This window comes from Mus caroli, unplaced genomic scaffold, assembly GCF_978045245.1.
Source record: "Mus caroli unplaced genomic scaffold, Mus_caroli_1 scaffold_44, whole genome shotgun sequence".
Taxonomy (NCBI): domain Eukaryota; kingdom Metazoa; phylum Chordata; class Mammalia; order Rodentia; family Muridae; genus Mus; species Mus caroli.
The window spans coordinates 702,583-774,671 of NW_028227299.1; positions in this window are offsets into that span (position 1 = coordinate 702,583).

Consider the following 72,089-nt stretch of genomic DNA (forward strand, 5'->3'; position numbering starts at 1 on the left):
AAAATCCTGAAACCAAAAAAAAAAACAAACAATAAATCCATAAACCTAAGATACCAAGAAAAAAAAAAAGGAAAAACAAATAAAACTCACCAATAGTCTTCTAAACACCCTATTAACCCTTAAAAAGAACCTAAATTGCTACAAAAATACCAAGGAGCCTAAAATTTCACTACGTCTTTCTCTTTCTTTCTTTCTTTCTTTCTTTCTTTCTTTCTTTCTTTCTTTCTTTCTTTCTTTCTTTCTTTCCTTCTGTCTCTCTCTTTTTCTTTCTTTATTTCTTTTTTCCTTCTTTATTAATCTTTCCTTTATTTCCTTTAATTTTTTTTTTTTTAATTTTTGGTGAATGGGTTTCTCTGTGTACTTCTGGCTGTCCTGGAATTCACTCTGTAGACCTTGCTGCATTCAACCTCAACAAACTCCAACACACACACACACACACCTACACACCTGGCAACCATAAAACAATGAAACACCAATATTAAAACCCTAAAATTAAAAAAATATATATATATTCAAGCAAAACAACAAAAACTCTTCTAAAAACCCTACAATTCCTTAAAAAAAACAAAACAAAACAAAAAACATAAAATTCTAAAGAAAATACACCAAAAGCTAAAAAATGTCCCTAAAATTCTTTTCATTCTTTCTTCCTTACTTTATATATATATATATATATATATATATATATATATTTGAGATTGGGTTTCTCGGTGTATCCTTGGCTATACCCAAACCCTGAACTCCCCTCAATAAGAACCCTAAATATTTGAAAAAAATAATTTTAAAACCCTAAATAAGAACATGAAACCCTAAAAGAACAATAAGCCCCTTAAAAAACCCTCAAAATTCTTTCAAAATACTCAAAAATCCTAAAAAAAAAAGACCAAAAAAACCCATAAAGCTTTAAAAAAGGTACTGAAACCATTAAAAAAAATCCTTCAAGACTTAAAAAAAAAAAAAATAAAATAAGAAAGACCTTTAAAAAAACCTGAAAAGACAATAAAAACCTAAAAAAGAAAACCTTGATGTTTTTAAAAAATCAACAAAAACCCTTAAAAAAAACTATAAAATTATATAAAAAAAACTAAAAGAAACTAAAACCCCAACAAAATATCCCAAAATTCCAATACACCAAAAAACCCTACAAATAACCAGAAAACCTTAAACCCTAAAAAACAAAACCATCAGCAAAAAACACAAAAAAAAACGTAAATACTTTAAAAAATAATAATAATAAAACCTAAAACATTCCTAAAATCCTTTAAAAACACTAAAGAACCCTAAAATACCTTAAAAATGTAGAAGAAATCAAGAAACATCAAAAAAAAAAAAAAAAAAGAAAGAAAACCCAGAAAAAACTTAGGTTCTTTAAACAAACACTAAATGATCCCTAAAAAGCTAAAAACAAAAACAAAAAGAATCAAAATAAAACAAAGCAAAACAAAACAAAAAACCAAAAAAAAACCCAAAAAACCCTAAAATAATTTTTTTTGTTGTTTTTTTGAGACTGTTTCTTTTTGTAGCTCTAGCATTCCTGGAACTCACTCTCAAGACCAGGCTGGCCTCAAACTCAGAAATCTGCCTGCTTCTGCCTCCCCAGTGCTGGGATTAAATGCAGGGGCCATCACTGCCCAGCGACCCTAAAATACTTAATAAACACTTTTAAAAACAAAAACTACAATTCTAAAAAAAAAAATAAAATAAAAAAAAAATAAAGCAAGAATTCTAATAAGACCCCAAAAATTCTAAAACACTAAAAATTGCCCTAAAATTCAACAAAAACTCAAGAACCCTAAAAAGACCTCAAAAAGTATAAAACCATAAAAAAAAAAAAAAAAAACCCTATGGCATTAAAAAAATTGCCGAAAACACTGAGAAAAATCCTAAAATCATCTTTTATAGGAAAGAATCCTTAAGAAAATAAAATAAAAGCATAAAATGAAATAAAAATAAAATCCTTAATAAAAACATTTTAAAAACGTAAAAAAATCCTCAAAAATTTTAATTTTTTAAAAAATCTTTAAACAACCTAAAATAATAATAAAACATCTCTAGAACCCTAAAAGACATGAAAAACCCTTAACCCTAAAAAAAAAACATATAATGTTAAAAAACGATCCTTCTAGAAACCTATAAAGCTGTAAAACTAAAGCTCAAAAATCTAAAAAAAAAAAAAAAAAAAAAAATTTAGAAAACAACATAAAAGAACCCTAAATTACTAAAACACCCTAAAATCCTTTATAAAAAACTTAAAAAAGCCCTAAAACACTAAAAACAACAACAACAAAAAATCAACTCTGAAAAAATCAAGAACTCTAAAAAGATTGTGCCAGAATTCCTAAAACCATAAAAATCCCAAATTTAAAACAAAAAAACCTAAAAATACATCAAAACCCTGAAACTCTAGAAAAACACTAAATTCCTATTTTAAAAAAAACAAAACAAAACTATAAAACCTTAAAATTCTAAATGAAATCTTGAAAACCTAAAAAGAATCCTAAATCCCTAAAAGAAAAAAAAAAAAAAACCTTAAAAGTATTGTTAAAAAAAAAAACCTCAAAGAACCTAAAAACCCTAAAACTCTAAAACAGAAATAGAACCTGAAACCATTAAAATAAAACCAAACAAACAAACAAAAAAATAAATAAAAAATAAAAAATCCTTTGTAAAAAACCTAAAAGACACTAAAAACATAAAAGTATACAAAGAAAACCTCGAAGCTTTAAAAAATCATATAAATGTAAATATACATACACCTACACCTACATCTACACCTACACCTACACCTACACATACACATATATTAGTTTTTTAGAACAGTGTTTTAGAGATTTTAGGCATTAAGTGTTTTAGTATATGTATAGTGTTGTTTTGTTTTGTTTTTTTTCTTTGTTTATTAAGAAGCAGGCCAGCCTGGTGTTCAGAGTGATTTCCAGGGTATACACAGAGAAGCCCAGTCACCAAAATCACACACAAATTAAAAAAAAAAAAAAGTAAGAAAAGAGGATTTAAAGATAGAAGGAAATTGATAAAGATGGAAAGAGAGACAGAAACATAGAAAAAGAAAGACAGAATTACACAGATAGATAGATAGATAGATAGATAGATAGATAGATAGATAGATAGACAGACAGACAGACAGACAGACAGACAGACAGACAGATAGATAGATAGATAGATAGATAGATAGATAGTGTGATCGATAGATAGATAGATAGGTAGAAAGAAAGAAAGATAGATAGATAGATAGATAGATAGATAGATAGATAGATAGATAGATAGATGATAGATAGATAGATAGATAGACAGAAAGACAGACAGACAGATAGACAGACAGATAGACAAACAAACAAATATATATATTCAAGGACATTTCGGCTATGTGTGTATTTATTTTAGATTTCTAGAATTTTTAAAATGTATAGTTTTTACAAGAGTGATTTAGAGTTTTGTTGTTTCATTTTTGTTTGTTTGTTTGTTTGTATTTGTTTTGTTTTCAGGCTTCTAGTGTATTTTTACAGTTTTATCTTTTTTTTTGTAGTGTAATTTAGGATTTGGGGTTTAATTTAGGCTTTACTTTAATTCATGTTCTTTTGAACATTTTACTGTATTTCTTAGGGGTTGTTATTGTTTTTGTTCAAGCGTCTAGTGTATTTATAGTGTTTTTTTTTTTCATTTTAATCACTATTGTATTTTTGGATTTGCAGTTTAATTGAGTTTTTCTTTTACTTCATTTTTTTAGCACATTACTGTATTGCTTAGGGTTCTGTTGTTGTTGTTGTTGTTTTTCTACTTGTTTTTTTTTTAAAAATATTTAGGTTTTTATATTTGAGGTTTCAACGTTTTGGGTTTCTCAGGCAATGTTTGACTATATCTTTAACCCAAGCAATTGGGAGAGAGAGGTAGGTATTTTTTTTTTTACTTAAAGTTCAGCAAGTCTCCACAGGGAGCTGAAAGACAACCAGAGATACACAGAGAAATTTAATCTCCAAAACTCAAGAGAGAGAGAGATAGAGAGATAGAGAGATAGAGAGAAAGAGAGAGAGAGAGAGAGAGAGAGAGAGAGACATAGAGACAGAGAGACAGAGAGACAGAGAGACAGAGAGACAGAGAGACAGAAATAGAAAGAAACAAAAAACAAAGACAAAAAGAAAGAAGAAAGAAAGAAACAAAGAAACAAACAAAGAAACAAACAAAGAAACAATGAAACAAAGAAACCCATAAGAAAGAAGGTAGGAAGGAAGGAAGGAAGGAAGGAAGGAAGGAAGGAAGGAAGGAAGGAAGGAAGGAAGGAAGGAAGGAAGGAAGGGAGGAAGGAAGGAAGGAATAAAGGCAGGCAGGCAGACAGGCAGATGGTAATTGAGGCAGGCAGGCAAATAGTCAGAAAGAAAGAGAGAGAGAGAGACAGTGAGAGAGACAGAGAGAGTGAGACAGAAAGAGACAGAGAGACAGAGAGACAAATATCAAGAGAGTCCGAGAGACAGTGACAGAGAGAGAAAGAGAGGAGAGAGAGAGAGGAGAGAGAGGAGGAAGAGGAAGGAATGAAGGAAGGAAGCAAGGCAGGGAATAAGGAAGGCAAGAAGAAAGGCAGGCAGGCAGATAGACTGACAGGTCAAAAGAGAGAGCGAGAGAGAGAGAGGGAGAGCGAGAGAGAGAGAGACAGAGAGGGAGAGGGAGAGAGGGAGAGAGACAGAGAGGGGGTAAGAGAGAGAGACAGAGACATAGAGAGAGAGAAAGAAAAAGGGAGAAAGAAAGAGACATGGAGAGAAAGAAAGAAAAAGAGAAAAAGAGAAAGATAGAAAAACAAAGATAGAATGACAAAATTTATTAAATGAATTAATGAATGAATGAATACATAAATAAATATATATATATATAAATAAATGTTTTAGAGATATTTCGGCTTCTTACGTATTCTTTTTAGATTGCTAGATTATTTTAAAGTTTTATAGTGTTTTTAAAGAGTGATTTAGAGTTTTTGTTTTGCTTTGTTTTGTTTTCAGGCTTCCTTGTATTTTTATTGTTTTTTTCCTTTGTTTAAATGATTTTAGTGTATTTTAGTGTTTGGGATTTAATTTAGCCGTCATTTGACTTCAGTTTTTTAGCATTTAGAGTATTTCTTACGGATTGTTGTTTTTGTTGTTGTTGTTGTTTTTGTTTTTGATATTTACTAAAAAAAAAATAGGGTTTTATATTTGGTGTTTTATTGTTTTGGTTTGCCAGGCATTGTTGGCCCCTGCCTTTAATCCCAGCAATTTGAAGCCATTTGAAGGTTTTTTGTTGTTGTTGTTATGTTTTTTGTTGTTGTTGTTTTTGTTGTTGTTTTTTTTTTTTAAATTAGGATCTGCATGGTTTCCACAGAGAGATGCAAGACAACCAGAGATAAATAGGAAAACCCAACCTTCCAAACTCAAGAGAGAGAGAGAGAGTCTTAAAAGGCACTTATAATAGGATAATACTAAAACAGAGCACATGGATCCATACACCAGACTAACTCGGGAATGGAATATTAATATATGGGTTAGAGACAACACTAGACTCTTGGAGGAGAGTTTCCATGAAACTCTCAGCCGCGTTAGTGGCTTCTAGGCCTCTAGGCGTGTCAAGCTGACTCGACCTGAGTATGTGACAGACATGTCTTGAGGAAGGACCATTCATTGGAAGTGAGGCAAAGGCCCTATTCAATTAACTACTGGAAGGGTAAATGCAAAGCATTTACAATCTTCAGGATGGGGAGGAATGGAAAAGAACCAAACTTTTATATCAATCACAAATTTTACATATCCCCTGGAAATAGCCACTGGATAGGGAATACTAGGTTTTAAGACCCCCATGGGGACCATAGTCTTATTAAATTCTCTAAAATCTTGTAACATCCTCCATTTACCATTTCATATTCTTATAACAAAGGAGTGTTCCAAGGCGAAGAGGATGTTTCAATGTGTACAGCTATCAATATTTCCTACACTAACTCCATGGCTGCTGACAATTTATCTGCAGGAAGGGGCCAATGGTCAAGTCAGACAGGGGTATCATCTTTCCATGTAATCTTATCTGCCTGAGGAGCAGGGAGAGCAATGTTCCTTATGAAAAATGGGAGTCATAACCTAAACCTGATTGATCTATTGGGGGTGGCCTTTATTGGTGTAGGCATCCCTTGGCTATTTTTATCCAGTCTGTGTCCATGGAGTTAACACGGAGTATGCATTTGTTGAGTAATGACTCCATTGGTACTGCACATAAAGACTCTCATTTGAGAAAGAATGTCTCTTCTCCATAAATTAATGGGCAGACCAGGGACAACATAAGGCTGAATAGAACCAGAATCTCCTTCATCATCTTCCCATGTCAATAACTCTGAACTCTGTAGAGTATTCCTTGATTGTCCAATTCCCTGTAAGTGAGTTAAAGAGTCCTTTAATGGCCAAGTAGCAGGCCAGGCACTTTGTAAAATCATAGGAGAATCTACACCTGAGTCTAAAAGGCCCTCAACGCTCTTGCCATTTATCTTAAGGCAGAGTTTAGGGCAATCTTTGGTAATTGCTTGTACCCAATACAGATCTGATGACCCTGGCTGTGAAGAACCATGATGTGTGCCCATTGCTGGATCGGAAGTATCTAAAAGTAGAGGCAAGGCTTGTGCTAAACGTTGCCCTTTGATACAGAAATTGGTCTTTGAGAGGCACTAACTAAAATTTTAATTTCTCCAGTGTAGTAATTATCTACTACTGAGGGATGGACAGTAAGTCCTTTCACAGTGGCAGAAGCACGCCCTAATATATAATAATAATAATAATAATAATAATAATAATAATAATAATAATAATAATAAGTATCAGGTGAAGGAGGGCCATAGACCCCATAGGGAGGATATAAACGCCATGCTCAGGTGTTAAATTTGCAGTGGTATCAGAACACAAGTTCAGTCCTGCTCTGCCCATGATGGCTCTAGAGAGACCAGTGGCTGATTTGTCTGCTGGCTGTACACCGTGTCTGGGAGAAATGCGATGGTTTTTTGGACTTGGTTTGTCCCCCATATCCGTTTCCCTGAACGGGAGGCAGGGGATTCCCAGATGCATCTGTCTGAGCTCTGCAAGTGTTTACCCAATGCTGGCCGTTTTTGCAGCGTGGACAAAGAAAATAAGGCCATGTAGGCCGAAAAGATTGGTCAGTAGGTTGTGCTGGAGCACCATTAAGGGAGGGCACAGTGGGACACTTTCATGCAAATTGTCCAGGCTGGCTACACTTAAAAAAACTAGTTTGTAGGCCAGCATGCTGAAGAGCCTTGCCAATTGCCATAAGAGGTTGAAGAGCTGCACCCATTGCAAGATTGACTGTCTTGGACATCTTGTAAGGGAACACGACAAAGATCAATCATCTCATTAAGATCTTTGTCCCTAATCTTACCAGGCAGGACTGCCTTACAAGCCGAATTAGCATTCTCAAAAGCCAGATGTTTTACAAGATTATTGTCTGCATCTGAAAGGAAATAAATCTTGAGATCTGTGATTCATGTAATGTATGTCAAATAGCCCAAAGTGTTGTTTGTGAGCTTTGAAACCTGGGGCTGAGAACATAGCAGAACAGACCAGGACATGCAAAGGCAGGCCCATCACCACCTTATCTCCCCCACCCCTCTCTGAACTCTGGCTGCTGATGTTTAAATGGACCAATCATGTGAAACCGTGCCAATTCCTCCCCCAGCCCCACTCCTTTTCTATAAAAACCCCTAGCTTCCAAGCCTCGTGGTCGAATCAACTGTCTCCTGTGTGAGATATGTTTCGACCTGGAGCTCCACCATTAAAATACCTCGTGTTGTTACATCAAGGCGTTGTGTTCTATTCGTGATTCTTGGGTGCACGCCGAATCTGGAGGTGAGTGGGGGTTTCCCCACTAGGTTCTTTCATTTGGAGGTACCAAAGAGATCTGCTTGACACCCAGGAACCCCGAAGGACCCCTTGGAGGTACGTTTGTTTGTGTGAGTCTTGTTATGTTGTCTGTTGTCTAAGTGTCTAAGTGTGGCACTGCTGAATTTGTGTCTTAGTTTTTCAGTTCTGAGATTGTGGGTTTGAGCCCCACCTGTGTTACCAGTTCTGGTATTCTGTATTCTGGCAGCTGCCACTGAGGACCATAAGGACCCTAGTGGCTGTGGGAAGAGGACGGTCTATTTCCCCACAGGCTGCACCCCTGGAAGACATTCCGAGGGAGACCATGGAGTGCCCAGGGTACGGAACAGTCAGGAGGACCTGGCTTTTGCCTGGCAGAGTGAAGAAGAGTGAGTGCTCTTCCTGCCAGAGGAGTGGACGCGGAATCCCACTCCCTCAGAGGTAGCATTTGGCTGGTTGTATAAGTCCAGACTCGGACGGGTGTGTTTGGATGTCTTAGTGTTTTCTGTCTCTGTAATTGTGTTGTGTTTATTCTTATTCTTCACTATGGGACAGACTGTGTCTACTTCTTTATCTTTGACTAAGGACCATTGAATGGACGTTAGGGCTAGAGGACGAAATTTGTCAGTAACAGTGAAGAAAAAGCCATAGATGACTTTCTATTCCTCGGAATGGCCTGTTTTTGGAGTAGGTTGGCCAGCAGAAGGAACTTTTTACTTACCCACCATAAGGGCTGTGAAGGCTATTGTTTTTCAGGAGGGGCCAGGGTCGTATCCAGAGCAGCAACCGTACATCACAGTATGGGAGGACTTGGCTCGCTACCCATCCCCATGGGTTCGCCCATTCCTCCGACCTCTCCGCCCTGGCACCAAGATTCTAGCCATCTGAGAAAATGGTGAGAAAGAGAAACCAAAACCACTGCGCAGGGGAGATTTTGATCGCAGCACACCAGTGATGAATCCCCCCAAGATCTATCCAGAGATTGAAGAAACCCCTGAGTGGCCTGACACCCCTCAACCCCCACCATATGCTCCCCAGCCCCAATCTTCAGCTCTCTCGGGACCCCTGCCTCAGGCCCCTGCCGGAGGAGGGGGTCCCTCCACAGGAACAAGGAGCCGGAAAGGAGTCACCCCTGAGGGGCCTGAGGATTCAACCTTGGCGCTCCCCCTCAGATCTATTGGAGCTCCCCCTGCTGATCTGAACAGTCTACAGCCCCTACAGTATTGGCCTTTTTCCTCTTCTGACCTCTATATCTGGAAAGCTAATCACCCCCCTTTTTCAGAGAACCCTGCAGGACTCACTGGGTTGGTTGAATCATTAATCTATTCACACCAGCCGACCTGGGTTGACTGCCAGCAGCTTCTGCAGACTCTATTCACAACCGAGGAGAGAGAGAGAATTCTCCTCAAGGCTCGGAAAAACGTCCAAGACGAGGCTGGGCGCCCTGTCCAAACTCCAGTTGAAATAGATGAAGGATTCCCGCTAACCCGGCCATGATGGGATTATAAAATGGCACCAGGTAGGGAACGACTGTCCAATTATCGCTGGGTCCTAGTGGCGGGTCTCTAAGGTGCTCTCCGGCAGCCCACGAATCTGGCCAAGGTAAGAGAAGTTATGCAGGGATCGACTAAGCCCCCCTCAGTCTTCCTCGAAAGGCTCATGGATGCTTATAGGAGATATACCCCATTCCACCCTACGTAAGGGTCAAAGGGCCTCAGTACTTATGGCCTTCATTGACCAGTAGGCTCCTGACATTAAGAAGAAGTTACAGCGAATTGAGGGCTTGCAGGATTACACTATAAGGGATGTAGTTAGAGAGGCAGAGAAAGTGTATCATAGGAAAGAAACAGAAGATGAAAAGTTAGAGAGAGAGAAGGGAGAGAAAAGAGAGGATGAGGATAGGCGAGACAGGATGCAAGAAAAGGTTTTGACTAGGATCCTGGCCGCAGTAGGAGAAAGAGATAAAGGAAGAAGAGGTAGACATTCAGGAAACCTGGGAGACAAAAGACAGCAGGGACCAAGGAGACCCCGAGAAAGCGGGCAGCACCTGGAGAGGAACCAATGCGCATATTGCAAGGAAATGGGCCACTGGAAGAGCAACTGTCCGGGAAAAAAAACAAAACAAAACAAAACAAAACAAGAGGTAAAGGTGCTTTCTCTTGGAGAAGATGAAGACTAGGGGGAAAGGGGCTCGGACCCCCTCCCCTAGCCTAGGGTAAACTTAGAAGTGGAGGGGACCCCCGAGGATTTTCTAGTCGACATGGGAGCCGAATTTTCAGTACTCAAAATTCCTCTAGGAAAAGTGAAGAAAAATGAAAAAACCTTGGTGATTGGGGCCACGGGACAAAAAATGTATCCATGGACCACATCCCAAGTAGTAGACATAGGGCGAAATCTAGTAACTCACTTGTTTCTAGTCATTCCAGAGTGTCCTATGCCTTTATTGGGGAGAGACTTACTAACCAAGTTAAAAGCACAAATAACTTTCACCTCTCATCGACCAGAGGTTTTCTGGGGAATAAAAGTGCCCCAGACTCTAGAGTTGTCTTTACAACTAGGAGGGGAATATCGACTTTACCAAAATAAAGTAAAGCCCCATGAGAGATTACAGGACTGGTTGAATCAATACCCTCAGGCATGGGCAGAGACGGGAGGAGTGGGGATGGCAAAACTGGTCCCCCCCTTGGTGATTGAACTTAAGTCCAGGGCCACCCCTATAGGGGTCCGACAATATCCCATGTTCAGAGAAGCTCAAGAGGGTATATGCCCCCAAATCAACAAACTGCTGCAACAAGGCATCTTGGTCCCATGCAAATCCCCTTGGAACACTCCTTTACTTTCAGTAAAAAACCAGGGACCAGTGAATACCGTCCAGTCAAGGACCTTAGAGAAGTCAATAAGAGAGTTCAGGACGTATACCCCACGGTGCCAAATCCATATAACCTCCTCAGCACCTTGCCACCTGGTCGGACATGATACACAGTCCTGGATCTTAAAGACGCTTTTTTTCTGTTTGAGGTTACACACCAACAACCAGCCCTTGTTCGCTTTCAAATGGTGAGACTTTGAGAGTGGACACGCCGGACAGCTCACATGGACGAGGCTGCCTCAGGGATTCAAGAACTCACCCACTTTGTTCGATGAAGCCCTACACCGAGATCTTGCTCTTTTCCGAGCCAATAACCCACAGGTGACTCTTATGCAATATGTAGATGACCTGCTCCTAGCTGCAGAAACACCCAAGGACTGTGAAATTGGAACCCATAACCTCCTGGGCGAGTTAGGTAAGCTGGGCTATTGGGCCTCTGCTAAAAAGGCTCAGTTATGCCAGATAGAAGTGACCTACCTAGGATATGTCCTGAGAGATGGACAACGGTGGCTCACAGAAACCAGAAATCAAGCTGTTATGCAGATCCCGGCCCCAACCACTGCTTGCCAGGTAAGATAGTTCCTGGGGACTGCCGGGTTTTGCAGACTCTGGATTCCGGATTTGCCTCACTGGCAGCTCCCTTGTATCCACTAACCAAAGAGAAAGGGGAATTCACCTGGACCAGGGAACATCAGCTAGCCTTTGAAACTCCCAAAAAGTCACTGTTGCAGGCTCCAGCATTGGCCCTGCCAGATTTAAACAAACCTTTCACTCTATACATTGATGAAAGAAATGGAGTGGCAAGGGGAGTCCTTACCCGGGTTTTGGGACCATGGAAGTGCCCGGTAGCCTACTTATCAAAGAAACTGGACTCTGTGGCCAGTGGATGGCCCTCCTGCCTGCGAGCAATAGCAGCCACGGCTATGCTATTAAGAGATGCTGACAAACTGACTATGGGCCAGAATGTTACCATAGTGGCCCCACACTCTCTTGAGAGCATCGTCAGGCAACCGCCGGACTGCTGGATGACCAATGCCTGAATGACGCTTTACCAGAGTCTATTGCTGACAGAGCGAGTAAGTTTCGCACCCCCAGCCATTCTCAACACTGCCTCCTTACTACCTGAGGCTGACGAGACCCCTGCACATAAGTGTGAAGAAATACTGGCAGAAGAGCCTGGAATCTGGCCAGAACTCACAGACCAACCTTGGCCAGGGGCGATGACTTGGTTCACGGACGGAAGCAGCTTTGTAGTAGAAGGTAAGCAGAGGGCTGGGGCAGCAGTAGTGGATGGAAATTCTGTCATATGGGCCAGCAGCCTACTGGATGGTACATCAGCTCAAAAAGGGGAACTAATTGCACTAATTCAAGCCTTAAGGTGGCAGAAGGAAGGACTCTTAATGTCTATACCGACAGCCGGTATGCTTTTGCCACGGCTCATAGTCACGGAGCAATATACCGACACCATGGACTGCTGACGTCTGCCAGCAAAGATATCAAAAATAAAGAAGAAATTCTCAGCTTATTAGAAGCTGTTCATCTGCCCCGTTGGGTGGCAATTATCCATTGCCCAGGACACCAGAAGGGAACTGGGCCCGTTGAAAAGGGAAATCAAATGGCAGACCAAGAAGCTAAAAAAGCAGCCCAAGGGCCAATGACTGGTTATGAGAACCCAACAGCCCGCTGCTGAGGAAATAAATAAAAGAACCCTCACAGAAGAAGAGGGGCGAGATTACTTAGCTAACATAGATCATCTGACTCATTTAGGAATTAAAAAAATACTAAAATTGGTTAGTAAGTCCCCCTATTACATTCCTGGATTAAAGAGAATTGTGGAGGAGATAATAAAAAACTTCCTTGCTTGTGCACTTACCAATGCTGAGTCTAGCAAGCTCCAGGAAAGAAAACAACTGCGAGTAGACAGGCCTGGAGCCTACTGGGAAACTGACTTCACTGAGGTGAAACCAACTATGTATGGAAATAAATATCTCCTAGTTTTTATAGACACCTTCTCGGGATGAGTCGAAGCGTTCCCCACCAAGAAAGAAATGGCTAATGTAGTGGTCAAGAAGATACTTGAAGAAATCCTTCCCCGCTTTGGGATACCTAAGGTAATGGGGTCAGACAATGGACCTGCCTTCCTCTCCCAGGCAAGTCAGGGATTGGCCAGGCAACTGGGGACAAATTGGAAATTACATTGTGCATACAGACTCCAGAGTTCAGGACAGGTAGAGAGGATGAACAGAACGCTAAAGAAGACTCTGAATAAAATAGCCTTAGAATCCAGCGGAAGTGATTGGACAGCCGTTCTCCCTTATGCCTTGTTCAGGGTTCGGAATACACCTGGACCCCTTGACCTAACTCCATTTAAGTTAATGTATGGGGCGTCGCCACCCATTTTTATGACTGTAGGGGATAGGAATCGCCCGGATGTGTCTTTCTCTCCTTCTTCTAGTATTTTGGCTCGATTAAAAGCTCTCGAAATAGTAAGAAATGAGGTCTGGGAACAGCTAAAAGAAACCAATATTGCTGGTGACACACAGGTGCTGCACCAGTTTGAAGTAGGAAATGCAGTCCTGGTGAGGAGACACCAAGCGGGAAACCTAGATCTGAGGTGGAAGGGACCCTACTTGGTGCTACTGACAACGCCCACAGTGATCAAATTGGAAGGAATCCTTACTTGGGTCCATGCATCCCACGTCAAGAGAGCACCCCCTGGAGTCAGCCATGATGAGTGGACTTTGGAGAAGACTACTAACCCTTTTAAGTTGTGCCTGCTTTGTAGGAGTGATCCCAATGGACTTCAACCCCCACAGTCCTGTTCAACAAACGTGGGAGGTACTCAATGAGGGGGGTAGGGCTGTATGGATAATCGCCAAGGTACACCCTCTGTGGACTTGGTGGCCTGATCTTTTCCCTGACATCTGTAAGTTGGTTATAGGAGACCCTACTGGATGGGACTTGGAGGGATACTCTGACATTCAGAGGGCACCTTTAACACCCCGTCCGTACGTAGAAAAACATTTGAGAGACCCATGGGGTGGTTGCTCTAACCAAAGGGATAGAAGTATGCTTCAAACCCATCCCTTCTTTGTCTGTCCCGGGTCCCACCAAAGTCAATCCCTTAATCCAACATGTGGAGGTAAGGCTGACTTCTTTTGCAAGAGCTGGGGTTGCGAGACTTCAGGTACAGCCCACTGGAAGCTCTCCTCAAGCTGGGACTATATTAGAGTAACAGCCAACTATTCCCTAGCGTCTTATATACCTGGAGGATTTGACCTAGATGAGTGTACTGACTGGTGCCATCCGCGCCATGTCACCTTTACTGAACCAGGGAAAAGAGCTCTGGGATGGACAAAAGGGTATACCTGGGGTCTTAGGATTTACAAGGAAAGATATGATGAGGGATTATTGTTCACTATCAGATTAAAAATAGAGACCCCCTACAATCCTTTAGGCCCCCCAACCAAGTCCACACCCTTCACCCATACTATTACTCAGCATACTCCATTGATTGCAGACCCCCTTAGTATGGCTGCTATCACCTAACCTCCCACTCCTCAGGTACCTCTAACTATTACCACGGTGATTCCTTCAACAAGACAGAGGATGTTTAACCTAGTGAGAGGAGCTGTTTATGCCCTTAATAGAACTGATCCAAGGGCTACTGAGGACTGCTGGCTATCCCTGTCCTCGGGTCCGCCTTATTATGAAGAAATTGCCTTCAATGGAGATTTCAACAGAATCAGCAGCCATACTTCCTGCTCTTGGGGAACAGGACAAAAACTGACCCTGACTGATGTATCTGTGAGGAGTCCAGGTCTCTGTATAGGCACCCCACTTTCCACTCACAAACACCTATGCAGACAAATTCAGTCCATGTCCAGAACGGAAGCTAATTATTATCTTGTATCTTCCCCGGTTGGATGGTGGGTTTGCAATACAGGACTTACTCCCTGTGTATCAACTAAGGTTTTTAATTCAACTCATGATTTTTGTGTCATGATCTAGCTGTTACCCCACATATATTATCACCCTGCATCCAGTTTAGAAGAAAGCTATGCTGGCCCGTGGTCGAAAAGAGAACCAATTACTTTAACCCTGGCTGCATTCATGGGAATAGGTATGGCAGTAGGAGTGGGGACAGAAGTGTCAGCTTTGATAGAAGGAAGACAGGTTAATTCAGTCTTTGAGGGATGCTGTCAATGAAGACCTAATGGCAATAGAGAAGTCCATTGATGCTTTAGAAAAATCTTTGACCTCCCTGTCTGAGGTAGTTTTGTAGAACAGGAGAGGCCTTGATTTGTTGTTCCTAAAAGAAGGAGGACTGTGTACCGCCCTTAAAGAAGAGTGTTGCTTCTATGCAGATCATACAGGAAGAGTTAGAGACTCTATGCAGAAACTGAAAGATTAGAGTGAAGGAATGGAATGCTCAAAGTGGGTGGTTTGAGATGTGGTTTGAATTATGACCATCTTGGATAACTTCTTTGATTTCCGCTGTAGCTGGACCAATCCTTATGATATGCTTACCTTTAGTTTTCGGCCCCTGTATAATAAATAGAGGAATGGCTTTCATCCAGAGTAGAATTGATAAAGTAAAATTCATGGTTCTTCAGAGACAATATCAACATATAGTTCAGGTAAATGAAGAGTTAGGGGACACCAATCTCTAAAATTCTATGATTAGAATTAGTCTAAACAGAAGAAGAGGGGAATGAAAGGAAATAAAACTTGAGACCTGTGATTCATGTAATGTATGTCAAATAGCCCAAAGTGTTGTTTGTGAGCTTTGAAACCTGGGGCTGAGAACATAGCAGAACAGACCAGGACATGCCCGGGCAGGCCCATTGCCTCCCTATCTCCCACCCCTCTGACCTCAGGCTGCTGATGTTTAAATGGACCAATCATGTGAAACCGCGCCAATTCCTCCCCCAGCCCCACTCTTTTTCTATAATAACCCCTAGCTTCCAAGCCCCGTGGTCTAATTCACTGTCTCCTGTGTGAGATGCGTTTCAACCCGGAGCTCCGCCATTAAAATACCTCGTGTTGTTACATCAAGTCTTTGTGTTCTATTTGTGATTCTTGGGTGCACGCTGAATCGGGAGTTGAGTGGGGGTTTCCCCACTAGGTTCTTTCACATCCTCATGACCTAAGGTCCTTTTTGCAACCTCAAGCAAATTACTAACGCATTCACTAAAGTCTTCTTGGGTTCCTTGAATGATTTTAGTTAAAGGGGAAATAATGGAACCTTTCATAGGAATAGCATGCCAAGTTCCCAATGCTGTGTTAGCAGTTTGAGCCAAGAGACCCACTGGGCAATTTCTGCCTGGCCTTAGCCAAATATTTTTCTTGACCAGAAAGCTTTTCCAAGGTCCAGCCAGTCCAAGCACTAGAGGGTTTTTCTGATTAGCTACTGCAATGGTCTGGCAACTATTGAGGAAATCAACCCTCCATGAGAAAAACTATCCTTGAGTTAACACAGTTTAAATATCTTTGATCCAATCACTACTTTCGCTTCTAGGAGCGAAAGCATATAAGGGGCAGATGGACCATAAGTTCTAACCGCAGAGTTACGCTCTTTTAAGTCTTTAAAACTTAGCCTACAAAGCTCTGTCTGTTGAATAGGGACAGTTAATTCTTCTTGATTTCTACTTCATTATCACTCTCATAATCTTCTCCACCCTCACTGTTAGTGTCTACAGAGAAATCGGCATGGGGTACTTCTAAAGGCCCTATTTCTGCAGAAGGAGATTTGGCATTGGTGGCTGGGGGCTGCTCCTCCGCCATAGAAGTGGGCAGGTCACAGCTAGCAGTACTCTTGGAGAGAGTGATTACAAGGAAAGCCAATGTTTTGTTTTTTATGGCTCACTGAGCTTTCTTTTTTATGCCTCCTGAGACTGCGGCTGGAGGAGGAACCAGGATAGTCTGTTGTAAGCAATTTAAAGTGAAGCTAGCTCTTTAGAAAGGTGAGGATACTGCTGCTGTAGCTTTAGTCCTTCTTGTAATCTTGCTACCTGAGACACCAGCTTATCCTTAGCAGCAATGAGAATAGAAACCTGTAAACCTGACACCATGGTGCAGAAGAACTAATAGGCAGCAGATAGGGAGGGGCACTGCAGGGAGGGTCTGAAGCAAGACAGCAGCTCAAGTTTACTGGGCGAACTACCTCTTTCTCTAAAGTGTCTGAGTCCTCTGAAATTAAAGGGCTTTAAGTCAAATATTTCTTAAAGACTGGATTGATCAGTGGTGGATTGCCCAGGGCGGGCTGCTCAGACAAAGTGGTTACCTGGACATGTGGATAAAGAGCAGCCTGTGGGACTTCAGACCTGTCTGCAGCTTTTGGAGGCTTTGTAGTAGGGAGGGAGCCCTCTAAAGCTTCCTGAGACAAGGGATAGAGGCAATATTCTGCAACTGACAAAAGGTGCTGTTTCTCTGGATCATCAGCTGCATTTTATACCAAATCACAGAATAAACTCCAATAAGTAAATAAATTCTCAGGGACAGCATCACATCAGGGCCCTGCTTTGTCAAAATTTCATTTAGTCCTCTACCTACTCTTCTCCATTTCTTACAATGTATCTCTGCTCCAACTATAATAAACATGGACATGCCTGGTCTATGAAAACAAACAAAAAAGTTTATCAAATCTTACTTTTTAACTCTAACTCCTCTTTCCTTGAGAGCTGTCTTTAAGCAAATTATAAAGGCTGCTTTCTTTGATAGTTTGTTTCCCAGTTCCTGGAGTGGAGATGAATCAACTATTCAAGGACTTTTCTCTCTTCTATGAGCAGTGGAAGGGGTCCTTCACTACTTCTAAATTCTTGGGGTCAGGACAAACTTCTCTGGAACCTGCACTGGAAGGAAATAAGATCCAAAACTCGCCCTCACATTGGGTGCCCCTTATCCAGTCCCATAGGGTTCAGTTATACATGGGTGCGAGTGGTACTGCAAACCTGGGAGGAAATGGAATTGGAAGGGGAAGAAAAGCTAGAAACCAAGCAGAGGGTCCTATTAAGTCTCCATTTATTAGGCTGATGTGTCTGGTTTTAAAGCATACATCCCGGGAAATAGGAAGGGGTCGAGGGGGAATTTAACAAAGAACAAAGAAATACCGTATAAGAAGCCAAAAAACCCTAAATTATTTTTTTTAAACTTTCAAAAATCTAAAAAAACCCTAAAACTCTAAAAGAAAAAAACCTGAAACTCTAAAAAATCCGTAAAACCCTAAAAATAACCCTAAAGTCTTTTTTTAAAAATTCAAAAACATTAAAAAACCCTAATTTTTTTTAAAGTCCTAAAAAAATTCCTAAACAAACAAACAAACAAACAAACAAACAAAAAACAAAACAAAAACCAAAACAAAAACTTGCAGGAGATTTTAAAACACTAAAAAAAAAAAACAAAAACAAAAAAAACCAAACAAACAAAAAACCCTAAATTTCTAAAATAAAATAAAATAAAATAAAATAAAATAAAAACTTAGGACCCAAAAACCCAAAAAAAATACTCAAAAACAAAACACTATAACCTTCAAATAAACATATATTTATGTTATATATATACATATATAAACATTACAATGAACCTAAAACCCTAAAATAAACAAGTAAACCCTAATCCCTAAAAAAAAAAAAAAAAAACCTACATTTCTAAAAAATAAATAAATAAATAAATAAATAAATAAATAAATATATAAATAAAATAAAACAAAATCTTCGGAACCAGAAACACAAAACCAATACTCAAAAACAATAATCTATAACCTTTAAATAAACATATATATAAAACATTACAATGTACATTAAACCCTAAAATAAACCAGGAAACCCTAATCCCTAAAATGAAACAAACGACAAAAACAAGAGAAACACAAAATAAAAACACACAATTACAACCCTGAAAAACCTCTAGAACCCTAAAAAAATTCCTTAAAAAATTTTTCAAAAAACCCTGAATTTTCCCTTCCAAATCTTGAAATCTTAAAAAAAGAAACCTAAATACCTATAATGCTAAAAAACACTAATTCTAAAAAAAAATTCTTTAATTCAGAAAAACCTAACCCCCCCCAAAATCCCTAAAATTCCAAAAAAAAACCCTAACACACACACACAGACACCCAAAAATCTTAAATAACAATATAAAACCTAATACCCTAAAGCTGTAAAATAAACCGTGAAACACAATAAAACAAACAAACAAACAAACAAACAAAGCAACTTTAAACTTCTAAAAAAAAAAAAAAAAAAACAAAATCTCTAGAAATCAAAAAACAACCTTCAAAAATACATAAGACCCCCAAAACCCCAAAATAACCCTAAAGATTTTTATGAAAATCCTTAAAAAATTCCTAAATCCTTATAAAGCTAAAAAATTAAAAATTAAACTCATTTTTAAAATACACATAAAAATCCCTAAAATCAGAAAAATACTAAAAAATTAAACCGTGAAAAAAATTATAAAAGCCTAAAAAGAAGCCCTAAAAATAACTATTAAAAAAAAAGACCATAACCTCCCCAAACCCTAAAATTATTTAAAAATCAAAATAAAAAACCCTGACACCCTAAAAAAAAAATTAAAGAATTAAACAACAACAAAAAAAACATTTAAATCTTTTTTAAAAAACCTGAAAAATCCCTAAAAACCATAAAATTAAAAACAAAAACAAAGACAAAAACAAAAACAAAAATGAAGCTTTAAAAAAAATCACCAAAAATCCAAAATTCTTTTTTAAAACTCAAGAATGATAAAAAGACCCCCCAAAAAACCCTAAAATCCTAAAAAAAAAACCTCCTAAAATATATTAAAAGCACTTAAAATACATCAAAACCCTGAATCTCCCCAAATCTCTGAAACACACTTTTAAAAACGTATAAAATCCTAATAACCTAAATATAAAAACTGAAATCCTAAAAAGAATCCTAAATTCAAAAAAAAAAAAAATCTATAATACCAAAATAAACCCAAGAACCCTACAAAGACACTAAAACAAAAACCAAAAATCCCTCAAATAACTTAAAGCTTTAAAAAAAAAAGAAAAAACAACAAACAAACAAAAATACAACAACAAAAAAAAACATATAAAACATAAAAACAAAACAAAACAAGAACTCTTAAGAAATCCTAAAACATTCTAAAAACCTAAAAAAGACCTAAAATTCTACAAAACCTCAAGAACCCTAAAAAAAAATGTAAAACTATAAGAAACAACCCTAAGGCTCCAAAAAAAAATCCCAAAAATTTAAAAACACAATAAAATTCTTTAAAAAACATATACAAACAAGAAAACACCATGAAATTTTTTTTAAAAAAAAAACTTCAAAAAAATCTTAAATCACTAAGAAAATTCCTATAATTCTGAAAAACTGAAGAACACTAAAAAGACACAAAAAACACTAAAACCATAAAATACCTAAAATCCTTTAAAAAGAAAAAGCTAAAAACCCATCAAAACACTGAAATCCAAAAAACCCTTTAACGATGTAAAACATACCAACAAAACTTTAAAGCCCTAAATAAAAACCTGAAACCCTAAAGAGAATGCTAAAGTTCTAAAAAAAAAAAATCCCTTTAAATTCTAAAAATAAAATAAAATAAAATAAATTACAAGAATTCTAAGATGAGAGCATGCCCTGCTTATAGTCTATGGTAAGGCAGCTGTTTAACTTTCACAATTTTGGGTGATGTATTCCGGGAGTATCAGATTGAGTAAAGGGGATTATTCCTCCAGATGATCCTGAATCACATGCTTTTGAAGAGTCAGGACTAGTGGTACTCAATTTTCCCAATATTGTGGCCCTTTAAAACACAGCTCCCAAATCGTAATGTTATCTCATTGCAAATTCAAACTATAATTTTGTTATAGTCATTGATTGTAATGTATATATCTTATAAACAAGATATATGATATGGGACACTTGTATCAGGGTTGTTTGAGCACTGAGAGGAGTCTCAACCCATGGTTTGAAAACCATTAGTCTAGACACGATGGGGGTACCATTACCAATGTATAATGTTTATCTAGTGTTGCTGGGCAGATGTCTCCCTCCCTTGAACGCAGAGGGTTTTTCTAGAACAGGCTTCTTCTGAGTCCCCAAACTTCTTTCCACACCTGTACAGCTTGTTGATGATCACTGATGTATCAAATGGCCTTACTTAGTAAATTAAAGTAATCCAGTTATCTCTTAAAATCTAGAAAATGGTGATTCTAAAAATAGTTCTACTAGCTAAAAGCAGTGGCTGGCACTCTTCCTAGGGATCCCTTATGTAGTGTCCCTTTATATCTCCAAGGCCAACACCAGATGGCTGAGTCCCTCCTGGGCTGTACCTCTCTGATCTATTCTCACCCACTATGCAGCTTTCTTTCATGAAGAAAACGCATGATAACACTGAACTCATCTCGTCTTTAGTCAGCACAAATAGCCTAATTATTTTCCCCTATGGTTCAGTTGATCATGATTCTGAGACATAATCATACAAGTTGTATTGACCAAAAGAATGACACTAATTTCTAGTATATAATAAAGCCTATTTTGCAAGACTTCTTTTCAGGAGTCAGGAAATTCAAGAAGAAGACACTATCAGTAGATAAAGAAATTCTAGTGAGATGTTGAAATCACAGAAGGGATCCAATGGGCTAGAAAGACAAGAGAGGGAACCAAACTCCCTGTCATAATTAAACCTTTTCTATGACAGCATTATTCATTGATTTTTATTTGTAGGTCCTATCCCTCCTGACCCAGTCCAATTTTTCCTAATATATTAAAACCTGAGTATTAGTCTACAGAAAATTACATTTTGAGAAACACATTCAAACAACATATGAAGGTGAATAAGGAAAATCTATAGTCATATGGGGGCATTTTTCTTTCTACCTCATGTACACTTAAAATCTCTAGCTACTTCCTTCCCTATGAAAGCATGGCAGCCCAGTGAGTGACATGTGTTTAGGGTGAATAATGATATACAAAGATGTAAACACCTTGCCATATCCTGTCAACCATATCTAGCCCAAAATGCAACATCCACATGAGAGTAGAAACATAAAAATAAATTTTATAGTATCTTGAAGCTAAAATTCCCAATTTAATCAAACCATCATTTAGAATCTTCTACTTAATACCAATGTGCTTTAAGTGTTTAAGTCACTGGACTTTGTTGTGACTCTTTTCACAGGTTTATACTGTCCTTTAACCATCTTCATCCTCCCCACTATTCTCCATTTCTACCTGCTCAGCCCCCCTGCTGCTGCCCATACACTTTCAAAATATCTCCTTTTATTTAATGTGCCTTATTAAAATTATAATTTGACAATTGTCATTTTGAGTTTGGCTTGTCTCACCTAACATAATTCCCATTCCCATCTATTCTTTCTGAAAACAAAACCCTTCACTAGTAAACTTAGATGAGAAATACCTGTCTCTCTCTCTGTCTCTCTGTCTCTCTGTCTCTCTGTCTCTCTGTCTCTCTGTCTCCCTGTCTCTGTCTCTGTCTATCTCTGTCTCTCTATCTCTCTGTCTCTCTGTCTCTGTCTCTGTCTCTCTCTCTGTCTCTGTCTCTCTCTCTCTCTCTCACGCACACACACACACACTCACTCTCTCTCTCATTTTAAGAAATTCATCGTGTGGTTGACATCTATATTTCCTCCATAGCTTGTCTATTTCACACAGTATAACAATCAACATTGATAATATGGATGTTTAGTGGTCCTTCTTAGATTATTATTGGAACAAAAATCAAACTGGGAAGATAGTACCTCAGATGAAGACTCCCTCCCATCACACTGACTAATGGCCACATCTGTAAGGAATGATCTTTTGTTGATGGCTGAGCTGGAAGAGTCTAACTAATTAGTTAGTGTCATCCACTATGAAGAGGATGTACAGTGTGGTGGGGACAGTGGAGGAGACTGAAAAAGATTTTTTGAAGAACTGAAGATCTATGTGGCATGAACAATTAAAGTGCCCTCTAATTTGTAAGTAAATTCCATACTTACCTGTGTCCAGTATTCTGTCAACCCATATTTCAAAAATAAAATTACATTATCTATTTCATCCTGTTTTACTGCATTCAATCTATGAAATTCCTTGTAACCAGAAATGGTGGTAAATTTTAAAGAACTTTAACATGTTACTGTTAGATATCATGTTGTTTTAAGTTTATCTCAAATTTGTAAGCAGGCCCAAGGACTATGATTTCCTTGCACTTTGCAAAGAATCCATAATTCATGGTTGCCATTGGCTTCAATACAAGGTATTCAATCCTGTCAAATTCCAGCTTTCTTTGAATAAAAAATTGTCTTCCTCTAACTGTGGGTTTTGATAAAATGAATAGTGTGCTATCCAGTGTGTTGCCTCAAGAGTCTGGCAACATTTCTGATTCCAAGAACAGCTTAAAGATAACCAAGGGGAAGATTGTTACAGGGAAAATAACCACCAAGAATGCTGGTGTGTCAGACACTGAAGACTTTCACGAAGGAAAATAGAAACAACCTCCCCCCCAAAACCCGAATAAACATACAAACAAACAAACAAACAAATACACAATAAAAATGATACAAGAGTGAATCTACTTGGGCAGAATGTGAATCAGGTAATCAGGCCATTTTTGTAGGGATTTATTTTGGATTTCTAGGAGGCCATATAAAAATGTAAATTCTAGATGCTCAAAGTTTCTGAGTGTAACTCCAGACAAAACCAGCCTGATAGAGGTTCTATGATGTAAGCTGAGATAGGGTGATGTCACAGAGCACTGGTCAGAGTTTGCACATCTATTCCACTTGGAGACACTAGAATTCCTTGAAGCTGGGTTCAGTATCTTCACAGTGGTGTGTGAATGCCAGGTCAGCTCCTGACCCATAAAGTTGTTCCAGAGGCTTTTGGTGCCTGGCCTGGTTCAGAAGACAGAATCTTGAAAACTAGGACATTTGATTGGGGTATGTATATTTATGGAGTATCTTGGACTCTCATGGCTCCTTAAGGCTATATGTTTTCCCTCCTATAGTGAGTAACTGTACATTCTAATTTCTCCCAAGTTTGGGATCTAGGAGGATGGATGGTTTAGGTTATTTGATCTCCTGAGTTTATTAACCTTGCTAACAATATCTCCTTCAGAATTCCACTAATATGCCAAAACTCCCCTTTGTCCATGTGCATTTTAGAAGATATTACTTCTAAATGGCTGATATGGCATGGACTTGTTGAGATCTTATTGAAGTCGGAGATGCAATGGCTTCAATAATATGCCTGGGACTGGATCTGGAGACACAATACAGAAGGCCAGTTGTGTGCTCTGTCCCTAGGTAGATATTTGTGAAAGTAGCCACCTAGCTCAGAACATGCAAATACAAGAGAGGTATGGTGACAACTCTGGCTCATTTTTTAATTCTATTCTGCTTGATCCTTGAGGGCAACAGACATACCAACTTCCACACTGACCTACCCATTTAAGGAAAGTTTCCTCAGCAGAGGAAAATTAGCTCAGAGCTGAAGAAAATTTTATCTGAGTATGTTATTCTGAGCTCTAGAGAATTACTTGTTAATTTCCCTATGTTCATTTCCTGGAATCCCTTGTTCGTTGGTTTATTTGTTTGTTTAATTTTATTTTGAGTTTCTCTGTGTGTAGCTATGGCTGTCAGACCAGGCTAGCCTTGATGTCACAAAGGTCAGCCTCCCACTGCCCCTTGAAATCTGGGATTAAAGACTTAGGTCACGACCAATTCCTATTAAATTCTCTTTTTATTCGTTTGTTTTCTTTGTTCATTTTTTGTTATTTTGTTCTTTGTTTTGTTTGTTTGTTTTGTTTTGTTTTGTTGTTTTTGTTCTTTTTGAAACAGGAATACTTTGTATATCTCTGGCTGCCCTGGATCTAACTTTGTAGACCAGGTTGGCCTCTAACTCAGAAAAATGCCAGACCCTGCCTCCTGAGTGCTGGGAATAAATGCATGCACCATAATAGCTGGCTTATGAACTTCTTATTTTGATAAAATTGACTTTAGAAGCACACACCTGATTAGCATAGCCTTCTTCACCTACCCAGAAGTTCTCTTAAAGAAGAGCATTGGTCCAGCATTCTCTCGCACCCCACACCCATTGCCTTTTAAGATCTCATATTTATGACAGAGGCAACAGCATTGTTTCTGGTTTAAACAGGCAAGATCTTCAAACCCAGATAATGGCCAAGTATGATGATTGAACAAAGAATGATAGTCACAAGACAGTGGACCAGGGTTGCTGTGGCCTACTACACCAGTTCTACAACCATTTAGAAGACAATACCTCTGAAGAGGCTGAGCATGTCATCCCTCAAAAAGAAGAGGAGGAGGATGCCTTCATCCCAGGCCCTGAGAATTATTGTCGGCTGCAGAATTTCTCACAGTTGGAAGGAAGGTAATGAACCTGTCAGCCATTGGAAGGCCATAGTTCTAGATCAACTGCCAACAAACCCTTCTCTTTATTTGCTGAAGTATGACGGTATTGACAGCGTCTATGGACAGGAGCTCCTCAGTGATGAGAGGATTTTAAATCTTAAGGTCTTGCCTCACAATGTAGTATTTCCTCAGATAAGGGATGCCCACCTAGCCAGAAGCCTGGTTGGCAGAGCGATACAACACAAATTTGAGGGAAAGCATGGCTCTGAGGAAAACTGGAATGGGATGGTGCTAGCCCAGGTGCCAGTCATGAAGGACTGGTTTTACATTAGCTACAAGAAGGATCCGGTCCTCTACATTTATCAGCTCCTGGATGACTACGATGAAGGTAACCTTGACATCATTCCAGAGACTCCTCATGCTGAGGTGACATCACATGATAACAGTGACTTTTTAATAGGAAACTGGGTGCAATACACCAGAGAGGATGGTTCCAAAAATCTTGGAAAGATTGTTTACCAAATTCTTGCCAATCCTTCTGTGTACTTTATCAAGTTTCATGGTGATCTCCAGATCTATGTCTATAATCTGGTGTCAAAGACTCCTTAAGGTGAAAAAATCACAAAAGTACAGGCCCATAAACTTGTAGAATAGGAAAAAAAATGTTTGTTTTCCTGAGTTGTCTACTTAAGTGTCTTTGACAAACCCAGTATGATTGCCAATAAAATTTGTTTTGCTCTAAAATTTAAAACGTGTGATATGACATGCTGTGAGTGAAGACTTTGGTGGAAGAGATGGGCTATGGTGGAAGAACAGTACATACATCTGATATCACACATGGTAAAATTAATAGGACTTTGTATCTCTGCTCTGTATGGAGGACTGGAATTGGAGATGGGATGTGGTGGAGCAGGGATCGCAGCAAAAGAAGGATGTTTATTAAGTAGGGGAGAAGGATATAACATCAGTAGAATCTCTGGTATGATGTCTGAGGAAGAACAAAGTTGGCGAAAGAGTGACACATAAAAGGAATTTGGCCTTGGAACATAAGTAGTAGCCCATAAAAATGATCCAAACAGATTCAGCAATTAGAGAGTATCAGATTTCATTTGAATAATGAAGTCTAGTGAAACGTGTCTCTCTTTTTAATATTTTTATCTTTTCTTATATGTGTGAGGGTAGGACATGTGCTCGTGAGTGCAGGTGACCACAGAGATATGAGTTGTTGTGTCCCCTGGAGCTGCCATTAATTGTGATTTTGAGCCTTGTATATGAATTCAAGAAACCAAATCTAGTCTGGATTTAGAGTCATCTCTCTAATCCCATAAAGATATCTATTTTAAGAAATACATTATTTACATGCAGAAAAGAAACCACGATGAAGGTAAGAAAGATCAAATTGATAGTGACCTTTAAAAAGAACAATGGACACACAAAGGAGTAGAGGACACTGAGGGATAAATAAATTCAAAGAAGGAATTCTCACAAAATGAAGCAGGAGACTCACGAAGAATAGAAAGTTCATTTACATAGTCAAACTTGTGCCATATCCACATTGGCTTCTTTTGTTTCTTAACAAATAGCCAGCCAGTCATTACAGAAGGATGTGGTGTGTGTGTGTGTGTGTGTGTGTGTGTGTGTGTGTGTGTTTCTTAGAGTACATTTTACCAGAATAAATAGTGAATCCAAATCTAAGAGTATATATATATGAGTCTCCCTAAAACATCATAAACACCATGATTTTTTTATGATCAGTTCAAATAAGTAATTCAGAAAATAAAATGATTATGCTGTTAGGTAATTTCAGGTGTTGAATAGATCCTGTGTTCCTTCCCTGAGCACTCTTTGCCTCTGATGAATCCTGTGATCTTTTGGATATCTGTGATGAATGACCCAGATGACCATCAAAATCTCCCACACTGGTCTGTTCCACCTGGCTCTCCACCAAACTTATGACTATCTACATATCTGTGTGCTACTTCAACCTGTCTATGCCCTTGAAATTCCAGTCTTTTACTTGTCTGTGACCTCCTTCTCAGAAAACATAGAAGGTGTATCTGACATCTTTCCTATGCTGTTTGTCATGGGTTTCAAATGCTTTGAGGTTGCCCACTTGGTAGGTCACTTCTCCTGAGGAGCCCCTGAGATTCATGGGCGTCTGCCTTGGCCAGATCTGCACTGTAAGAGTGTCTCTTTGAGGGAGGCTTATCATGTACTCATTCATTGCTGTTTTTCTCTCTTGAATAAATTTGTATGCTGCATGACTTGAAAATACTCTCTATTGTTGATTAATTTTGATATCTGGGAGAGTTTCTGTACTAGCTGGTTGTCTTAGTTAGGGTTTCATTCATTTGAAAAGCCTCCATGACCAAGGCCTCTCATAAGGGACAAAATTTCATGAGCGCTTTTCAACATTTCATTACATGTTCAGAGGTTCAATCCACCATCATCAAGGCAGGAAACAGGGTTGTGTCTTGTCAGGCATGGTGGTGGAGTGTAATCTGAGAGTTATGCATCTTGATCCAATTGCAGCCAGGAGAAAAGATTTGTTTTGCATGCAGGGAGGAGGAGAGTGTCTTCCACACTGGACAGAGCTTTAAAGACCCAGAATGATATGCTTCCTCCATCAAGGACACACCTACTCCATCAAGTCCACACCACCTCATAGGCCAACTACATTCAGACTGCCACACTGGTTTCATAGCAACTTGACAAGATCTAAATTCTTTAAAGAGGAGGAGCCTCAGTTGAGAAAATGCCTTCATATGATCTAACTCCCAAGCATTTACTTAATTGGTGGGAGACTGTCCAGTCCATTGTGCATGGTGAAATCCTTATATTGGTAGTCCTGTGCTCTTTACGAAAGCAAGATTTGAGGATCAAGTCAATAAGCATCACCACTCCATAGCCTATGCATGAGCTCCTGGCTCCATGATCCTGTGTTCTTTCAGGTTCTGTCCCAACTTCTTTGGTGATAAACAGCAATGTGGAAGTATAAACTATATAAAAACTTTTCTATGTAGTTTCCTCTATGGACCTGGTGTATCCTTACAACAATAGAAACAGTAAGTGGGACAGATTCTTACAGAAGCAAAATGTCCAATAGTATCACTGTCACTTATCCTATAACCACACACAATAATGTATAGACGTTTCATTTTAATTTAAAGGTAAGATGTACTCATGTACCTATATGACAGGTAATTGTTCTAGTTTGCTTCTTTCTCACCATAAAGAATACTACAATCAATAATAACTTGGGAATAAAAGGGTTAGTTTCTTACAGGTTACAGACTATCTCCTAGGAAGCCAAATATAGGAACTTGAAGTGATAACAGGAAACACTGTTTATTGGCTTGACCCTGTCTTAGTCACTGTTCTATTGCAGTGAAGTGACACCATGGTTAAGACTATTATTAGAAAATAAAGCATTTATTTGGACGATGGGATACAGCGTCAGAACTTTGGTCAATCATCATGGCAGGGAGCACAGAACTGAAGCAATAAAGAACTATTGATTCTTAGGCAGCCTGAGAGAAAGAGAGAGAGAGAGAGACAGAGACAGAGAGAGAGACAGAGACAGAGACAGACAGAGAGACAGAGACAGACAGAGAGACAGAGACAGACAGAGACCGAGAGAGGCAGAGAGTGGCAGAGAGAGACAGAGAGACAGAGTGATTGAGAGACAGAGAGATTGAGAGACAGAGAAAGAGACAGAGAGAAAGACAGAGATAGAAAGAGAGACAGAGAGACAGAGAGAGACACAGAGAGACACAGAGAGACAGAGAGACAGAGACTTAGACAGAGAGACAGAGACAGATACAGAGACAGGGACAGAGAGATTCTGCCATTATATGGGTTCTTTAAATACAAAAGACCTCTGATTTTCCAAAAGAGCCATTTTCACAATCTTAGTCTGCTAATCTAAGAAGAAACAAACAGAAGCAAAAAAAATTCCACCAGAGAGAAACTAAACCTGATAAACAGCTTTTATCATAAATGGGTGTTGGATTTTGTCAAATACTTTCTCAGCATCTAACGAGATGATCATGTGGTTTAGGTATGTTTTTTAAAAAGCATTAAACAACCTAAAATAATAATAAAAAATCTGTAGATTTCTAAAAAGACACGAAAAAACCTTAAGTCTAAAAAACCAGAAATGTTGATGTGAATAATTCCAGTACTTTGGGAGGTAGAGGTACAACCCCTAAAAATTGCCCTAAAATTCAACAAAACCTCAAGAACCCTAAAAAGACCCCAAAAATTATAAAACCATTTTGTGAAACAATGTGCTATAGTATTTGAAGACTCATAAAGTGATGATCGAGGTCATAAAATGTACCCCTTTGACCCAATGGGCTCTCATAAAAATAAAATAAAAATAAAAAAATAAAAATCCCTTCTGTTCAGGAACTCATGGGATATTTTTTATTTAAATATGACAAGCAGGTGCAGGGGGAGTCCCAGGGCCCTGAAGTCAATGATGAAGCCTCTAATGGAGGCCAGAGAGGCGAGGTCCAGGGGCAAGAAGTCAGCTGCAGGGGTCGGGGCCAGGGGGTCAAGGCTTTTCAGTCACTCAGGCCCAGGGCAGGAAATGCATGTCATGGGAGGGGCCTGTGACGTCAGCCTCCTTCAGTCTTTCTCCAATTCAACCAATGATGCTGTCCACTAGTTCTTATATCCTGACTATTCTATTATTTTGTTGAATTTATACATCTGATCTAAGAGCTTTCTAGAAGGTCTCTAGGGGTTTTTCGTGTCAGGTTATGCTATTTATTACTAAAATTATTTGACTTCAAATTTCTCTATTTGAATCACTTTTATTATTTTTTTTGCCTTGCACTCTAGGCAAAAAATAAAAAATTATAATAAATTTAATAATTCCTTTAAAAATAATAATTTCCTTTAAAATAATAAATAATAATTCCTTAAAAAAAAACTACAATTCTATTCAACATAGGTGTTTCTCAGCCATTCGGTGTTCCTCAGGTGAGAATTCTTTGTTTAGCTCTGAGCCCCATTTTTTAATGGGATCCTTTGATTTTATGGAGTCCACCCTCTTGAGTTCTTTATATATATTGGATAATAGACTCCTATCTGATTTAAGATAGGTAAAGATCCTTTCCCAATCTGTTGGTGACCTTTATGTCTTATTGACGGTGTCTTTTGCCTTGCAGAAGCTTTTCAGTTTCATGAGGTCCCATTTGTCAATCCTCGATCTTACAGCACATGCCATTGCTGTTCTATTCACTTTATTAAATACTACTGGAAAGAGTACATGACATTGTTTCTTGATTTTAGTTGTTTGAGATTTTAGAGACTGGGTTTCTCTGGCTGATCAAGAACTCCCTCTGTAGACCAAGCTGGTCTTGAACTCAAAAACCCTTCTAACTGTTTCTCCCAGTTGCTGGGATTTAAGTCATGGGCCACCACTGCTACAAACACACACACACACACACACACACACACACAAAACACACACACACACTCACACACACACACACACTATATATATATATATATATATATATATATATATATATATATATATATAATCAGTTCATAGATGTACTGTGCAAACAGGTAAAACTGTGTTCTAGGAATTTCAGACTTGTCAGGAATAGTCTAATTCTAAAAGGTATAATACATGACATGTATAGTATAATCTTACTGTTCTTAACAGCAGTTCTGGAAGATGAGTAGCATTACTTTTATGTGCGTCCAAACATCCTAATAATCATATTACATTCAACAACACTTTGACAAAGGAGACTCCAGAACTTCTGCTAAAATGGGACTTGCATAATTGTAAAGTGCCCTGTTCAGATATGGTAGATCCTATGCACATCTGCACAGATGGGGAAGGTCTTAATGTGTCTTGTGTACCTGTGCAAGACTTGACTGTGGCTTCAGAATGAGGGGAAGGGCCTAGAGTTACCTCTGTAGATGTGGCCTCTCCTAGAGCATCATGGACATATTTGAGAGATCTAAGAGACTCTTGGGCAGGTAGGGAAATTTCTAGCCCTACTTGTATACTCATGGAATTTCCAAGAAAACTTTCTTCAGCTGGAGAAGGGGATAACAACTTCTGTCTAGAAGTATCAGGTGTCTTAGCCAACTTGATGGTCAAAACAGGTTCCACGGGGCCTTTTGAAGATGAAGTAGAATCCAGAGCTTTCTGGGCATTTGGAAGATATTCTGGAGACATGTGTTGGCATGGAGAAGGACCAACAGCACTTTGTCCATGTGGATAAGAATCTATAGCATCTTGTGTATTCGGGGAAGATGGCTGATCCTCTTGAGGAGATAGGGTAGTTCTCATAGTCTCCTGTGAAATTTGGGGAGGTCCTCTGGATTCTTGTGCACAGGTAGAATCCAAGGAATTCCCTTCTTTAGCTGTACAGGATGCTACAGACCCTTGTGTGTGCAAATCACATCCCATAGCACCTTGTTCACATTGGATTGGATCCAGAACCTTCTGTACAGATGGAATCTGTCCTAGAACATCTTTTGTAGATGTGTCACAACCACGAGTCCTTTCTAAAGATGGGACTGTGGCTATAATTCCTTTTGTAGAGGTATCCTGTCCTACAATCCCTTTATGTGATAGGGTAATACTCAGAGAATCCTGTACAGGTTTTGGAAATCCTAGCATCTTTGGTGTATATGGGGAATTCTTTACAGCCTCTCCTACAGATACATAATGTACCAGCGCCCCCAAGGGCTGCATGGAGGGTTGTATGGTCTCAGCACACTCTACAAAGATGGAGCTTGTTTGGCTCCCTGGAAGCATTTTGGCAGAATCTCGGCTGTTTGGGACCTGATGACAAGTCAGGAGGGCCCTTTTGGCTGGTGGGGGATATTTGAATAATTCACGATCAGATAGGGACTTTCTGAGGACCCATTGTTTGGAGAGAGCATCTTTCAGTCCTCTGCTAGAATGAGAATGTTCAGGGTCACTTTTCATAGCAGGAGAATGATTTAATCTTCCTTTCTGTGGGAGAGCAGATTTAAGAACATGTCTTTGATGCTCTTCCATAGAGGCGGATAACCCTAGTGGCCCCCTTACAGATAGAGAAGTTTTCAGAACCCCTGGCGAAGATGTTGATGGTTCTAGTTCACTTTGTGTTTGTGCAGAAGGCACAAGAGTCCCTTTGGACAACTCGGGAGTTTCTATCACATCTAGCCTATGTGTGAAACTCTCAAGAGCCCCTTCTAAGGATGGCAAAGGTCCTTGAGCTCCTGGTATAAGTGTGGAAATTTTTGTCTCTGATTGGGCAGATATGAGCGGTTTGAGGCTCACTTGGGGAATCATGTTTGCATTTCTTTCCCTTTGGACTGTAAAAGATGATCCGAGCCCGTTTTTTAATGGTAGAGGACTTTGAAAGACCTCTTGGTTTAAAGGGGAAGTTCTGAAATCCCCTTGGTCAGCAGGGTCAGGTCTCACACTAACTTTACGAGAAGCAGATTGCATAGAGCACTTTGGGGGAGAAGGGGAACATCTTTGGCTGTCTTTGTGACAGGTCTTATCTCCATGCTCTGCTTTGGCAGCTGTCAAACATGTTGAACTCTCTTGGGGAAAGGAGATGGAACTCGGTGCATTTGGGACAAAGGAGAAATCTCTGACGTTACCTTTGGGAGAAGGAGGTTTGGATCCCTCCTTGTCTGATGGGGCCTGTGGTAGGTCCCCTTGAACAGAGGAATCTTGTCCAACATGCTTTGGAGGAGAATTGGAAAGATGAGAGTTATGTAGGGTAGGGGACATCCTTTTAGAACTCCTTCTGGAAGAGGAAGCATGTATGATTTTCCTTTCAGCACAAGTGGGAAGTCTTTGGGATGCTTGTCAGAAGTAGAATGTCCCATAGACTCTTGGAAATATCTGGTTAGTTCCAGAACATCTTGGGTTGATAGGGACAGTCCCTGAGCATGTTGGGTGGATAGCGATAGTCCCTGAGCATCTTGGGGAGAAGTGGAAGATCACAGATCTTCCTGGCTAAATCGGGAAGGGTGTGGGGAACCTTGAATGTGCAGGGAAATTACCTGTCCATGTTGTCCAGCAGAAGATGGCCCATGCACTGTGTGATCTTCTTTGAACTTTTGACTGACATCTCCTGCCCCATGTTTAAAAGATGTTGCAGGCACTCTGGCACACAACTGGTCAAAATCCATAGGTTCTTCAAACACAGTGGATATAGACTGGCTTCTTGTCACCTTCCCAGGGATGGGCACAGAAGAGGAGGCTACTCTTTTTCTGGTGGCGGGCTGTAAAACAGATGGTCTGGTATCCCTGGTCAGTGGGTGACTCGTGCTCTCAGGAACCTTCAGAGGATGTGTAAGTGTCCATTTTTTTGTTCTTTTTTAGATCCTTCAGAGGGTCCGAGGTCCTCTTCTTGGCCGAAGCCTTGACAAGAGCTTTGAGTTTCAGTAGCTTTTCTGTCACATGCACATCAGGTGTTTTGAATCTCTGGTCTTCATAGGGATTTGGGCACCTGAACTTTTACCCAGTTGGTCTAAGGGGCCCCGGAGTAGCAAAGTCCCTCGGGTCTCTGCTGGTCAAGTGCTGACCCTGTTGGGGTAAGGTGTTACCATCAGGTTGGGGGACAGTGAAGGGGGTCCCAGGCTGTGGAGGCTGGGAAATTGATGGTCTGTGGTCAGAGGGTAAAGTCCAGGCTGAGGCTTGCTGCCTCCTCTCCACACATCTGGCCATTTAATTGTGAAGGACATTGTTCAAGAAACATGAAATGGGCCACTGCCCATGAAAGGGGCAGCGAATGTACTTGCAAATGGTTACTCGAGGCTAAATAAATAAATAAATAAATAAATAAATAAAATAAACGCTTAAGCAGCTTCCTCTGAGAGAGGCTCTCTCTCCCTAGAACTGTGAACGTGTCCTGAAGGCAAAGCACACAGAACTAGAGTGGCCATTGGCCTCAAGAATCAAGCAAACTTCGAGAACCACTGTCCTCATGCCTGCACGGGCCAGTTGCGAGCCTGGAGAGAGGCTGTCCTCATGCCTGAATGGGCCAGTCCTGAGCCTTGAAAGTGAGTGTCCTTGTGCCTTGACGGGTCAGTCCTCAGCTGGAAAGTGGCTGTCGTCAAGCCTGCACGGGCCAGTCCAGAGCCCGTGGAGAAGCTGTCCTTGTGCCTGCACTGGCCAGTTCTGATCTTCCTCACTTTGCAGTTCTGCTTGAGGTAGCAATCCAATCATCCAAGCTTTCTGAATGAGGAGGGATGCTGAGGAGCCCCTTCTTTTGGGTTCAGAGTGCTAATTGGTCCGGTGTTTTAGTGATTTTCAGTTCTTATTAGGCTTTAGGGTATTTTTAGCATTTTACTGTTTCTATTTTTTGTTTTCTTGAGTTTTTTTTTCTTTTTTTTTAATTTAAGAATTATATTTTTGGGGTTTAAGAGTTTTAGTGTTAGCAGGCAGTGGCGACCTTGCCTTTAATCCTACACTTGGGAGGCAGAGGTAGATAGATTTAAAAGTTCAAGGTTATCATGGTCTACAGAGGACGCTCCAGGACAGCCAGGGTTACACAGAGAAACCCAGTCTCCAAAACTTAAAAAAAAAAAAAAAGAAGAAGAAGAAAGAAAGAAAGAAGAGAGAGAGAGAGAGAGAGAGAGAGAGAGAGAGAGAGAGAGGGAGAGGGAGAGGGAGAGGGAGAGGGAGAGGGAGAGGGAGAGAAAGGAAGGAAGGAAGGAAGGAAGGAAGGAAGGAAGGAAGGAAGGAAGGAAGGAAGGAAGGAACTAAGAAAAAATAAGTTTATTGATATTTTTGGCTTCTTGTGTGTTTTTTTAAGATTTTTAGGATTTTTTTTAGTGTTTGTAGGGTTTTTAGAAGAGTGCTTTAGAGTGTTTTTTGTCTTTTTTTCAGGCTTCTGGTGTATTTTTAGTATTTTTTTCTGTTTCTTTAAATGATTTTAGTGTGTTTTAGGGTTTTGAGGTTCTATTTATCCTTCAGGTTTTTTTTTTTTTTTGTTGTTGTTTATTGTTTTTTTTTTTTTGCATTTTAGTGGTTTTCTTAGGTTATTTTGCTATTCTTGTTCTTGAATACTTATTTAAAATTTGAGTGTTTTTAATTTTGGTGTTTCATAGTTTTAGTGTTGCCAAGCAATGGCGGCCCATGCCTTTAAACCCAGCAATGGGGAGGAAAACGTAGGGGATTTTTGAGTTCAAGGCCAGTCTGGTGTACAGAGGGAGCTCCAGGACAGCCAGGGATAAACAGAGAAAAACAGTCTCCAAAAAAACTCAAAAAAAAAAAAAAAGAAAGAAAGAAAGAAAGAAAGAAAGAAAGAAAGAAAGAAAGAAAGAAAAGAAAAGAAAAGAAAAGAAAAGAAAAGAAAAGAAAAGAAAAGAAAAGAAAAGAAAAAGAAAGGAAAAGAAAAGAAAAGAAATGAAATATGAAGAAATTAAGAAATAAATTAAGCCTTCGGGTCCACTCTAGCACTGGGGTGCCTTGACCAGGGAGTCTGCTGACACCTACAAGGACGCACACAGGATCCCCCACGGGATCCTAAGATCTCTGGTGCATGGAACACAGCGTCTGCACCAATCCATTCGTGCAGGACCTGAGATTGCATTAACTAGGGAGGCAGATAACCCAGCCTAAACAGGGGCAAATGTCCCTTCCGGTCCACCCTAGCACTGGGGTTCCTTTCACGTGGAGTTTCCAGACACCCCCAAGTTTCTCACAGGACCCTCCACGGGATCTTAAGACCTCTCGTGAGTGGAACACAACCTCTGCCAAGAGGCAGGTTCAAACAACTGATATCTGGCCACCTTCTGTGCAAGAAGAGAGCTTGCCTGCAGAAAGTACTCTGACCACTGAAGCTAAGGATAGAGCTAGTCTGCTGATAGAGGCTAACAGAGTCACCTGAGAAACAAGCTCCTATCACAGACAACTATAACAACTAGCTTCAGAGATTACCAGATGGCGAAAGGCAAACATAAGAATCCTACTAACAGAACTCAATTCCACTAACCATCATCAGAAAGTAGCACTCCCAATCACCTAGTCCTGGGCACCCCAAAACATCCAAAAAGCAAGACCCGGACTTAAAAGCATAACTCATGGTGATGGTAGAGAACATCAATAAGGACTTTAATAACTCATTAAAGAAATACAGGAGTACACAGCTAAACAGGTAGAAGACCTTAAAGAGGAAACAGAGAAATTCCTAAAAGAATTGCAGGAAAACATGACCAAACAGGTGATGGAATTGAATAAAGCCATGCAAGACATAAAAAGGGAAATAGACACACAAAAAAAAAAAACCCAAAGTGAGGCAACGCTGGAGGTAGAAACCCTAGGAAAGTAATCTGGATGCAAGCATCAGCAACAGAATGCAAGAGATTGAAGAGAGAATTTCAGGTGAAGAAGATTCCATAGAGAACATAGGCACAACAATCAAAGATAATACAGGTCGATACCACTGTCTTCTGCGAGAGATAATTTCGACCCGGAGCTCCTCTATTATGGCTCCACCATGTGGTAGACACCTCTGTCTCCTGTTGGAGATATGTGTCCCCTTGAGCTCTGTCATTAAATTACCTCATGCTTTTACATTAAGATGGTCGTCTGTTCGTGATTCTTGGATGCACACCGAACAGGAATTGAGTGGGTGTTTCCCCACTAGGTTCTTTCATTTGGAGGTTCCATGGAGATCTGCATGACCCAGGAAACCCGAAAGACACCTTGGAGCTGCATGCAGCTACAGGGCCGGACTGAGAACATCAGCAACAGTGGCATGCACTGGCCGAGACAAGGCGCTACGTGGGAAACTGTGGCCCAGGAACACCGATATGGAGGTTTCCCCGGGATGCCTGCCCCACCACCACCACACATTTCACCACCTAGAAGGGCAAGAAAAGAAAGAGGGGCGAGGCCTGCGGGGGGTCCCCCAGCGCTGACCTCTCCTGGCTTCCTAGGGCCAACTAGAGTCTCCTCTTCTGCCGCCTTCCCCTGCATCCCCGAGTTGGCCTGGTGCAGCCATCTGTGAGAGCTGCCTTCCCTTCCCTGCCTCACATGTTTTCTCTTCTAGGGTGGTCTCACCCTAAGCTGCTAACCGCAAGGGAGACATCTGCCCACTTAAAACTTCTGTCCCAGGTAAAGAGCACCTACAAGTCTAATCACCAGGCTCTTACAAATGCATAAAGAGGTCTAGAAAAAGGTGAGCTTAGACTGTAAGAAAAAGTAAAGCATCGGCAGACTGAGGAGAAATAGATAATAGTAAAAATAGTGATAAAAGAGATTAGAGAGGTCCGAGATGAGAGAGATACACCAAATGAAAAATATTTAGAGTAAAACCAGTAAGTAAGAGGCAGAAAAGGCATATTACAAACGGAGAGAGAGAGAGAGAGAGAGAAAGAGAGAGGCGAGAGAGAGAAAGAAAGAGAGAGGCGAGAGGCAAAAAAAGAGAAGATAAGAGGGATCGTAAACAAGAGAGAAATTTGACTAGAATCTTGGCCACAGTGATAAGAGAAAAAGAAAAAGACAAGATCTAGACAAGAATTCTGGGCAACAGAAGACTGAGCCTCAGCTAAAAAGGCTCAGCTGTGTCAGATTAAAGTTACTTATTTAAAATACACCTTTCGAGATGGGAAGCAGTGGCTAAATAAAGCCAAAAAAAAAAAATTCTAAAAGAAAAAAAAAAAAAAAAGAAAATACAAAACGCAAAAGGATCCTAACTCATAACATCCAGGAAATCCAGGACACAATGAGAAGACCAAACCTACAGATAATAGAAGTTGATGAAAATGAAGATTTTCAACTTAAAGGGCCAGCAAATATTTTCAACAACATTATAAAAGAAAACTTCCCAAACCTAAAAAATGACATGCCCATGAACATACAAGAAGCCAACAGAACTCCAAATAGACTGGACCGGAAAAGAAATTACTCCCGACACAATAATCAGAATAACAAATGCACTAAATAAAGAGAGAATATTAAAAGCAGTAAGGGAAAAAGGTCAAGTAACATATAAAGGCAGGCCTATTAGAATTACAACATTCTTCTCATCAGAGACTATGAAAGCCAGAAGATCCTGGACAGATGTCATGCAGACCCTAAGAGGAAACAAATGCCAGCCCAGGATACTATACCCAGCAAAACTCTCAATTACTGTAGATGGAAAAACCAAAGTATTCTATGATAAAACCTATTTCACAAAATATCTTCCAATGAATCCAGACCTTCAAAGTATAATAAAGGGAAAACACCAATATAAGAACGGAAACTAATACCAACAAAAGCAAGAAAGTAATCCTTCAAGGAACGTAAAAGAAGACAGCTGCAGGAACAGAATCCTAACTTTAAACAACAAAAATAACAGGAAGCAACAATTAATTTTATGTAATTTCTCTTAACATCAATGTACTCAATTCCCCAATAAAAACACATAGACTAATATACTGGCTGCCCCAACAGAATCCAACATATTGCTGCTTATAGGAAACACAATTCACGGAAAAAGGCAGACACTACCTCAGAATGAAAGGCTGGAAAACAATTTTCCAAGCAAATGGTCTGAAGAAAAAGCTAGAGTAGCCATTCTAATATCGAATAAAATCGACTTCCAACCCAAAGTTATCAAAAAAGACAAGGACAGAAAATTCATACTCATCAAAGGTAAACTCCTCCAAGAGGAACACTCAATTCTGATTATCTATGCTCCAAATGCAAGGACAGCTGCATTCATTAAAGATGCTTTAGTAAAGCTCAAAGCACACATTGCACCTCACACAATAATAGTGGGAGACTTCAACACACCACTTTCATCAATGGACAGATCGTGAAAACAGAAACTAAACAGGGACACAGTGAAACTAAGAGAAGTTATGAAACAAATGGACCTAACAGATATATACAGAACATTTTATCCTAAAACAAAAGGATATACCTTCTTCTCAGCACCTCATGGGACCTTCTCCAAAACTGACCATATAACTGGTCACAAAACAGGCCTCAACAGATATAAAAATATTGAAATTGTCCCATGCATCTTATCAGATCACCATGGACTAAGGCTGATCTTCAATAACAACATAAATAATAGAAAGCCAACCTTCACGAGGAAACTGAACAACACTCTTGTCAATGATACCTTGGTCAAGGAAGGAATAAAGAAAGAAATTAAAGACTTTTTAGTGTTTAATGAAAATGAAGCCACAACATACCCAAACCTATGGGACACAAAGAAAGCATTTCTGAGAGGGAAACTCATAGCTCTGAGTGCCTCCAAAAAAAAAAAACAAAAAACAAAAAAACAAAAAACAAACAAAAACCTAGAGAGAGCACACACTAGCAGCATGACAAAACATCTAAAGGCTCTAGAACAAAAGGAAGCAAATTCACCCAAGAGGATTAGACAGCTGGAAATAATCAAACTCAGGGGCGAAATCAACCAACTGGAAACAAGAAGAACTGTTAAAAGAATTAACCAAACGAAGAGTTGGTTCTTTGAGAAAATCAACAAGATTGATAAACCCTTAGCCAGACTCACTATAGGGCACAGGGACAGCATCCTAATTAACAAAATCAGAAATGAAAAGGAAGATAACATATCCTGAAGAAATCCAAACACTATCAGATCCTTCTACAAAAGGCTACACTAAAAAAACCTGGAAAACCTTAACAAAATGGACAAATTTCTTTTTTTTTTTTTTTTTTTTTTTTTTTTTTGGTTTTTTGGTTTTTTGAGACAGGGTTTCTCTGTATAGTCCTGGCTGTCCTGTAACTCACTTTGTAGACCAGGCTGGCCTCGAACTCAGAAATCCGCATGCCTTTGCCTCCCAAGTGCTGGGATTAAAGGCGTGCGCCACCACGCCCGGCTGAAATGGACAAATTTCTAGACAGATACCAGATCAAGTTAAGGATGTAAACATTCCCATATCCCCTAAAGAAATATTATCAGTCATTAATAGTCACCCAGCCAAAAAAAGCCCAGGAGCAGATGGGTAAAGTGCAGAGTTCTATCATACCTGAAAAGATCTAATTTCAATTCTGCACAAACTGTTCCACAAAATAGAAGTAGAAGGTACGCTACCCAACTCATTCAATGAAGCCACAATTACTCTGATTCCTAAACCACAAAGAGATTGAACAAAGATAGAGAACTTCAGACCAATTTCCCATATGAATATCGATGCAAAAATACTCAATAAAATTCTCGCTAAACGAATCCAAGAACACATTAAACCAATCATCCATACTGACCAAGGAGGTTTTATTCCATGGATGCAGGGATGGTTTAATATACGGAAATCCATCAATGTAATCCGGTATATAAACCAACTCAAAGACAAAAACGACATGATCATCTCATTAGATGCGGAGAAAGCTTTTGACAAAATCTAACACCCATTTATGATAAAAAAATCTGGAAAAGATCATTAATTCAAGGCCCATACCTAAACATGATAAAAGCAATCTACAGCAAACCCGAAGCCAACATCAAAGTAAATGGTGAGAAGCTTTAAGCAATCCCACTAAAATCAGGGACTTAACAAGGCTGTCTACTCTCTCCCTACCTATTCAACATTGTACTTGAAGTCCTAGCCAGAGAAATTAGACAACAAAAGGAGATAAAGGGGATACAAATTGGAAAAGATGAAGTCAAAATATCAGTTTTTGCGGATGATATGATAGTATATATAAGTGACCCTAAAAATTCCACCAGAAAACTCCTAAACCTGATAAACAGCTTCGGTGAAGAAGCTGGATATAAAATTAACTGAAACAAGTCAATGGCCTTTCTCTACACAAAGGATAAACAGGCTGAGAGAGAATTTAGGGAAAAAACACCCTTCTCAATAGTCACAAATAATATAAAATACCTTGGCGTGACTCTAACTAAGGAAGTGAAAGATCTCTATGATAAGAACTTCAAGTCTCTGAAGAAAGAAATTAAAGAAGATCTCAGAAGATGGAAAAATCTCCCATGCTCATGGATTGGCAGGATCAACATTGTAAAGATGGCTATCTTGCCAAAAGCAATCTACAGATTCAATGCAATCCCCATCAAAATGCCATCTCAATTCTTCAACGAATTACAAAGAGCAATCTGCAAATTCATCTGGAATAACACAAAACCTAGGATAGCAAAAACTCTTCTCAAGGATAAAAGAACCTCTGGTTGGATCACCATTCCTGACCTAATGCTGTACTACAGAGAAATTGTGATAATAACTGCATGGTACTGGTATAGTGACATACAAGTAGACTAATGGAACAGAATTGAAGACCCAGAAATGAACCCACACACCTATGGTCATTTGATCTTCGACAAGAGAGCTAAAACCATCCAGTGAAAGAAAGACAGCATTTTCAACAAATGGTGCTGGCACAACTGGTGGTTATCATGTAGAAGAATGTGAATATATCCATTCTTATCTCCTTGTAATAAGGTCAAATCTAAGAGAATCAAGAAACTCCACATAAAACCAGAGACAGTGAAACTTATTGAGGAGGAAGTGGGTAAAAGCCTCGAAGATATGGGCACAGGGGAAAAATTCCTGAATAGAACAGCAATGGCTTGTGCTGTAAAATTGAGAATTGACAAAAGGGACCTCATGAAGCTGCAAAGCTTCTGCAATGCAAAAGACACTGTCAATAAGACAAAAAGGCCACCAACAAATTGAGAAAGAATCTATACCTATCGTAAATCAGATAGGGGACTAATATCCAATATATATAAAGAACACAAGAAGGTGGACTCCAGAAAATCAAATAACCCCATTAAAAAATGGGGCTCAGAGCTAAACAAATAATTCTCACCTGGGGAATACTGAATGTCAGAGAAGCACCTTGTCTTAGTCAGGGTTTCTATTCCTGCACAAGCATCATGACCAAGAAGCCAGTTGGAGGAGGAAAGGGTTTATTCGGCTTACACTTCCATGCTGCTGTTCATCACCAAAGGAAATCAGGACTGGATCTCAAGCAGGTCAGGAAGCAGGAGCTGAGCAGAGGCCATGGAGGGATGTTCTTTTACTGGCTTGCTTTCCCTGGCTTTCTCAGCCTGCTCTCTTATAGAACCAAGACTACCAGCCCAGAGATGACACCACCCACAAGGGGCCTCCCCCCTTGATCACTAATTGAGAAAATGCCTTACAGTTGTATCTCATGGAGGCATTTCCCAACTGAAGCTCCTTTCTCTGTGATAACTCCAGCTGTGTGAAGCTGACCCAAAACTAGCCAGTACACACCTGAAAAAATGTTCAACATCCTTAATCATCAGAGAAACGCAAATAAAAACAACACTTAGATTCCATCTCAAACGAGTCACAATGGCTAAGATCAAAAATTCAGGTGACAGCAGATGCGGGCGAGTATGTGGAGAAAGAGGAACACTCCTTCATTGTTGGTGGGATTGCAAGCTTTACAACCACTCTGGAAATCTGTCTGGCGGTTTCTCAGAAAATTGGCCATAGTACTACCAGAGGATCCCGCAATACCTCTCCTGGGCATACATCCAGAAGATGTGCAAACCAGTAAGAAGGACAGATGCTCCATTATGTTCATAGCAGCCTTATTTAAAATAGCCAGAAGCTGGAAAGAAAACAGATGACCCTCAAAACAGGAATAGATACAGAAAATGTGATATATTTACACAATGGAGTACTACTCAGCTATTAAAACGAATGAATTTATGAAATTCCTAGGAAAATGGTTGAGCCTGGAGGGCATCATCCTGAGTGAGGTAACATAATCACAAATGAACTCAAATGATATGGACTCACTGATAAGTGGATATTAGCCCAGAAACTTAGCATACCCAAGATACAAGAGACAATTTGTAAAACACATGAAACTGAAGAATGAAGATCAAAGTGTAGACACTTTGCCCATTCTTAGAATTGGGAGCAAAACCCCCATGGAAAGAAGTTACAGAGATAAAGTTTGGATCTGAGACAAAAGGATGGACCATCTAGAGACTGCCATATCCAGGGATCCATCTCATAATTAGCCTCCAGACGATGACACCATTGCATACACTTGCAAGATTTTGCTGAAAGACCCTGATATAGCTGTCACTTGTGAGACTATGCCGGGGCCTAGCAAACACAGAAGTGGATGTTCACAGTTAGCTATTGGATGGAGCACGGGGCCCCCAATAGAGAAGCTAGAGAAAGTACCCAAGGAGCTAAAGAGATCTGCAACCCTGTAGGTGCAACATTATGAACTAACCAGTACCCCTGAGTTCTTGAGTCTAGCTGCATTTGTATCAAAAGATGTCCTAGTTGTCCATCACTGGAAAGAGAGGAACATTGGACACACAAACGTTATATGCCCAAGTACAGGGGCCAAAAAAAAAAAAATGGGAATGGGTGGGTAGGGAAATGGGGGAGAGGGGGTAGGGTATAGAGGACTTTTGGGATAGCATTGGAAATGTAATTGAGGAAAATATTTATTAAAATATATTAAAAAGGAGAATAAACAAGAATTATGCTGAATAAAGAAAAAAAAAAAAGAAAAAAGGAAATGTCCAAAAGCCTCTAAGGAAGATTAAGAGCCTAGAGTTCCTGGTGAAGATAAAGAAATTCCCAGAGACTTCTGATCAGATGACAAAGACTCTGAGACCACCGCAGTGATTTGGGTAGACACCAAAGGTCCTGGAGTGGAAGGCAAAGTTCCCACAGTCTGATTTGCAGACATGGGCTTTCCTATATAGCCTCCATCTATGGGATGCCCAAGAGCATCTTGTCATTCCAAGGCCACCTCAAACTTGAATTTAAAGCCATAATATGTTAGTGCCAAGATTGCCAGGCAAGCACAACTGCAACCTGACAGTTGGACCTCACATCTTTCTGAGTGTAGGAGAGTGGGCAGAAAATATAAATCTAAAACTAACCTGCATGTAATCTTCCTAGAGTTTGTTGTCAGAACAGCTGTTTTCTTATCTCTATTTATGGATATCTACAGACCAATACAACAATGATGGATTCTTAGAGTTCATACAACCACTCACCCTGTTGTAAGGGCATGTTGATCTTGTATTCCTTCCAATAGTATATACGATATTTGGAAACTGACAAAAAGAGATGGAATCAAATGATGCACTGTCATTCTGTTCTCCCACTACCCAAGGTAAACTAGATTTTCCTCTTCTGCACAGTGTGGTGACTGGATCCTGCTATTTGGTTATACATGGCCAGGGACATCCATCCTTCCTTCCTTCCTTCCTTCCTTCCTTCCTTCCTTCCTTCCTTCCTTCCTTCCTTCCTTCCTCCCTCCCTGCCTCCCTCCCTCCCTCCCTCCCTCTCTCTCTCTCTCTCTCTCTCTCTGTCTTTTTTGACCTGTCAGTCTATCTGCCTGCCTTTCTTCTTGCCTTCCTTCTTCCCTTCCTTGCTTCCTTCCTTCATTCCTTCCTCTCCCTCCTTTCTCTTCTCTCTCTCTCTCCTCTCTCGCTCTCTCTGTCTCTGTCTCTCTGTCTCTCTCTGGATATTTGTCTGTCTCTCTGTCTCTGTCTCTTTCTGTCTCTCTCTCTGTCTCTCTTACTGTCTCTCTCTCTCTTTCTACCTGTCTGACTATTTGCCTGCCTGCCTGACTTACTATCTGCCTGTCTGCCTGCCTGCCTGCCTGCCTGCCTGCCTTCCTGCCTTCCTTCCTTCTTTCCTTCCTTCCTTCCTTCCTTCTTTTTTTTCTTCCTACCTTCTTTCTTATGTGTTTCTTTGTTTCTTTGTTCTTTCTTTCTTTCTTTCTTTCTTTCTTTCTTTCTTTCTTTCTTTCTTTCTTTCTTTCTTTCTTCTTCTTTCTTTTTCTCTTTGTTTTTTGTTTCTTTCTAACTCTTTCTCTCTCTCTCTCTCTCTCTCTCTCTCTCTCTCTCTCTCTCTCTCTCTCTCTCTCTCTCTCTCTCTCTCTCTCTCTCTCTTAATGTCTCTCTCTCTTGAGGTTTAGAGATTGGACTTCTCTGTGTATCTCTGGTTGTCTTCCAGCTCCCTCTGGTCACCTTGCTGAACTTTATGTAAAAAATATACCTACCTCTGTCTCCCAATTGCTTGGGTTAAAGACATAGTCAAACATTGCCTGGCAAACACAAAACGTTGAAACCTCAAATATAAAACCCTAAATATTTTTTAGAAAAAATCAAGTATAAGAAGAACAACAAAAACAGAACCCTAAGCAAGAGAGTAATGTGCTAAAAAAATAAAGAAAAAAAAAAAAACTCAATTAAACCGCAAACCCAAAAATAAAATAAAGTCATTAAAATGAAAAAAAACACTAAAAATACACTATACACTTGAACAAAAACAATAACAACCCCTAAGAAATACAGTAAAATGTTCAAAAGATAATGAAGTAAAGTAAAGCCTAAATTAAACCACAAATCCGAAATTACAATACAAAAAATAAAAAAAAGAAAAAACTGTAAAAATACACTAGAAGCCTGAAAACAAAACAAAACAAAACAAACAAAGAAACAAACATACAAAAACGAAACAACAACAAAAAAAACCTCTAAATCACTCTTGTAAAAATTATACAAACATTTTAAAAATTCTAGAAATCTAAAATAATTACACAAGTAACCGAAATGTCCTTGAAAAAAAAAATATATATATATATATATCTGTCTGTCTGTCTGTCTGTCTGTCGGTCGGTCTGTCTGTCTGTCTATCTATGTAATTCTGTCTTTCTCTTTCTATGTTTCTGTCTCTCTTCTTTCTCTATTTCCTTCTATCTTTTAATCCTTCTTTCTTTCTTTTTTTTTTTTTTTTAATTTGTGTGTGATTTTGGTCACTGGGTTTCTCTGTGTATACCCTGGCAGTCATGGAAATCACTCTGTAAACCAGGCTGGCCTGGTTCTTAATAAACAAAGAAAATAAAAAAAACACACTATACATATACTAAAACACTTAACGCCTAAAATCTCTAAAACGCTTTTCTAAAAAAACAATATATATGTGTATGTGTAGGTGTAGTTGTAGGTGTAGGTGTATGTATATTTACATTTACATTTATATTTAATTTATATTTATGTTTTATTTATATTTGTTTTTAAATTTACGTTTACCTTTATGTTTACGTTTACGTTTATGTTTATATTTATATATTCAAGAATCTAAAAACGACTCTAATAGCCGCCCCCCTTTTTTTTTTTTGGAGTTTTTGGAGACAAGATTTCTCTATGTTTTCCTGCCTATCCTGGTACTCACCCTGCAGATTAGTCTGACCATGAACTCAGAAATCCAAGACCTATGCCTCTAAAGTGCTGGGATAAAAGGTATGGGTCACTACAGACTGGCAACCCTAAATACTTAAACTAAAAAATAAAATCAAAGTTTTTTGAAAAATACTCAAGAACAGACACACACACACACACACACACACACACAAACACAAACACACACACACACACACACACACACACATACAGAATAGAATACCCTAAAATATAACCATAAAGCCAAGAAAAAAAATCTAAAATATTTAAGACACTAAATATACAGTAAAATTGAAAAAATCCAAAAATCCAAAAATAAAAACTATAAAACACTCGCCCAAACGCCCTAAAAACGCTTTTTAAAAAAACCCTAATATTCATAAAAAAATAATATAAATGAACCCAAAAATTTCCATACAGTAAATTTCTTACTTACTGTATTTATCTCTTTCTTTCTTTCTTTCTTTCTTTCTTTCTTTCTTTCTTTCTTTCTTTCTTTCTTTCTTTCTTTCTTTCTTTCTATCTTTCTTTCTTTCATTCTTTCTCTCTCTCTCTTTCTCTCTCCCTTCCTTCCTTTCTTTCTTCCTTCCTTCCTTCCTCCCTCCCTCTCTCCCTCCCTCTCTCCATCCCTCTCTCTCACTCTCCCTTCCTTCCTCCCTTCCATCCTTCCTTTCTTTCTTTCTTCCTTCCTTTCTTTCTTTCTTTCTTTCTTTCTTTCTTTCTTTCTTTCTTTCTTTCTTTCTTTCTTTCTTTCTTTTTTTCTTTCTTTCTTTCTTTCATTCTTTCTTGCATGGGATTTTGGAGACTAGTTTTCACTGTCTATACCCTGGCAGTCCTGCAAATCACTCTGTACACTATGCTGGCTTTCAATTAAGAAATTCACCTGCCTCTGCCTACCAAGACTGAGACTGAAGGCATGGATCACCACTGCCTGGAAACACTAAAACTCTTAGACCCCCAAAATATAACCCTAAAAATTTTAAGCACATACTTAAAAACACACACACAACACACACACAATCAAATAAAACAGTATAACATTAAAAAAAATAACTAAACCCTAATAAGAAGCGAAAATCAAGAAAAAAATTTAAAATTCATAATAAACAAAGTAATATCATTTTCAGTGACATTCAACAACATGTGACATGTACAAATAACCTTCACATCCTGGGTAAACAGAGTCCTATTCCTAAAATCCTCCTCAATTTTTCTGTTCAGATTCTCTGCTCACAGCCCATGCTAGCTAAAGCCACTAACCAATGCTAACCTTGCCTTCTGTTCCCACCCTCTACTCCTTCACATTGAATGAAACACCATCACTTGATGCTGAGAGAACTTGGTAGTTATTGAATATCTTTCCATGGATTGTCACACTGCCTCCTTCTTCTGCCTACCAAGGGAGTGTGGACAGCCAGATCTCTTGTCACAAGGCTGACATCCAACTGTTTGTGGAGAACTAAAGTAGTTGCTGAGTGAAGCAAAAACTAGCACAGCATAATTTATGACTGGAGAATACAGGCTTGAAGGTAACTTGGGAGGAAATTTGACCATGTCTATTATGTTTAGAGAACTGATAATGCCAACTTGTCCCAACTCTATCATAGAACATGAGCTTTCAAACAGAAGTAAAGAGCAGGAGGGGAAGGAGATTGCCTTACCAATAGTTAGAAAGGTCTGGCTTTGGCCAGGACCATGGAAACTGCTTTGCAGTGGCCCTTGTGCTGGGATCTCAGAGATCTCCTGGACAGGTTCTATTATCTGAAGTTTGGGTAGACTCACAGGTGTTTTGGATTGTGTGACAAACATACTCATCTACATCATTTCTTCCAGGAGTATGTCACACATGTTGATCTGAAGAAAATTTCAGAACCCATCATTCCACTGAAATGCAGCTCCTTTTACCTCACAGGAAGTACATCATTGGCCAGGAGCAATGGGAGGAGCTTTTACCTTTCCAGTAACCACTACAGACAACACACATAAAGGAGACAGTGGGGTCAAATACATTCCATACTCACAACAGATTTATACCTAAATGGCCACATTTCAATTACTCAAGAGCCGGGGGAGGAATGTGGATCCTAGACAGGTCATGACATGTCTAGACCCTTGAAGATGACATCTTCTATTTTCAACAAATCAGGAAGACAGGAAGAAAGCAAAAGCATTCAGTCATGCTACCTTCAGGATGCAGAGTCCTTTGGCAGAGTCCTGTCCATTTAGTCAACTGCCCTGAAGCTGAAGCAACTGCAAAGCAGCACCTGTCCCATGCTGAAGTCATGAATCTCAGCTGGCTGCTCTCCCACAGACACTGTCCAGTGTACATCCAAGCCTTCCCTGTACAGAGGCTTTGAGAAGTGGTTCTGAGAACAAAGCAATACTACCTTCCTTCTCAGGCCTTTTGGGTATGCTAATGTGAACTGCTATTGGAATTTAATGGGCCAGTGATGTGTATCACTCATGATGGAAAGCTATTCCTAAGCTCTCACAAATTCAGACATCTACACCCCCCCCCTATATTCATCATGCAGATCAGGAAAACCAAGGAAGAACCAGATACTGTTACATATTTTCCTGTCACTTAGATGTTCTATGAATTCTTAACAGGAGGGATAGCATCACATTTGTTGTCCTTATTTACCCTAACCAAAGCTCATAGCTTTGCTGCTGGTTAGTAGTTACAGGGAGGTAAAAGCATCTATCCACTTTAGGATAACACATGACAAAGAAAGAGTATATAGCACAGGAAATTTAATGTTAACTTCTAACTGTCCTACCACAGTGAGTAATCAGAGATATAGGCATGCAACCATTTCATGGAAGACAATTTGAAGTGTCTTCAGGTAAAACAATGTCCAAGCACATTTATACAGAAGCAATAACAGTTTATAATAAACTATGTTCCCGTTCCCTCCTTTTATATGTTTTCTAGACTATCTGGCATTGCCTTTTCAAACTGTTCCATAAAGATCCAAGCAATACATATCTCGTCACTACAGAGATAATTGTAGTAAGTGATGCTGCTCAAGAAATTCATTTACTGATAATAAATGAGGCATTGCCATTTGGGTGTTGTAGAGTGGGCATGGAGTCAGGAACTGTGGAAACTCTGTGACCTCATTGCTGAATCCAGCAGAAGAGAATGTTTAAAGGGCTCTGTGGAAGGCTAGGGGCTGTGGAATGACACAGAGACAGAATGGCTCATCCCGACCCAGCTGCCTGCCTCCATTTTTGGACTAAGAACAAACAACCACAACCAATCTTCACCTTGTATCCTGGCCTCTTGTTATCTCTCTTGAGGTCTTCTATCAGGGTAAGAAATCTTTGTCTAATTTCCAGGCTGAACTTCTGGGTCTTGGTGTTTGTATTGGGCAAAATAAACAGGAACTGCTCCAACAGGAGCAGAGTCTGGATCTGCTCCACAGAGTGTGACTGAGGCTTCAGCCACTGGAAACAAAGTCCCCAGAGTTTGCAGAAGGCCTCGTGAGGCCCATCTGCTTCATCATACTGGAACTGCCTGAAGCGCTGGACGAAGGCTTCACAGGCTGCCATATTTCCAAGGCTGAGTAGAGGATCCCTGTGGGGCAGAGTTAATGGGTGCTTCCATTTTTCCCACTGGACGGCTCGTTCTTGGTCCTGGGGCCTCAGGTCTCAGGTGTTTCCTTGGGCCACCTGCAGCAGAGAGGAGGCCTCCATGAGAAAGGAGACACAGGAGTGATAACTAACGTGTATATGGTTCCTGTCCTTTCAGCTTTCAGAACCTGATGCCAGACATGGTCTCTTCACCAAAACATAAGTGTACACATCCAACTCTGCACAGAGATGTCAAAAGTTATACAAAGCATGCCCACAAATCCTTTTTGCAGACTCCTTGGAACTGTGCGTTCTAGTAGGTTAGCCACTGGCCTGTGTGGCTACTGAACTTGGACTTAGTGGAAGCTGGAAGCTTTTATTCCTACCCGCAAGTATCCCTGCAGAATGTTCTCTGCTATTAGGAAGCCATGTTCTGAGCAGTCCCATGGACTGCAGCTGGGAACACCTATCCTTCTGCAGAGACACATGACTAGAACACTGCCTCTTAGGATAAGAGTACTGTCTGTTCTCACATAGGGCCCAGGTTTCATTCTCAACACCCACACGGTGCCCACAACCATTTGTAATCAAGTTCAAGGGGATCCAACAAACCCTTCTATCCTCTCCAGATACCAGGCATGCATGTATGTATATAGTCAGTCATGCGTACAGGAACATAAAAAATCCATACACAATTATAAGATACAAACATTAAAACTTTAAAAGAGTGCAGGCATCTAATCCCACTCCTCACACAATAATGGTATCCAAGTGTTTCCAAAAGAATGGAGGTCCCCAAAAGGGGAACAGCTACAGTTTCCCTGAGAAAGCCCTCCAGCTTTGAATGTCCATTAGTAACCTTTGCAGTCAACCCTTCCTCTCTTGGTCTTGTCACAACCCACTAAGTGGAATGACCTCATGCCCACCTCTACCAGTTTGTCGTTGCTATAACCTTCATAATAGTTTTTCTCGAAGGAAAAAAAACACTATATGAGGAGATGAATGTCATAAAAAATATCTCAGGAGTTCCTATTGTGAAATCAATACTCAGTTCACTCCATATCTGGAGACAGGGCCTATTCTAAACATCCCTCACACATCTGTGTGCTTATCTCCCACAGGAACTTAGGAGAGAGAGAGTAGTATTGTTCTTTCCCTTTGGTATGATGAGGGTTGAGGTAAAAAAAAAAAATCTTAGAGTCACTGAATTCATTGAAAGTGCTCAAAGACTGGTCTCCCCAGCTTTCAGGGCTTGTGACTACTGTGACATTGGAGAGCTTCTTTCTCTGGCTGGATTTCAACTTCTGCCCTTGTACCCTTTTTCCCTCTCCCCCTCAGTGACTCTTTTCCTTCCTTCCTGTTTCTGTTCCCTTTCCTAAAGCAGTTTCTTTTCTTGACATCTTCTCTAAAAGACTGGCCATGAAAATGACCTCAAACCGATTTCCCCTGTAACATTTCCTTGCAAAAGTGAAGAGATACCTAGCCTGTGCATTGGTGACTCAGATACAATTATGAGCCTATCTACAAGGAGCCTGAAAGGATTATAGTATCCAGGCACATGGAAGAGGAAAAGCCTCTATGGAACCCTTAGAAGATTCTACTTTCCTTGATCTAGATATCTAGGCATCCAAATGAAGCCCTCTGGGTTGGTATCACCCAAGAGATGAGCATGTGATACATATCCATGATGTAATTTGAGAAACATATAAATGTTTACATATAAACACTTAAATATAGACAATGCTGAAATCACCTACAAGCTTACTTAGTACAGTCATGGTTTACTTCGTAAGACTAAGCAAAGCATACAAAGAGAAATTGGGGTGAAGTGTCTCAAAGCTCTGGGAGAACAGATTAGTAATTTTGTTGTTTTAAAAATAAGTACCTTATTAAATATTTATAAGATAGGTGTTAGACTCCATATTTCTGAGACCCTAAGCCAAGAAATCTGTTGGTAAGCTCTGTCCCAGCTCTTTAGTGGCCAGAAACCCTCCTCCCTGTGATCCTAGGTCAAAGGCTACATGATTAATTAGATCACACATTAATAGGTACTCTCCTCTTATGTGGTCAACATGAACATTTCATACCAAGTTGCAAACCCTTATTTCTCATATCCTGTATCCCCAAAATAAGGATTTATTTATTATAATTATTACAATTACTATTATTAGAAAAAATTACTATTATTATGACTAATAATAAAAATATTAATATTAATATTATTATTACATTGTATGTATGAGGAATATGTGAAAATATGGCTGTACAAGTGGATTGTGGTGCATGGGATGACTAGAGGGTGGCTTTTGGGAGTCTGAGATTCCTTCCCACTACCAAGGTTTTTTAGGATGGAACTAGGTACTCAAGATTGCACAGTGAGTGCTTTTACCTCCTACCACACACATTTGAAACCTAGTGCTCATTATAATTCACACCATTGTTTTTACCATGACACTGCCTGACTTCAAGTCCTATGAGCCCTCTCATTATAACACACAGCAAACAATGCTTCCCCGGGCAGGTTGCAACCTGTCCCTGGCTCCTAGGTCCCACCCACCTGGTCTCCATCCTTCAAGTGAATATCCAAGCTTCAGTTATGCCAACTGCCACTCTCTATTGCACATCCATTCTCCTGCCTCCCCCATTCACAGGAACTTTCAAAGACCTATTCAGAATCATTCACCTCACCTTATACTTAGATACTTCATGAACTGGGGCTACCAAGAATGAATATCTTCTGTCCCTTGCTCCTAGACTTGACTGATCTGCTGTCTCCCTTTGTCAAATCTCTCCATGCATCAAACACCTCATGGTGCTGGCCTAACAGATCATCAGAAAAAAATCCCTTCTCAGAAAGCTGCCTCCTTTCCCCAACAGACCTATTTAGTAATGCAAAGAATCTAGCTACTTGTTGCCTATGGCAAGTCTTACTGACACTTCAGGGGTGGGGTTAGCCAGCATCTATCATTTGAGCCTGCAAGAGTCAGATGAGGGTCTGTCTAGCAGCTCACAGATACTCCCCCTCCGCCAGACCACCACCAATACACAGATTTCTCCACGTTGTGCTTAATTTGAGTAACTCTGGAAGGAGCTAGATTTTTCTCTCTGGAATCTCTGTCCCTGACATGAGAGTCTAAGACTCACTGCTGTGTTCCAATGCTGAGAGATACAAAGGAGTTGCATTCTTCCTCACACTGGCTTCAATACAAGTTTCATACTCCTTAGCCACATCTACCTTTTGAAGATCCAATTGACCATATGTCACCTTCAGGAGGCACCTTTTGTATACACAGCTTAAGAAAGCTGGGTTTTAAGGATCAGTGAGGAAAGGTCCTAGGTCCCTGTCTCATGATTAGGTCAGGGTTAGTGATGTCAAGCAAAGGCAGGGAAACCACACAATACTGTATGGAGCATAAATGTCTTCCTTAAAATTTGAATAAGACATTGGAACCACAAAGACTGACAGTATAACCAGTAAAATGGTAGTAAGACAAAATAATTTCAGCACTTAGGGGGCAGAGGCAGGAAAGTCTCCATGACATGGAGACTAGCCTGATAAGTATAGTGAGTCCCAGGCCTGCCAGGGCTCAATACTAACACCCTATCTGTCTCTGTTAGGTCTCTCAACTAATTAGGAGCAGTCATAGCCTCCTTGTAATTCTTTTTTATCTTTTTTTTTCATTCAGTCTCATAGAAAAAAACAAAAAGACAGCAGCTTGTTGTAAGATAAAACTCAAAGGTAAAGCTTCCTGATAACTCTTCCCAGGTAGACTTCAACAGTGCTCCTCAACTCCTCCCAAAATACTATTGGATTAAACTGGCATTGAACATGTACTTGAATTATCTGCAAAGTTTTAAAGAAATTGGGAAAAAAATGTAAAAACCCTAAGATCCAAATGAAAATGCAAGTACTTATGTTTTGAATCTAAGATATAAAAACAAGATGATCATTGGCAACTATGAGTGCTTATGTTAAACAAAAAGTGTTCAAATATATGCATATACAAACACATCCATATATATGCATATATATGTTATATATTATATACATTTTGAATATTAAATATGTTAACAAATATATAATGATATATATTGAATATATGTTGTATATTATATATATATTATAAATTTGTGCGTTCATATGTGTAAGGTTTGTGTGTGTGTGTGTGTGTGTGAGAGAGAGAGAGTTAAAGTGTGTGTGTTTGGTTTTATGCATGTGTGTAAGCCCAAGGTCAGATTGATTCACTATCAATATCTTAAACCATTATGGAAAAAGAGCAATAATTCTGAAACTATTTCCAATAACTAGGAAAAAAAAAGTAGCACTACCAAATACATTTTATAAAGCTGGTATTACTATGATTCCAACAATCAGAGGATACAACAAAAACTAGACCATTTTTCCTGATAAACACAAAGGCAAAAATAATCTACAAAATACTTAATAATCAAATTTTAGAACACATTAAAAATACCCTATCCATGGTCAAGTTGACTTTAACTTAAGAATTCCAATCAACATACTTCTAGAGCAAATATAACAGGGACAGAAATCACATGATTATCTCAATAGCTGAGGTAAAGGACTTTTCGAAGTTCAACATCCCTTCTTGGTACGAACTCTGGAAAAAAATATGGATAGAAAAAAGAGATTTCCGTATAAACAACTCTATATAGGCTATATTCAGCAAACATAGAGCCAATTATAATCAATCATATAAATTATAATATATAATTTTATATTATATTAATATATTAATAATGGTTAATTAATAATTGTCTGAGAATATATTATTATATTAACAATATAATTAACAACATACTTATAATATAGGAATATGTTATGGTAAACCATATAAAAATCTCTATGTAGGCTATATATAGGAAAACGATAGCCAACACTAATAATTAATATAAATTGTATTATATGTATATTATATATTTATATTATAAAATTTATAATGATGTACTGATCACATAATTATAATTTATGAATAATAGTATTATAATGTTAGAATAATATTAGAATATATTATATTAATAATATTAATAGTATAATTATAATAGAGAAATATGATAAACCATATAAAAATCTCCATGTAGGGTATATGTAACAAACCTATAGTCAATAATCATAAATCATATAAATCACAATATATCAATATATTAATAATATATTCTTAATAATTAATTGATCATACAATAATAATGTGTGGTTATAATATATTATAGTAACATTATAGTAATATGATATAGTAATAATATAATTATAATATATGATTATGTTAAAATAAAACATATAAAAAATGTCCATTTAGGATATATGTAACAAACCTATAGCCAATTATATTAAATCATATAAATTACAATATATTGATATATTACACATTTATATATTAATAATATTTATTTAATAATTTACTGATAATATGATTACATGTGATATAAATATAGTAATAATATAATTAATTTAGTGATTGATAATGTAATTATAATATGTAAGTGTAACATAATAAACTATATAAAATTTCCTTACAGGCTATATGTAATTAACCTATAGCCAATTACAATAAACTGTGGAAAATTGAAAACATTCCTTCTAAAATCAAGAAACAAAGCCATGTACTCTTTCCAATAGTATTTAATACATTGATTAGAATCTTGCCTAGAGAACAAGGAAAAAAAATAATAAAAGGGATTCAAATAGAGAAATTTGAAGTCACATAATTTAATAATAAATAGCATAATCTGACATGAAAAACCCCTAGAGACCTCTAGAAAGCTCTTAGATCAGATGTATAAATTCAACAAAATAATGTATAGTCAGGATATAAGAACTAGTGTTTTTTCTATACCAATAATATAATTAAAAATATAATTATAATATAAAAATATATTATGATAAAGGACAAGTTAATCAGGAGGGGAGAACTCCATTCATTCCAGATTCTTAAAGTTAAAGGAAGACCTGGGTTTGGGGTATTGTGCTGTGATAATTGCAGCATTCAGAAAACTAATACATGGAAAACTGCTGTGACTTGGATGCCAACCTGGGCTGCATTGTGAATACCAAACCATACAGTCTTAAAAATAAAATACCTAAGAATAAATCTATCCAAGGTGATGAAAACTGAAAAACATTGTAAAAAGAAACCAAACACATGAAAATGGGAACATTTCCCACTTCTTAGATTAGAAGACTAAGATTGTGAAAATGACACTTCTGCCAGAAAGTGTCTGCAAGGTTAATATAATCCTCATCAAAAATTCCAATGCCATTCTTCACAGAAATAGAAAAAGAAAAAATAAAAATTCATATTTAAATACAAAACATCTCTGATTTTCCAAAGCAATCCTAAACAGAAGGAAAATGCATAGATGGATCACAATACTTAATTTAAATTTCCACTAATATGATAGGCAGGGGTGGTGCATGTCTTCAACCCTGGCACTTGGAAGTTAGATGCCAGTGTATTTCTGAGTCCAAGGCCAGTCTGGTCTACAGAGTGATTTCCAGGACAATCAAGGCTACACAGAGAAACCCTGTCTCCACAAAGAAAAAAACAACCACAACAACTACAACAAATCCAGTAAAGAGCTATAGTAACAGTCACATGCTGACACAATAAAGAAAATCCATGAACAAAATAAAGGATGCAGAGGTGAACCCACAGCTACAGCCATTTTGTTTTCACATTGCTGTTAAAAATATTCATTGATGAACAAGAAAATGTCTTCAAGAAATTGTAATAAAACCAGAAATGTTGATGTGGATAATCCCAGTACTTTGGGAGGTAGAGGTAAGGAAAAAAGGGATTCAAGATCATTCTTCACTACATAGCCTGTCCCCAAAACCCAAAACCCCACAAAGGAAAGTAAACAAACTAAAGAGGAAAAATAAATGGGGCTGGCAAAAAATTGAGTGTTTATATGTCAAAGAACAAAACTAAAACTGTGTCCCTCACTCTGTCCAAAAGTGTTCGAAATGGATCCATCATCTTTTTGTTTGTTTGTTTGTTTGATTTTTGTTTTTTTGAGAAAGGCTTTCTCTGTGTAGCCTTGGCTGTCCTGGAACTTACTTTGTAGATCAGGCTGGCCTGGAACTCAGAAATCTGCCTGTCTCTGCCTCCCAAGTACTGGGATTAAAGGCATGAGCCACCAAGCCTGGCTGGACCCATGATCTTAAGATGACACTTGAAACCCAAACTGCTAAAGGAAAATAAAATTACAATATCCCACTTTAAGCACAATCAAGGAGTTTCTGAAAAGGACCCCAAATAGCAACTTATTTTATGCTTATTCAGCAATAAAGAATAAAAAATTTAGTAAACTAGATGGGGAGGGAGGTCAGGTTAAAGGAAGTAAGCTTAGTTCTTTTCTGTCTAAGGTCTGAGGGAATTTAAATTAGTCACATATAGCTCAAAATATAGTACAAGAATTGACAAATGTCATTACATGACAGTAAAAGATTCCAGTCTCCAAAGGAAGCAAGTGGCAAAGGAGAATGAAGAGGGAGCCTACAGGACAGGAAAAAGTTAAAAAATAAAAATAATAACTTTGCCAACCACATTTGTAAAAATATTAATCTGGAAAATCTATAAAGAACCTCAAAACTTAAGGAAAATTATCTCATCACTGGATGGGTTAATGAGTTAATAGATAATACTCAAAACAGCACATACAAGTCACCAATAAATACATGTAAAACATTCAACATCTTTAGCTATCAGAGGAAGACAAATTAAAGCTAAATTGAGATCTAACAGCAGTCAGAACAATTACTATCAAACAAACAGCAATAAGTACTGGTGAGTATGTGGGGAAAAACATTATATATTGCTGGATAAAAACCTAACTACTTCTGGGCTGTGGTGGTGCATGCCTTTAACCTCCTACTAGGGAAGCAGAGGCCTTTTACTCTCTGTGAGTTCCATGACAGCCTGTCCTGAAGAGAAAGTTCTGGACAGCCAGTACTTCTCAGAGAAACCCTGCCTCAAGGATGAAAGGAAGAAAGGGAAAAAAACAACCAAAGGAAACCAAACAAGCACATTAGCTATAGATATTGCTCTTTGGAAGTTAAATATTTTAAAAAGTAACTAAAATGCAATAATATTTAAATTAAAGCTGTTAGAAATACCATATGAAGAAGGCACACCAGTGAATTTATATATAATTTTCTTCACTATTTATACATGACACCAAATGTATAAACTATGGAGTTTTATGCATCTATGAAGGAATAAAATTTTCATTAAACTGGATGGAACTGAGTCCTTTTGTCTGGTCACTGAGAGTTTGACCTTGCTCCAGTGTGAAAGTGCATAAGAAACGCAAACTGGACTTGTATTTTTTATCTTTTTTTTTTTTTGGAGGGGGTAGGGCAGATGGGTGGGGGCAGACCTAGGAGTCCTAGGAAGAGACTTTGCTTGGGGTTCATGACATGAAATTAACAATAATCAATAAAAATATGAAAAAAAATCTGGACAGAAATATAAATCATAAGATTGTTAAGAGGGAACAATCAAGATCCTTCCCGCCTAGGATCTGAGGCAATCTAAAACACAGTCACCAAGTAACTGGCCCATCATCGTTATGAGGTTAGTCAGCTTGGCTACCTCGCACCCAGGTCATGCCCCCTCCGTGTTCCCAATCAAGCCATTTGCTTTCATTTTAGTTCTCTTGTGTGTCCATACTGTCAAGGGCAAGCCTTGTGCTGGTTGTCATCAGAGTACAACTTTACCTAAGACAGTTTGTTCTTTCCTTGTTATGGTGGGTTCCAGAGAGAGAGGTCAGCATGTAAGGATTTCCTACCAGGGAACATCTGCTTACCAGGCGACTTCAACTTACCAAACCGTGCAATTTGCATCCTAAAGTTAGTAAAGTCACAGGCTCCATTGAGGTCAAAGTTTGCTTTATCCTTAATGCCACAGTACTGTCTGTCTGCTTGCAAGGCCCCTTCTCTGAGTAATAAACGACCCCACATGCTAAACTCCACTCCACACATCACTGGCCCAACTCTGTCTCCTTCCCAATACCCAGAAGCAACCTCATCTCCCTGTTGTCAACCATCCAGTAGCCACTCAGTCCACAGCAAAGATAATGGTAATGCAGGAACAGTCAGCTTCGCAGCCTTCTTTCCAACTTCAGGTCTAACAGGGACTCTCCTGTCTCAGGCACCTCAGGAACTGATGCTACTGGGAGTGGGAGGTGGGGCGCTAAAAACTAGTTCCATTCCTTCTAGACCTGACTGGTCCCTTGTGTCACGTTCTGCTCTGGAACATCAGAGCTCCTCAGATTGGCCTTATACTGGCTGGCCTCAGCTTACCCCGAGGCAAAGTCATTAAGTAATTAGGTTTTGAAGACTGCTCCAGAAATATCTCCCCTTTGCCATCAGTAAAGGGTCTTGGAGCTAAGAAGGGTCTGGCCCAATAGTCACACAGACTTAACAGCTATCCTGTGCTGAATCTGAGCCTGCTCAGAGACTGGGGTACAGCAGTAAATATCACTGATCCTCTCCTGATAATTATCTACCACCTGAGGATAGAAAGAAGTTCCTTTCCCTGCCATCAACCATCCAGATCTCTGCTTTGCACTTACTTGTAGGTGACTGGCTCTCATCACAGTGGGCTTGGACTGAGTTCCATGTGGCTTCCTCAAGTTCTTTTGTCTTTTGAAGCAAAAAGTGAGCCTGCATACCTTCAGGAATCACTCATTTCACATGTGTCTTCTACAGCTAAAATGACCTTGTGAATGTCCACTGAAGAGAACTGAGCTAGTGGGGTCAAGAAAAGGTCATATTCAGCCTTTCTAAGTCTCTGATGGAGGTTTCCTCCTGGAAATATGAAGGGCAGACTCAGGGGCCTCCGGAAAAATCTTTTAATATTTTCAACAAATCTGTGCTTTGTGATCACGTCTCTAAAATTTTCTTAAGCATTTGTCATTTTTATTTTTTTTAAAGGAGCCCTCCAACAGAAATTTCTGGTGGGGAAGATGTAATATTTTTAGCCTTTCTTTCCACCTGTAAGTGAACCAGCAAAACCCCCTACTTTTTTGTTTCTCCAGAATTTAAGGTATAATTAAGGAGTTCTTTAGTTTGCTAAAGACTTCAAAAGTGGCAATTTTGAACCATAATGGACTTTCGCACACAGGGTGAGATGATGACGTCAGCCTTCTTCACCTTTATGGAAAGGAAGTAGACAGATCTCCTTAAGTCCCTAGGGCCCCTTTACAACAGTTTGGAAAATGTTATTTACTTATCTCTGAATTGAATGAAAAGATGTATTTTCAATAAAAAGTATTTTCCCAAAAGCTAGATGTTGGTACAAAAGACCTATAAACTGATTTTTTTAAAAGAATCATATAGTATACAAAGGACAAATATGAAAGGTTTCAAACTCGGAAGAATTTCATTTTGAAAGTATGGTAAGAACCCTAGAGTTGCTCTTCCGGTCAGAAAAGCACCGGGGCAGCTGGCGCGCAGGGTCTGCTGACACTCGCCAGCTACCCACAACACCCGCCACAGGATCTTAAGACTTCTGGAGAGTGGAGCACAGCTTCTGCTCCAATCCAATTGCGCGGGACCTGAGACTGCATTAGTTAGGGAAGCAGAAACCGGCCTGAGTAGGGCCACAGGCCTCATCCAGCCGGATCAGCGCCGGGGTAGCGGGAGCGCAGGGTTGCCTGACACCCGCCAGCTACCCACGACCCCCGCCGCAGGATTTTGGGACTGCTGGTGAGTGGAACACAGCTTCTGTTCCAGTCCAATCACGCGGGACCTGAGACTGCTCTGGTTGGGGAGAGAGAAATCCGGCCTACATAGGGCCACAACCCTCTTGCGGTCAGAAAAGCACCTGGGCAGCTGGGGCGCAGGCTCGGCTGACACTCACCAGCTACCCACAACACCCACCACAGGATCTTAAGACTTCTGGAGAGTGGAACACAGCTTCTGCTCCAATCCAATTGCACGCGGGACCAGAGACTGCATTAGTTAGGGAAGCAGAAAAACGGCCTGTGTAGGACCACAGGCCTCTTCCGGCTGGACCAGCACCGGGGTACCGTCAGCTACCCACAACCCCCGCCGCAGGATTTAGAGACTGCTGGTGAGTGGAACACAGCTTCTGCTCCAATCTTTAAACAGTGACAACGATAACAACTAACCCCAGAGATTACCAGATGGCGAAAGGTAAACGTAATAATCTTACTAACAGAAACCAAGACCACTCACCATCATCAGAACCCAGCACCCCCACTTCGCCCAGTCCAGGGCACCCCAACACACCGGAAAAGCTAGACACGGATTTAAAAGCATATCTCCTGATGATGATAGAGAACTTCAAGAAGGACTTTAATAACACACTTAAAGAAATGCAGGAGAACACTGCTAAACAGGCAGAAGACAATAAAGAGAAAGCACAAAAATCCCTTAAAGAATTGCAGGAGAACACTGCTAAAGAGTTACAAATCCTTAAAGAAAAACACGATAACATAATCAAACAGGTAGAAGTCCTTACAGAAAAACAGGAAAACACATCCAAACAGATGATGGAAATGAACAAAACCATACTAGACCTAAAAAGGGAAGTAGACACAATAAAGAAAACCCAAAATGAGGCAACACTGGAGATAGAAACCCTAGGAAAGAAATCTGGAACCATAGATACGAGCATCAGCAACAGAATACAAGAGATGGAAGAGAGAATCTCAGGTGCAGAAGATTCCATAGAGAACATCGGCACAACAATCAAGGAAAATGTAAAATGCAAAAAGATCCTAACTCAAAACATCCAAGAAATACAGGACACAATGAGAAGACCAAACCTACGGATAATAGGAGTGGATGAGAATGAAGATTTTCAACTCAAAGGACCAGCAAACATCTTCAACAAAATTATAGAAGAAAACTTCCCAAATCTAAAGAAAGAGATGCCCATGAACATACAAGAAGCCTACAGAACTCCAAATAGACTGGACCAGAAAAGAAATACCTCCCGACACATAATAATCAGAACAACAAATGCTCTAGATAAAGACAGAATACTAAAAGCAGTAAGAGAAAAAGGCCAAGTAACATATAAAGGCAAGCCTATCAGAATTACACCAGATTTCTCACCAGAGACTATGAAAGCCAGAAGATCCTGGACAGATGTTATACAGACACTAAAAGAACAAAAACTCCAGCCCAGGCTACTATACCCAGCCAAACTCTCAATTAACATAGATGGAGAAACCAAAGTATTCCACGACAAAACCAAATTCACACATTATCTCTCCACGAATCCAGCCCTTCAAAGGATAATAACAGAAAAAAACCAATACAAGGACAGGAACCACGCCCTAGAAACAACAAGAAGGTAATCCCTCAACAAACCTAAAAGAAGACAGCAACAAGAACAAAATGCCAACTTTAACAACAAAAATAACAGGAAACAACAATTACTTTTCCTTAATATCTCTTAATATCAATGGACTCAACTCACCGATAAAAAGACATAGACTAACAAACTGGCTACACCAACAAGACCCAACATTTTGCTGCTTACAGGAAACTCATCTCAGAGAAAATGATAGACACTACCTCAGAATAAAAGGCTGGAACACAATTTTCCAAGCAAATGGCATGAAGAAACAAGCTGGAGTAGCCATTCTAATATCTGATAAGATTGACTTCCAACCCAAAGTCATTAAAAAAGACAGGGAGGGACACTTCATACTCATTAAAGGTAAAATCCTCCAAGAGGAACTATCAATCCTGAATATCTATGCTCCAAATACAAAGGCAGCCACATTCATTAAAGAAACTTTAGTAAAGCTCAAAGCACACATTGCACCTCATACAATAATAGTGGGAGACTTCAACACACCACTTTCACCAATGGACAGATCATGGAAACAGAAACTAAACAGGGACACAGTGAAACTAAGAGAAATTATGAATCAAATGGATCTGGCAGATATCTACAGAACATTCTATCCTAAAACAAAAGGATATACCTTCTTCTCAGCACCTCATGGTACCTTCTCCAAAATTGACCACATAATTGGTCACAAAGCAGGCCTCAACAGATATGAAAATATTGAAATTGTCCCATGCATCCTATCAGATCAGCATGGACTAAGGCTGATCTTCAATAACAAAATAAATAATAGAAAGCCAACCTTCACGTGGAAACTGAACAACACTCTTCTCAATGATACCTTGGTCAAGGAAGGAATAAAGAAAGAAATTAAGGACTTTTTAGAGTTCAATGAAAATGAAGCCACAACATACCCAAACTTATGGGACGCAATGAAAGCATTTCTAAGAGGAAAACTCATAGCTATGAGTGCCTCCAAAAGGAAACTAGAGAGAGCACACATTAGCAGCTTGACAACACACCTAAAAGCACTAGAACAAAAGGAAGCAAATTCACCCAAGAGGAGTAGACGGGCAGGAAATAATCAAACTCAGGGGTGAAATCAACCAAGTGGAAACAAGAAAAACTATTCAAAGAATCAACCAATCAAGGAGCTGGTTCTTTGAGAAAATCAACAAGATAGATAAACCCTTAGCCAGACTCACTAGAGGGCACAGGGAAAGCATCTTAATTAACAAAATCAGAAATGAAAAAGGAGACATAACAACAGATCCTGAAGACATCCAAAACACCATCAGATCCTTCTACCAAAGGCTATACTCAACAAAACTGGAGAACCTGGATGAAATGGAAAAGTTCCTAGACAGATACCAGGTACCAAAGCTGAATCAAGATCAGGTTAATGATCTAAACAGCCCTATATCCCCCAAAGAAATAGAAGCAGTCATTAATAGTCTCCCAACTAAAAAAAGCCCAGGACCAGATGGGTTTAGTGCAGAGTTCTATCATACCTTCAAAGAAGATCTAATCCCAGTTCTTCACAAACTATTCCACAAAATAGAAACAGAAGGTACTCTACCCAACTCATTCTATGAAGCCACAATTACTCTGATACCTAAACCACAAAAAGACCCAACAAAGATAGAAAACTTCAGACCAATATCCCTTATGAATATTGATGCAAAAATCCTCAATAAAGTTCTTGCTAACCGAATCCAAGAACACATCAAAACAATCATCCATCCTGACCAAGTAGGTTTCATCCCAGGGATGCAGGGATGGTTCAATATACGGGAATCCATCAATGTAATCCAGTATATAAACAAGCTCAAAGACAAAAACCACATGGTCATCTCCTTAGATGCGGAAAAAGCATTTGACAGGATCCAACACCCATTCATGATAAAAGTCTTGGAAAGATCAGGAATTCAAGGCCCATACCTAAACATGATAAAAGCAATCTACAGCAAACCAGTAGCCTACATCAAAGTAAATGGTGAGAAGCTTGAAGCAATCCCTCTAAAATCAGTGACTAGACAAGGCTGTCCACTTTCTCCATACCTATTCAACATTGTACTTGAAGTCCTAGCCAGAGCAATTCGACAACAAAAGGAGATCAAAGGGATACAAATTGGAAAAGATGAAGTCAAAATATCACTTTTTGCAGATGATATGATAGTATATATAAGTGACCCTAAAAATTCCACCAGAGAACTCCTAAGCCTGATAAACAGCTTCGGTGAAGTAGCTGGATATAAAATTAACTCAAACAAATCAATGGCCTTTCTCTACACAAAGAATAAACAGGCTGAGAAAGAAATTAGGGAAACAACACCCTTCTCAATAGTCACAAATAATATAAAATATCTTGGCGTGACTCTAACTAAGGAAGTGAAAGATCTGTATAATAAAAACTTCAAGTCTCTGAAGAAAGAAATTATAGAAGATCTCAGAAGATGGAAAGATCTCCCATGCTCATGGATTGGCAGGATCAACATTGTAAAAATGGCTATCTTGCCAAAAGCAATCTACAGATTCAATGCAATCCCCATCAAAATTCCAAATCAATTCTTCAACGAATTAGAAAGTGCAATCTGCAAATTCATCTGGAATAACAAAAAACCTAGGATAGCAAAAACTCTTCTCAAGGATAAAAGAACCTCTGTTGGAATCACCATGCCGGACCTAAAGCTATACTACAGAGCAATTGTGATAAAAACTGCATGGTACTGGTATAGTGACAGACAAATAGACCAATGGAATAGAATTGAAGACCCAGAAATGAATCCACACACCTATGGTCACTTGATCTTCGACAAGGGAGCTAAAAACATCCAGTGGAAGAAAGACAGCATTTTCAACAAATGGTGCTGGCACAACTGGTTGTTAACATGTAGAAGAATGCGAATCGATCCATTCCTATCTCCTTGTACTAAGGTCAAGTCTAAGTGGATCAAGGAACTTCACATAAAACCAGAGACATTGAAACTTATAGAGGAGAAAGTGGGGGAAAGCCTTGAAGATATGGGCACAGGGGAAAAATTCCTGAATAGAACAGTAATGGCTTGTGCTGTAAGATCGAGAATTGACAAGTGGGACCTCATGAAACTACAAAGCTTCTGCAAGGCTAAAGACACCATCAATAAGACAAAAAAACCACCAACAGATTGGGAATGGATCTTCACCTATCCTAAATCAGATAAGGGACTAATATCCAATATATATAAAGAACTCCAGAAGGTGGACTCCAGAAAGTCAAATAACCCCATTAAAAAATGGGGCTGAGAACTGAACAAAGAATTCTCACCTGAGGAATACCGAATGGCAGAGAAGCACCTGAAAAAATGTTCAACATCCTTAATCATCAGGGAAATGCAAATCAAAACAACCCTGAGATTCCACCTCACACCAGTCAGAATGGCTAAGATCAAAAATTCAGGTGACAGCAGATGCTGGCGAGGATGTGGAGAAAGAGGAACACTCCTCCATTGTTGGTGGGATTGCAAGCTTGTACAACCACTCTGGAAATCAGTCTGGCGGTTCCTCAGAAAATTGGACATAGTACTACCGGAGGATCCAGCAATGCCTCTCCTGGGCATATATCCAGAAGATGTCCCAACCGGTAAAAAGGACACATGCTCCACTATGTACATAGCAGCCCTATTTATAATAGCCAGAAGCTGGAAAGAACCCAGATGTCCCTCAACAGAGGAATGGATACAGAAATTATGGTACATTTACACAATGGAGTACTACTCAGCTATTAAAAAGAATGAATTTATGAAATTCCTAGCCAAATGGATGGACCTGGAGGGCATCATCTTGAGTGAAGTAACACAATCACAAAAGAACTCACACAATATGTATTCATTGATAAGTGGATATTAGCCCAAAACTTAGGATACCCAAGATATAAGATACAATTTGATAAACGCATGAAACTCAAGAAGAATGAAGACCAAAGTGTGGACATTGTGCACCTTCTTAGAATTGGGAACAAAACACCCAGGGAAGGAGTTACAGAGACAAAGTTCGTAGCTGTGATGAAAGGATGGACCATTTAGAGACTGCTGTATCCAGGGATCCGTCCCATAATCAGCTTCTAAACGCTGACACCATTGCATACACTAGCAAGATTTTGCTGAAAGGACCCAAATATAGCTGTCTCTTGTGAGACGATGCCGGGGCCTAGCAAACACAGGAGTGGATGTTCACAGTCAGCTATTGGATGTATCACAGGGCTCCCAATGGAGAAGCTAGAGAAAGTACCCAAGGAGCTAAAGGGATCTGCAACCCTATTGTTGGAACAGCATGATGTACTAACCAGAACCCTGGAGCTTTTGTCTCTAGCTGCATATGTATCGAAAGATGGTCTAGTCGGCCATCAATGGAAAGAGAGGCCCATTGGACTTGCAAACTTTATATGCCCCAATATAGGGGAATGCCAGGGCCAAAAGAATGGGAATGGGTGGGTAGGGAAGTGGGGGGCGCTATGGGGGACTTTTGGGATAGTATTGGAAATGTAATTGAGGAAAATATGTAATAAAAATTAAAATAAAAAATAAATAAATGGATACATGCCAAAAAAAAAAAAAGAACCCTAGAGTTAATAACCATGAACACAGAACACAACATGTAGTAAACAAAAGTACAAAGTACACTCCAATAGGCCAGCAGGCATAAAATTAGGAAATGTAAGGATCTTTATAATGGAGTACAATTCCTCCCCCATTCTCCATGGAAACAAACAGACTCCCTGTTGTCTCCAAAGACTTTGAGTAGGGAATCATCCAGCATCCTTTCTCTTCCATTTGATTAGAGCTGACTCTAAGACCTGCCAAGATTCCAGGACAGGAAAATTGGACTCCCTTATCCACTTTGGTATGTGTGTTTCCAGTTAGTGTTACAAATGATCACATCCTTGGACAACTAAAACAGAGCCTATCTCTTCTAGTACAATTCCAGAAGGCAGAAAGTGTAAAACTCAAGGGGTTAGCTAGTTTTACTCATGCCTGGAACTGTTGTTGGCAACCTATAGGTTGCAAGTCCTTGTGACACTTTCACAGGAGTTGTCTAAGACTATCTGTGTGTCAGATAATTATGTCACGATTCCTAACACTAGGAAATTACAGTTATGAAGTAGTAAAAAAATAATTTTATTGTTGGGATTCCCACAGCATAAGAAAATATATATTTGTAGGAACTGCAACATCAGGAAGGTGGAGAACAACACTCTGGAACCTTGAAGACCAAAAGCATGCTGTGCCTCCCAGCCTCGCCTTGGCATCAGTCTAAGATCTGCTTCTGACTCTGCTCTTCTTGCTTCCGTTTGTTTCTTCTGATCATATGGGGATAACCTACATAGTATAGTCAAATGCCCTATCTGAGGACATGATCAAATCCATTTTGTGAAACAATGTGCCATAGTATCATAAGGACAGGGCTGTCTTTGGGAGCAGTGCTCTTCTGCATTCCTCTGTGTGCTTTGATTTCTTTAATTTTTTTTTTCTGCCATGAAGTTATTGTTCCCCAGTATTATTATATTATATTATATTATATTAGATTAGATTAGATTAGATTAGATTAGATTAGATTAGATTAGATTAGATTAGATTAGATTAGATTAGATTAGATTAGATATTTTCTTAATTAAATTTCAAATGTTATCCCCTTTCCTGGTTTCCCCTCCAAATACCCCCTATCCCATCCATCCTCTCTCTACTCACCAACACAACCAATCATACTTCCCTGTCCTGGCATTCCCCTACACTGGGGAATGGAGCCTTCTCAGGACCAGAAGCCTCTCATTCATGTCCAACTAGATCATCCTCTGCTTCATATGTGGCTGTAGCCATGGGTCCCTCCTTATGTACTCTTAGATTGACATTTTTATTATTATTATTATGTATTTATTTCATTTACATTTCCAATGCTATCCCAAAAATCCCCCACACCCTCCCACACCTACACACCCATCCACCCACTTCTACCTTTTAGCCCTGGCATTCCCCTGTACTGAGGCATATAAGGTCTGCATGCTCAATGGGCCTCTCTTTCCACTGATGTCCTACCAGGCCATCTTCTGATACATATGCAGCTAGAGACATGAACTCTGGGGGAGTACTGGTTACTTCATATTTTTGTTCCACCTAGAGGATTGCAGATGCCCCAAGCTCACTGGGTACTTACTCCAGCTCCTCCTTTGGGGACCATGCGATCCATCCAATAGCTGACTGTGAGCATCCACTTCTGTGTTTGCTAGGCCTTGGCATAGTCTCACAAGGGACAGCTATATCAGGGTCCTTTCAGCAAAATCTTGCTAGTGTATGCAAAGTTGTCAGGGTTTGAAGGCTGATAATGGGATGGATTCCCGGGTATGACAGTCTCTAGATGGTCCATCCTTTTTCTCAGCTCCAAACTCTAACTTTGTAGCTACTTCCATGTGTGCCTTGCTCCCAATTTCAAGAAGAGGCAAAGTATCCACACCTTGGTCTTCCTTCTTCCCAAGCTTCATATGTTTAGCAAATTGTATCTTATATCTTGGGAATTCTAAATTTATGGGCTTATATCCACTTATTATCCAGTGAGTACATATCATGTGAGTTTTTTTGTAATTGAGTTACCTCACTCAGGATGATGCCCTCCAGGTCCATCCATTTGCCCAGGAACTTCATACATTCATTTACTTAATAGCTGAGCAGTACTCCATTGTATAAATGTACTACATTTTCTGTATCCATTCCTCTGTTGAGGAGCATCTGGGTTCTTTTCAGCTTCGGGCTATTATAAATAACACTGCAATGAAAATATTAGAGCATGTGTAGAGCATCCATACTGGTATGAGTATCTTCTGGATATTTGCCCAGGAGAGGTATTGCGGGATCCTCCTTTAGTACTATGTCCAATTTTTTGAGGAAACACCAGATTGATTTCCAAAGTGGTTGTATGAGCTCGAATTCCACTAACAATTGAGGAGTGTTCCTCTTTCTCCAAATCCTTGCTAGCATCTGCTGTCACCTGAATTTTTGATCTTAGTCATTCAGACTTCAGTGAGGTGAAATCTCAGGATTGTTTTGGTTTGCATTTTCCTGATGATTAAGGATGATTAAGGATGACGAACCTTTTTTCAGCCATTTGTTATTCCTAAGGTGAAAATTCTTTGTTTAGCTCTGAGCCCCATTTTTTAATGGGGTAATTTGATTTTCTGAAGTCCACCATATTGAGTACTTTATATATATATATTGGATATTAGTCTCCTATATGATTTAGAATAGGTAAAGATCCTTTCCCAACCTGTTGACGGCATTTTTGTGTTATTGATGTTGTCTTTTGCCTTACAGATGCTTTGCAATTTTATGAGGTTCCATTAGTCGATTTTTGATCTTACAGCACAAGACATTGCTGTTCTATTCAGAATTTTCACCCCATGCCCATATTGGAGGCTTTGCCCCAAGGTCACCCCGATAAGTTTCAGTGTCTTTGGTTTTATGTGGAGTTCCTTAATCCACTTATATTTGACCTTAGTACAAGGAGATAAAATGGATCAATTCATATTCTTCTACATGATAATCACCAGCTGTGGCAGCAGCATTTGTTGAAAATGTTTTTTTTTTTTTTTTTTCAACTGGATGGTTTTAACTCCCTTGTCAGAGATGAAGTGATCATAGGTGTGTCAGTTAATTTCCAGGTCTTCAATTCTATTTCATTGCTCTACTTGTCTGTCGCTATACCAGTACCAATTCAGTTTTTATCACAATTGCTCTGTAGTACAGCTTTAGGTCGGGCATGGTGATTCCACCAGAGGTTCTTTTATCCTTGAGAAGAGTTGTTTTTTTTTTTTTTTTTTTTTTTTTTTTTTTTGGTTTTTCCAGACAGGGTTTCTCTGTACAGCTCTGGCTGTCCTGGAACTCACTTTGTAGACCAGGCTGGCCTCGAACTCAGAAATCCGCCTGCCTCTGCCTCAGGAGTGCTGGGATTAAAGGCATGCCCCACCACGCCCAGCTGAGAAGAGTTTTTGCTATCCTAGGTTTTTGTTAATCCAGATGAATCTGCCATTTGCCCTTTCTAATTCGTTGAAGAATTGAGTTGGAATTTTGATGGGGATTGCACTGAATCTGTAGATTGCTTTTGGCAAGATAGCCATTTTTACTATATTTATCCTGAGAATACATGAGCATTGGAGATCTTTCCATCTTCTGAGATCTTCTTTAACTTCTTTCTTCAGAGACATGAAGTTCTTGTCTTACAGATCTTTCACTTTCTTAGTTAGAGTCACTCCTAGATATTTTATATTATTTGTAGCTATTGAGAAGAGTGTTGTTTGCCTAATTTCTTTCTCAGCCTGTTGGTCCTTTGTGTAGAGAAAGGCCATTGACTTGTTTCAGTTAATTTTATATTCAGCGACTTCACTGAAGCTTTTTATCAGGCTTAGGAGTTCTCTGGTGGAATTTTTAGGGTCACATATATATATATATATATATATATATATATATATATATATATATATACTATCATATTATCTGCAAAAGGTGATATTTTGACATCTTCCTTTCCAATTTGTATCCCCTTGATCTCCTTTTGTTGTCTAATTGCTCTGGCTAGGACTTCAAGTACAATGTTGAATAGGTAGGGAGAGAGTGGACAGCCTTGTCTAGCCTGGTGTGATTGCAAGCTTGTACAACCACTCTGGAAATCAGTCTGGTGGTTCCTCAGAAAATTGGACATAGTACTACCAGAGGATCCAGCAATACCTCTCCTGGGCATATATCCAGAAGATGTCGTAAGAAGGACACATGCTCCTCTCTGTTCATAGCAGCCTTATTTATAATAGCCAGAAGCTGGAAAGAACCCAGATGCCCCTCAACAGAAGAATGGATACAGAAAATGTGGTACATTTACACAATGGAGTACTACTCAGCTATTAAAAGGAATGAATTTAAGAAATTCCTAGGCAAATGGATGGACCTGGAGGGCATCATTCTGAGTGAGGTAACCCAGTCACAAAGGAAATCTCATCATATGTACTCACTGATAAGTGGATATTAGCCCAGAAACTTAGGATACCCAAGATATAAGATACAATTTGATAAACACATTAAACTCAAGAGAATGAAGACCAAAGTGTGGACACTTTGCCCCTTCTTAGAATAGGGAACAAAACACCCATAGAAGGAGTTACAGAGACAAAATTTGGAAGTGTGACAAAAGGATGGACCATCTAGTGATTGCCATATACAGATATCCATCCCATGATATGCTTCCAAACGCTGACACCATTGCATACAATAGCAAGATTTTGCTGAAAGGACCCAGATATTGCTGTGTCTTGTGAGACTATGCCAGGGCCTAGCAAACACAGAAGTGGATGCTCACAATCATCTATGGAATGGATCACAGGTCCCCAATGGAGGAGCTAGAGAAAGCACCCAAGGAACTAAAGGGAACTGCAACCATATAGGTGGAACAATTATATGAACTAACCTTTACCCCGGAGCTCTTGTCTGTAGCTGCATATGTATCAAAAGATGGCCTAATAGGCCATAACTTGAAAGAAAGGTCCATTGGACTTCCAAACTTTATATGCCCAAATACAGGGGAATGCCAGGGCCAAAAAGGGGGAGTGGGTGGGTAGGGGAGTGGGGGGGTATGGGGGATTTTTGGTATAGCATTGGAAATGTAAGTGAGCTAAATACCTAATACAAATGGAAAAAAATAAATTGTATTTTCTTGCATGTCTTCAAGTGAAATTTTTTTCCTCTCTAAGGGCTTCTACCTGTTAGACTGTGGTTTTCTGTATTTCTTTAAAGGTGTTATTTTATCCTCATTTAAGGTATTTTTCATCTTCATGAAATGAAATTTTTAGTCAAAATCTTGCTATTT